At 41.9% G+C, this 72,089-nt stretch overlaps 2 protein-coding genes across 2 annotated transcripts; one reads left to right on the plus strand and one right to left on the minus strand.

The window, feature by feature from the left end:
- Positions 1-19,903: 19,903 nt before the first annotated feature.
- COMTD1 (catechol-O-methyltransferase domain containing 1) lies at positions 19,904-26,741 on the plus strand. Its single transcript, XM_059821331.1, has 7 exons — positions 19,904-20,019; positions 21,383-21,516; positions 22,613-22,718; positions 23,556-23,674; positions 23,939-23,993; positions 25,451-25,584; positions 26,355-26,741. The coding sequence occupies exons 1-7, from the start codon at positions 19,938-19,940 to the stop codon at positions 26,505-26,507; spliced, it is 783 nt and encodes a 260-aa protein (XP_059677314.1). The 5' UTR covers positions 19,904-19,937; the 3' UTR covers positions 26,508-26,741.
- Positions 26,742-41,195: 14,454 nt separating this feature from the next.
- On the minus strand, positions 41,196-58,262 carry VDAC2 (voltage dependent anion channel 2). Its single transcript, XM_059820919.1, has 9 exons — positions 58,166-58,262; positions 49,836-49,907; positions 48,737-48,786; positions 46,240-46,392; positions 46,099-46,151; positions 45,416-45,643; positions 44,047-44,197; positions 43,079-43,136; positions 41,196-42,271 (listed from the first exon to the last, which is right to left on the minus strand). Exons 1-9 carry the CDS (start codon positions 58,260-58,262, stop codon positions 42,180-42,182), a joined length of 954 nt encoding a protein of 317 aa, XP_059676902.1. The 3' UTR covers positions 41,196-42,179.
- Between the last annotated feature and the right edge of the window lie 13,827 nt (positions 58,263-72,089).

The following is a 72,089-nucleotide window of genomic DNA, read 5'->3' on the forward strand; positions in this document are numbered from 1 at the left end:
CTTAACTTCCACGTGCTAGGTTAGCTGGGTTTCTTTCTCTTCAGTTTTCTATTCAACTCTCTTTCATGGATCAGACAACTCTATACTGTATTTGCAGTCAAAGACCTCAGGGAATCAAGTCAAGAGCAGCAACCTTCAATAAAGACGAGTTTCTCCATTAAAGCAGGATCCACTCAATCACTCTTTGAACCAAGGTGCTGCAGCTTCAATGAGAACAGCTCCAGTGCAGGTCATTCCCAAGACTCTAGGCAATGGATACCTGGCACACCAGGACACAAAATCTTGATTAAATGACACATTGGGAGATTGCCTCTATATTCGGTCACAGCAGATACAGATAAAGCAGCCTGCTCTTATGCCCCTCTCTTTTGGTGTTTTGATGCTTTTTCAAGCTATTTTTGGAAGCCTCTTTTCACAGTGGTCTGTATGTACAAGGCTTCTTCCCCCTTTACTGTGGCAGTGCAACACAATTGTATTTCCCCTTTTAAACCATTTTATCTAAGGAGGTCTCTTGGAAATGAACACTGGCATGGAGAAGAGAAGGAATGTAATAGCAAGTCCTCAAGCTCTTAAAGCAATGTATTTTTCCCCTGGTTCTAAATGATTTTATTACATCTCAGATTTTCATCACATTACCTCAAATGGCAGGAACTGGCCCACCACTCTCTTTCATAGCATTGCCATTACTGCAAAGCAGCATCTCTTTTAATGGTGCCAGGGTTAGTAGCTCCAGACAGAAAAAAGGGATTATTGTAGGGTGCCCATTTACCCACTGCTACCTCATTTCATCAGCCATTTATCAACACATTCTTCATTTGGAGAAATAAAATCAATAGTAGGTGGAGCTCTTTCAGTGCATTTAACTTCCCTGGCTTGATACAGGTGGTAACACAGCTGAGATCAAACATTTTCATCTTTCCTCCAGAGCCAGCTTGGCTGCAGACTAGCTGCTTCTCAATTAGAGACTGCAATATTTCTGGCAAGGGTTAAGCATGCTTTCTACAGCTGGGATTTGCCTGGCTGTTGCTTTCTTACTTAAAGAACATTCACTTTCTTCTTACTAGCTCATTCACCTTTTACCCAAGGTCCATAAGAGAAAGGCCTAGCTCAAGTTATGTATGAGTGAGACACAAATCTATGGAAAGCTTTAAGCAGGTAAGGAGATCAAGATATTAGAACACTGATGCTGTCTTACAGTTTATAAACCCTGTCACACACTGCAATAAACATTTCTCTGTTAGTTTCCTACAAAAGAAGGGTTATAACTGCATTGTGAACAAAGCCCGAGGAAACTTTAGAAGATCTCCCGGTTTGTTGCCAAGTCATTTCTGCTCCCTGAACATCTTTACTCCAAGTTGGGACAACAACAGTTGCCCAATGACAACTGCCTGGCACAGAAAATTTTACCAAGTTTAATTTCTTGGGATATACATGAGGACAACAGAAAAGGAGTACCATCATTCTAGTGCTTCACAGGGAGAAAGAGGTACTGTCATAGCTTGTTCCACTTTCAGAAATCTTTACCTACCCCTCTCGGGGTTTTATGTTTAATATGTAAGGTAAATACAAATTAGCTATCCTATCTCTAGAAGGATTAGAGATCCTGGAATCAAAATGTTAGTAATGACTCATGGTCACACGGCACCAAAAATGAGATCTCTGTTATGGCTGGCAAGACTCACCAAGAATGGCTGAAACAGAATCAAAACCTGAAGAGAAGTCACACCAGCACAAAATGTTTCTTTTCGACAGGACCGAGAATTTTAGAACGTAAACCAAGGAACAAGGAAGCACAACTAGATGTTCCTACCATTGCCATAAATTCCCCACGATAGCTTTAACGACACTTATTACTTTGTGATTTTAATATCGTAGTAGAATACTTCAGATCTTTACCTGTCTCCACACCTGGTGCCTCTCTACATCCCCTGCAGGGTTCACAGGATGACAGTATACCACTCTTAGTTCATCTAAACTTCTATACATTTCAGTCAAAGTGTTATTATTTGCTTCAGTTGGTCAGTCTGCAGTTTTTCAGTGCTTCACAAGTAATCATTCAAAATAACTAGGATGCCTGGCTTTCAAGTTTAAAGCCAAATGACTTGTAGTCTCACTCCTCATACAAAGGTCAGTAACATTTGGTTGACAGATAACATACTGATTTACATATACTTATATATGTGTTTAAAACACTTTGTACTGGAGACTTTTTTCCCCCATATTCAGACTAACTTCTCATCCAGTAATGTACACGTTGTGTTTTGCACTTTACGAATTTCTAGTACGCATGTAACTCGATAAATCAGCACTTATAAATCACCCACAGCCTCTGTGTTGCATCCATCTTCCCACTCCCTGCCCTGAAATGCTTTGTCAGAAAAGGCTTGAGCTATTTGTTCTGCAGGTGCATGGAGATCAATATTAAACACATGGTAGTTTAGTCTGCAGTGACTAATACTAGCTTTGCTTCACCAGTCATTCAGAGAGTGCAGTTACCTAGGTGAGATTTCCAAAGCACTCAGCACTGACCAAAGTCTGCAGAATAACTCTTGTTGAAACCCAGCATACAGGTCCTCCCTTAAGCACTGATTATACTGGCTATGGCCCACAACGTTCCTTAAAGTTTAGTATGTAGGACCACACTAAAAAAGATGGCAGATTGTTCAGAACAAGCTGTTGGGTTATGGCTAACAGTGCTTTCACCTGCTGAAACCCACAAACCTTGGCTATCCCTGGCACATCCTGCCACACCAATACTATGTAAAAATGTGTCTGTCAGCTTCATCTCTAATCTTTCCCACAGGAAAAAATGGGTACCCAGGACTCTCACTTCACTACCCTTCACTGATATTCAATGCAAAGTGGAGTCAAATATTTCTACATATTTTAGGCTGCACCTTGCCTGAGACTCAAGGAAGTACAATCATGGAACTGTATAAAAGAAAGGAAAACCACACACCACAGACCAGGCAGAAGCAGCCACAACTTCACATAAGCTGTTTCTGTCTCCAAAAGCAATCCTGATGTTAATTGCATCAACATTTCCTCTTACCAAAGAGCCAGGAAATGGCTTTGCTGCTGAAGTATCACGTGATTTTAGGCAAGGTATCGTCATAAGTTGATGAAAAGCAAAGAGCTGGAATGTGATGGAAAAAACGGATAATTAGTCATCTTGGAAGGGATGCCAATAAACACCACCAAGGAGGCAACAGTGTTTCAACCACAGGTTTCACAGCTTAGTATATAGTCCCAGAGTAGATACGGGAGGACAGCAAACTGATGCAGGGGTCCTAACACAATCAGAGACCATAACTGACGATTCAGATCAAGGAAGCTGACAGCACACACAAAAAAAAGGAACTGACAAAACCAGTGTCATTGTACGTTACCTGCCCAGCCTGGCTGCGTGGGCAGGCAATAAAAATAATTCACACAGCAAAGTTAGCTGTCAAGGGTGACGGTATGCCTATCAACGACGGTCATGACATACCACAGACAAACAAAGCCCTTCACAGCTTTGAACTGACAGACGAACCAAGCACAAGAATTATTTCCTTCACCACTGGAACGCAGCCTCCTCGGGAGCAAAGCACTGAAGCGGTTTAATAGCAAAAATTTAACTGTGTGCTGCAGCTAGTCTAAAGGAAACTGCAAAGATAGGTGAACTTAAGGAAACAGTCTATAGCTGGAAAATAGCCAGGTACTGGAGATAACCTCAGCTGCACACAGTGATGAGAAGTAATATCATTTGTTAATGGCCACATGTGACTGAAGTCCTTGCCTTAGAAACTCACCGTAAGCCACAGCACAGTGCCGAGACACCTAGAACCCCACCAGTTAAAAAAGACGCAGAAGAACAAGTCACATACTAAATCATCACCCCACCTCCTGCGGCACCCAAGGTTTCTGCATCCAAGTGCTCACCCAAGCATCCTCAAGATCTCATTGGTCACAATCTGAGTGTGGCTTTCAGAAGGGAGTTACAGGGAGGCTCCAGACTGCCATGACAGGAGACAAGACTTTTATATGCAGTCGCTAGGTGCTGTGACTACTCTGTCAGACTAGATCCTCACTCTGTACCAAGGGCACCTTTTTGCATTCCCCACCAATGAAATATGCGAGCTATTACCTTTGCATACTGCCTTCATGTTCCAGCTGCTTTAGGAACAAGACAATAGTCCACAGAGAATGCCTCTCTGCTCTTTCCTCTTGTTCTTTTGCATACCCTTGAGCTGCACCGCTCTCAGCCAAATGCGAAAGAAACCAGGCTTTCATCCTCCACGGCAGAACTCTACCCTACAGGGAAACACATCAAAACTGCCAGTCTCACAAGCACACGACGATTTACTGAGAAATCACACTGTCCTCTCACTCACCCACCCCTCAATAGATGAGCAACTTCACCACATGAGTGTCAGCCTTCAGAACGAAATGCAAAAGCCTGCAGCCAAAGCAACAGCTGCCACAGCTGATTTAGCCATTGGTAAAAAAAGAAAGTGAGGGAAAGAAGAGAAGACTGAAACTCTGTAGTCTCTGCTGTTATTTGTATTACAGAAGGCCTTGATCAGCACTGTTACAGATACAGTACCTATATACACTAGCAGTCTAGTTCAGGATAAAGTCCCAATACAGGAGTCAGGCAGGAGAATTACCGATTCTGTTTCTACAAACCCATTCAGTGACCACTTGACATGACTAAGGTCACAAAAGGAAAAATCGGGGTTCATATCTCCTCTTCTCTGACACTGATCAGCCCCAGACCAGGGAATAAAGGGCTATTTGAGTGCAAGAGCTAAAGCAGCCCAAAAGGAACCTTTAAGAAGGAAATCCAGTGGACAAGCCTTGAAACTGCAGTTGTCAAAACGGTAATTCAAACTTTCAAGGTAATGCTCCTAAGCTGCTCCCAGGCCCTGAACTGGCTCCATTATCTGTACAGAATGGTGCAGTGTAGGTGAAAACACAAACACCGGACCCACAGCACACATCCAGACCAGGCAATCCAGCAGCTCTTGTCCCTCTTGTGAACTTCACTTCTCCTAAGCCTTCAGCAGAAAGCTCTACACAAGATCTCAAGCCCCAAGTTGTAGTGTTTTTTTGGTGGGTGTTTTTTTGTTAGTTTGTTTTCCTCCTGATGGAGCTTAATTTCCGCTCATGGATGATCCAAGGTGGAGACAAAGGAAGCACTGAGGGGAGCTATAAGCCTTTCGGCTACTCCATTAGCACTAGCTATGTGCTCTTATATCCCAAGTTGCTGCCGAAGCCACGTGACTTCACAGCCCTCTCCGCTTTGAAGGATGCGTTTGCCCTGCCCTCCAAGCATATCTGTGTTTGTACTACCACGGTAACTAATGGCTCCAACCAGATGAGGACTCCATCTTACCAAATGCAGCACACATGCATAATAAGAAACAGCTCCTGGCCCCAAAAGTGGTCCTAATTTAAAACAAGGTGCAATGAGGGCAATGAACCAAATACAGAGGACAAGGTAAGAGGATAGAAAAGCCATTACATGAACAGGTGTTTTCATTGACTGTCTCCACTCCCCTCCTGTTTTTCACAGAGCTTAGCTGCCTACAACCAACACACCATAAAGACTGAAACCACAAATTGGGGTTTGAGGCTTTTTTTGGTCCAGAAGAGGGCAGAAATGTAGCATAAAGCTATCCTAATCCAGGGAAATTCAGCTGTTCCAATGCACTTTCAAGCAAGCAATTACAACTGATAGGGTCATTTCTCTAGAGGAGTGTTAGGGGAGGCAGGGATTTAAATGCTGCTCTGAATTTTACAACAGGTGAAGGTACTTATCTACCCTGACCTGGCCCTGCTTTTTATGACTGACTTATTCCATTCTCAGATGCCTAAAAAGGACAAGAGAGAAGAAGAGAAAGTGCAGGAGTATCCCTCTTCTTACCCCTACCTGCAGCAAAGACAATGTTTAATTTATAGCATGCCCACTACACACACCCCTCCGCAGCTTGTATCACTCAGACTCCATACCAGAAGGGCATGACATTTCCTCCAGATTGCAGTATGCCCATTCATTTTCAGATACCAGTGCTGCTGCTTAGGATGACTACTACTGCACACCAGGAAATTACAGAAAAAAAAACCACACCACCCATGTGCCAAGAGAAAAGGAGACACACATGCCAAGCTCTTTTCCGAGAAGATTATGCTAGAAAACTGGGCAGTGAGCTGAAAGGATAACTTCAGATGAATAGACTCATATGCAGCCCATGTACTTAACCTGTATGCCAACAAGCAATATAGTACAGTTCATCCCATCTGATTGTAGAAGGGTGGGAGTTGGAAGCTTTGCACTGCCAAAACGCCAGCCACTAGCCAAAAGGTACATTTGGTTGCTTGTCAGTGCAGCAGATGTGAAATGGGCATCCTTTCCCTTCTCTGACCTCCTCAAGGACAGCAAAAGCAGCTCCAGAGAAGGAAATGAGAGGCCAGCAAAAGTAACTGATTTTCTCAAAGTTCCACTTTTTGGCCCTATTCCCACATCATGTTTTTCCACCAGAAATTTGTCAAGAATATATAATCCCCTTAATATTTATCTCTTGCATAGGAAAATCCAGGGAGCTGAGCACATTCAGATTAAATAATAAAAAGAGAGACAGTTATCAATAGCAGCAAAGAGGGTTTGTACTGACAGGATTAAGAGCAAACGAGAACACTGAACACATAGGACTGAGACACCACAGAACCCCGAGCCCATATGAAATCTCTCAGATTCCTCTTACAAATACTCACTGCACCTTGAAGCACTAAAACATGTAATGGGGTATCCCAAACCTGGAGGCACATTCTTTAAATTCAATGGTCTTTTAATTACTGGGGAGGGAACTTGCTCCACCTGGCCATGCATTATGGAGGAAAAGTACTGTGACCATAACTACTGAAGGAGATGGCAGGAAGGAAGAAGCTGGAGAGAAATAGGGTGCAAACAGGCAACAGAGAAATCTGTATGTAACAATTCTATCCTTAAATGAGATTCCTCTTAATAAAAATACAACAAAAGCATGATCTTGCTGCTTAACACAACAGTAAAATATCTGCCCAATCCTACTATTCTATAAAACAGTAAAAAGAGGGAGTTAGTTGCAAGAGCTATTAGATTCCATGCAAAACAGAAGCAGTAGAGATGTGAGCAGATGTACAGAGGAGAGGCTTCACAGAGTTACCACCCTGAAAGAGGAAAGGACACTTGCTTCTTGGTATGCTCACCACCTTCTAGAAACTCAATCAAAAACTGATGAGCCAAAGATATTCAGTTTGGGCCTTAACAAATTATAAAATTTTTTACACCTGCCTGCTAGAGAGTGCTCCTGTATTACATATCATTTTAAGCAAGTTGACTAGATAAGTCCACCAGTGATAAGATTTTAAAAAGTTACTTATTTAATCAGCCATTGTAATTTCAAATCAGAAACTGCATTTAAAGCCACTGGAACACCGCAGTTATTAAAAGTGGGATTTATTTATAGAACTGTTCTTAACTACATATTTACTTAATAAAATATGAAAATATTAAATTTTATGTGTTATTAATAAACTTATTATAACAGTTAACCCAAGCAGATTTCTAACTTCTAACACTAATCCATAGCCTTCTCAGAGGATACCTCTCCTTCCCCATTCACAGGAATTTACAGGGACCAGCCTCCTATTCTTAAAGTCAGGCTGTAAGAGGAATATTCAAAAAGGTTAACAGGAATGACCAATGTTTTAACCTGCTCTATCTAATCAGAATAATAAGAACTTTAACAACATGCTCAATTTAGACACAACTCCCTTTGTAAAAACAAAAAAGACAAACTCAGGACCAAGTTTTTATGTTATCCTGGTACATCCAGTTGACCAACACTGAATAGTACTGGCAGAGAACGGCAGAATTTTACCTTAGTAAGGCTGCAATACAGTAATAAAGATCAGATGGAAACATCTATATACATAGAACACACTTCCATCTACAAAAAACCACCAACACCTCCAGGCTGGAAATGCCAGGAGGCACTAGGAACCAGTTGTCTTAATGACTATATTGTTATTGTGTTCACTCATTTGCTTTCATATAAATATCTGAGAGACTTCCCAAGTATTCCTGAAGTGAATTAACAATAGTCTTAGTATGTTGCATTTCCCTTTCCAGCCTAGGGAAGATGCAAGGTGATAATGTGTCGCAGTTACACATGCACACACCCCCACACGTGCAAAGCAAGCAAGAGCTAAAAGATGAGGTTTTACACTGATAGCAGAGAAATGCACGTCTTTCTCCCGTAACAGCTGAAGATGCATAGCCTTCCATCTGTTCTGCCAGTAGTTCCTCTACCTGCTGTCTCTATACAGAAGTAGAACTCAAAAAACACCCCCAATTCCTGAAACTCAGTCTCTTAAAATGATACTTCAGTAATTAATGCCTACGCGTTCTCCAAGCTTCCAAAATTCACGAATGCTCCAGTCATTCACTCCATGCAGTATGAGACATTTACAACTCTGACACCTACATCTGACCTAGTAATACAGAGTCAGAGAGAAACAGGCATTTACAGAACACAATTCACTCATCTTTGGAGATTTTTGGACATCTACCTTGATATGATCTGTGCCCCCGAAATACCTGTTTCTCTCCACCGATCACAAATGAGAGTTGAATTTGAACCCCCTTAAACTCAGGTTTACAGAACACTTCTTCAGAGACAAATGGTAGTTGAAGCAAAGATACAAAATTAATAATTTCTTAGCTGGTACCAGAAGTACACTTGCAAATAACATTAAGAAGTCCCGCACTAATTTCTCAACTCAATTTACTTGTCACAGTTGCACAGACTTTGGGTTCAGCTCAGAGCCAAAGACAAATATATCCCTTTGCTGTCCTGCACACAGAAATTTTTTTGCATTTCCCATGAACAAGTCAAGTGTCCATTCCTCATTTTCAGGCCCTCCTCTGACTGAGTTTGACCTGAGGATCAAACACAGTTCACTGCTTCAGTATCTATTCTCATAGTGCAGGCTTGAAAAACCAATAGCCCTTTTTTCTTTGCCCTAGAGAGTATCTCATGAACAATTCATTTTTGGTCATTCTGAGTCACATCCAGGATTTTTTTCCCCACCACCACCCACTGTGTTACATTAGAATAGACAAAAAGGGAACCAAGCTCTATAGTCTAAATGGCTTTTGCAGTCTCAGAAGGAAGGGTGTGTTGCGAGATGAGGGAGGGACAAGTAACCGCTACAACCAACAGATCATACGCAGTCATAACCAACTAATGATGAAAGTTGACATTTTGCTTTTACAAACATCTAGGAGGAACTGAACAATGCTGATGCTGTGCACTGACTTAACAGACAGTTAAATTCCTTTATAATGGCAGAAAGTAGTAAGAGGAAGCAGGATTTTTTACCTCCATCTTCCTACCATTACCATTTGTATTGCTCAGGTTCTGATTTGCACTGGGGATACTTACAACACTTCACTCAGAGAAACTACTGTCCCTTAGAAAGGATTCTCAAAGAATAATTTTGCTACCTCATGGGTTCAAGGCTCTAAAAAAGTGTTACCCTCAGGAAAACAGAAGTGAAAGATGACTTGTTGTAGTACTACCAAACACTAGAAAGAAGCAGTTTTGTTTGAGTTTGATGTACTTTAGAGAACAAAACAGAACAATATATGGCATCATCCTGCAACACCAGCAAGCAGTAGTCTTTACCAGGGACTCAGGAACACCCGACACGTGCTTAGTTAAATGTCTTATGTGTATTAATGCCTAACAGAAGCTCTTGGCATCCTCTGAGTGGAGCCAAAGCTCCCACGGCTCCAGAGAATCCCCAGGTACTCCTGGATTCCCACACTTTATCAGACTCAGCAGGGTGATGAGAGCTGTCCTCCAATGCCTGCACACCTTATAGCCTTATAGCTTTCTCCTTCACCTCACATGCATGGCCTCAGACAAAAAGATAAACCTTCTTTCAAAGCATGTAGATTGCTTCTCTTTTTCTCCTACTTTACTTCATCTGTCCATTAAGAACAGACCAGTTGTCACCTTTATGCTTTAAGACAGGAATAGGTCAGATCCAACAGACTAGGGACAGGCTTTCAAGCATAGCTAATATTTGGGTCTGCAAGTTTATTTTCGCACTGGAAGACCTACTACCACTTGTAAGGATGTCCCAACAGAGAAACCCATGGAAAAGGTAAAGAATTGGGAAGGAGCGGTCAGCCTTACATTTCCTAGGATTATTATGGGACACACAAGACTCAGTCCATTATGCTGCTTGTCCTTTTTAAGTCCAAGCTGATTGCACAATAAACACCAAGTCCACATTTCATGCCTTATTTTAGGTATACAACAACTCTATGGGTGCATAAACATCGAGAAGCTAAACAGTCCATGAAAGACACTGCAGTTAGGCTGGAAGAGTTACTAAAACCCATTTGGTCAGAGAAACTGTCTCTGCCTTGGAACCAGACAAACAGCTTTGATTTTCCAAAAGGCATTTCATCAGGAAGGTGTATGGCACACAGTAATTACCTATGTTCCCAAAAGCAGGGAGACAGACGACCAGCTGCATACCTATCCTCCTCCTGGCCTAGCTCCCAAGCACTCTGGCATTTTCCACTGTTGCCTACATGAATTAGACAGAAGACAAAGGCAAACTGCATTAAGGTTTCTGCCAGTTGGGTAGCGCTTCGGGTTTTAAGGACCACAGCCTAGGATTCAGTTACAACAGTTACTGTTTACAACATGCTACAAATACCCTGTTAAGAAACATAAAGGCTCTCTAACTGCAGAGCTACTCTGTACTGTGAAATATGTCAGCAGGGCTTTGCCAGGGTACAGAGATGTTAAGTATTCTGCATGTCCTTGAAATCCAAATGTTCGTGCCACAAAGTCTGACTAGCCTCTCACACACACTCCCTGGATAAGAAATTGAAGGTGACTAGATTAATTTCTACCTTTCTGTATTTTTTTTTTATTTCAAATCAAAATAGTGTGTTCACTGTTCTGCATCATTACCTTCTGTCCTTATAACACAGGATATGTGAAAATCCAGAGGCAAATAAGGGCAACTTCTCTTCAGTGATATGATGGGACCAAAACTTCAATTTACCTTCTCCAAGTTACCTGTTACCTCTGAAGCCTCATTCAGAAAAATACTTGCCTCTTTCTGAGGGAAGAACGGTTACAATAACAAGCAGCTGCTGACTCAATTGCCCATTACAGCTGCTCCCATTTTCACAAGGGACTATACTATGTCAAGTATTCCTTTGCCTAGCAGAGTCTTTACTGACATCATGCAAGTACAGTGTAATTTATTTCAGATAAAGGAGATCAAGAGTAAAGCTCCCAGGAAAGAGCACAGCATGATTGTGTTTCCCCTCTGTGGCAAAACGCAGCAACTTCAAGAACAAAATGGCACCAGAAACCATCTTAAAAAACACAAAGGTATATGGGGGGAAGAAGAGGAAAAAAAGAAAAAAAAGACTAAAAGATTAGCAGTTCTACAGCTGTACTTGTTACCCAAACAGATACAAAGAATAAGGGACTACCTGCAAAAGAAGTGCAACAGGGAATGTAAGGTGCAAAGGACTACAGGGAACATGAAGTGCAAAGGAAAAACTGTGAAGTAAATTTCTCCCCGACATTTGTTCAAAGAGCATGGCAAATTCAGAAACGGATTCCATCGCAATTGTGCAATGTAACCCGAAAGAGCCAACTGTTGTCCAGGGATATTTATGATGCTTTATACAGGGAGGCTATTATCCCTTGGAATGGACTACAGAAGAATCATTTTGCTACTTCACAGGTCCAAGGCTCTAAAAATCTGTGCTACGTTTAGGAGAGTAAAAGTGAAGTATGCAGAAGTGATCAAAGGAGAACAGGCTGGTTTTATAGCCTGCAGGGGAAACAACTGATCATATATTCTTCCTATGACAAACAACTGAGAAAGTAATTGAGAGCCTAGCAGAAACCAATGTTGTTACCTCAGCATTATTGATTTTAGGCAGACATCTTAATCTAACACATGACAAAACTTTGGTCATTGCAGTAAGATATAGCTTTCAAGGAAAAATGATATTTGTAAAGGTAGTTTATGGTTCAGTTAGAGATTCTTATGAAGTCAAGCCCAGGCTATAAAGGAATGGAAAGAAAGGGACTTCTTAAAAACAAAATGGATAGAAAGTTCGATTAAAAAGTGAAAATATGATTCAAGTATACTAAAGCAGAATGATCTTCTGATCTTCAAAATACTAAAAGGAAGCAGTAAAAACATAACCTTAAAATACTATATACTAAGAAAGCCTTATTCTTATCAAAGGGATGACTAGCACTGAGAAATTCACAGTTCACCTGTTAGGGGTTCTTTAAAAAAATTCTTACCAAATTCAACAGAAATTTTCCAACTGTTTATATCAAAAGGAGCTGAGGTTATTTAGAATATTTATATATATATAACAAAATTAAGCTAGAACAGGATAAGAAGATAAAAGTCTATATAGCCCTTTGTTAACATTCACACTCAAAGAAACACAACAGTAAAGAAAGAAAAACTATTAATACCAAAGAACAAAATAATATAAATTGTAACAATCTTCTTAAAAATATATGTAGAGAGAAAAAAAAGTGAGTTCAGTTCATGGCAATTACTGAGAGTACATCTTCAATTAAAAAAAAAAGTCTATTTAAAAAAATAGAGGGAGCATTACACACAATTAAAAAATTCTTTCCTACCTTCCCTCTGTTTCCTCCTACAAGCAATCTGCCCTTTGCAATATCAGGCACTGCTCTCTGCACCTCTCACTCTCCTCTGTTTCCTGGGGGTATCTGAGCCCCTCCCCCTTGTGCCTTTTCAGCCTGAAGAGGGTAATACACCACACGTGGAGTTTCAGGTGATGACACTAACTGGGCTCTCTCTCCAGCAGATGTATTTTACCTACTAAGTCCAGTACCGCCTTCTTCACATCTGCATCATATTAGCAAACCGCAGTTGACTAATATAGATAGTCCCTTCTCTGTTCTTCCCAACTGACAAACAGTCTACTAGGAATTCTTGATTTCAAGTCCCAAAGTGAATAGCCTGGCATGGTTTTCACATGCTTGTGACAAATTCTTACTTCTGAAATGACAATCTGACCTACAGCTCTCTAGGAACCAGATCTAGCGAGATGACCATCCATCGTTCTTTAATATGCTTGGGGCAGACTATCTAAGATCACCCCAATCCTGGACCTCTCCTGCTGTCACGCTGTTGCTTTTGTGCACTGCAAACTCCAGGATAAATGCCTTTAAGGGAAGGAAAAAAACACTGGGCTTCCAAAACTAGCCTTCATTTTTGGCGTCCGTTCACACAGCTGGTATGCCCCAACCCTGGAAGTGTTCAAGGCCAGGTTGGACAGGGCTTTGAGCAACCTGGTCTAGTGGAAGGTGCCCCTGCCCATGGCAGGGGGGTTGGAACTAGTTGATCTTTAAGGTCCCTTCCAACCCAAACCATTCTATGATTCATTCTATGAAACAAATCTAGTCTGCTGGCCTTTGACACACATTTCTTCAGATATCAAAAAAAAAGAGGCAAAAGATAATGGCATGGGAGATCCTGGTTAATGAGGTGTCACAGCTATGGTTGATTTGTTCACCAGTTCTTTCATTTTGTTATATGTATCAGAGTGATAAGGAGCAAAATTTCTCACATTTTGTTTATGCACTACACAGTTTAAGGCTGAAATGGAGCAGCATCTTGAGACTTACAGCAGGTTTTATAAGTAAAATAGAACGCTCCATTCAAGTTGTGCCTATTTCCATCACATGGGCACCATTTGCAGGAGCAAATTAATACCAAGCTTTATTCCTCAGTAGCAAGCACCCATCACACCAGTCTCCACACAGTTGTTCCAAGTGTGAGGCTGGGCCACGACCTGGAAGAAGATCATTCAGAACAGTCTGTCACCTTTTTTGAGAACTTCAACGTGCCTCTGAACCACATCCTTCAATGACAAACTCTCTTTGTTAGGAGAACTGCTTCTATCATTGGATCTGTCAAGCTGAGCCGCTGAACGAGCTATTTTACTGTGTCTCCCCAGTCAAGTTCAATTTGAGTTTTACAGTCCTTGATACTTGTGGGATATTTTCATAGAAGCCATTAACTTACTTTGCACTGGGAATTATGCTGCTTGGCAGGGGCTATCTCTCCTCACGATACCTGCATGTCCAAAGTTGAACCTAGTCTTGTAATGAGGTGGCAAAAAGTAGTCATATATATTCAAAATGTTGGCCTGTAAGCCAGTAAGGCCTGAAAATATTTACCAATATGTCAAAATGCTTCTAGCTGAAAACCATTTCTAAACCATTCGCTGTTTGCAAGTTTAACGGCTTAAGGCTTATGGGCTCATGAATCACCAGCTTTCTTAGCAGCAGCATTTGAAATGTTGATACCTTAGCCTTGAAATAGATGTGAAGGTACCACAGCCTTTACAAGCTGTTATCGAAAGACATACTTTAAAAGCTCTCACAGAAGACTGAATGCGATAGAAGTAGCTGAGCAGGATGAAAGTAACCGAACCAACTTAGTTAAAGTCATTGTTCATGTCTGTGTTCCACTTTAGTGATTACCCTCCAGTTGGACAATGAATCATATTAAAGAAAGCTTTGATACTTACAGTTTGTCTGATAAAAAATCCAGATGACTTTAGAAGCAATGATGAGTATTTGGGAAACTATTAGTCTTATTTCAAATTACTGAATTCAACTATCAGAAGAAAATTTTGGAGAGCAATTCCATTTATCACAGATAAAAAAGAAGATTGTACCATTCTTACAATCCCAAGATTTTCAGTTGAGAAGATGTATGAACATTCATGGCAAAAAAATTGCTACAACAGATACATGTGGAATGAGTATCTCTAAGGTCAAGGAGGTTATGCCAGTAAATGGCAAACACTGCATTACAGAACTATAAAATGAAATGTTAAGTGTGCACTATACTAGAGAGATAACAGGGATGGAACAGACAAATACAATAGCAAAACCAACTGGAAGTAAAAAGAAATCTCAATTGTGAATAAAAAAATAGTAATTCCATATACAGTCCTCAAAAATACTCCACCATCAATGGATTTATCTAGATCTTGCAAGGGGATATGCACTGTGGAGTGTAAAATTATAAAATGAATACATGTTCTGTATAGACAGACAGATGAATGAACACATAATATGGTAAATAAATTCTGTTTGTTTTAACAAAGAGATCATCAAAATCCATTTAAATAAATAAATAAATAAATAAATAAATACAATAGAATGCTTATGGGTTTGTTTATCTGTGAATAGCTTAAAAGGTATGGGAATTCATGTTCTTCCTGTTTTTTCTGAGTAACCGGCCCCATCTATACATACATTCATCCACCATGTCGATGCGGACAACTTGAAGATCTGCCTCTTCACTTCTATCTCCTTGCAGCCAGATTAAAATCCCAATCTGTTTCAAACACCTCCCTGAGGATGGCTATGATTAGGTCAGCCTCAGCTCTCCAACCTTCCTCCTCCATCAATATAGATAAAAATGACCATTTTGCCTATCACTCAACTCCTAACTCTTCATTTTCAACTGTCATGTCTCTCCAGGCCCTCACATTCAACCATACAAAAACAATCAGAAAGATTTTGACGTATTTCCAAGTTTATTTCTGTATGTTCATCTTCACAACTAAAAACTTCTGTCCAAGCTCTCATCACCTGGATTACTGCAACTTCTTTCCCCAGCTCTAATCTCATTCAAATCCCATTCATCCAGAATGCCATCTCAGTCAGCATTTTCAGCAATTAGTCTGACCACGTGAATGCATGAATACATTCTTCTTTGGTTCCTCTTTGTATTTGGGCTTTCACACATTTTGCCTCTTATCTGAGGTAAACTTCTAAATAGCTCCAAACCTCATTTTCCTTCCTCCTGAATTCTCCTGAAAACTTATCTGCTCTGATTTATCCTGAGAAACTTGACAATTAGGGTACTGCTAAGCACACCGATCAATACAATCCAACTCCTTCTTACACTTCCTGCCCATGACCATCTTTTTACATTCATATTGTAAACTTTTGTGGGCAAAGACCCCTGTCTCCTCTTTTTTCAGCTGTACCTAAGCTCCAACACATGCCTACTTTACTCGCTGAACTAAATAGAGGTAGTATTTACACTTGCTTCTCAACATTTTATGCAAATGTTGCCATGTTTTAGAGGACCGTGTGACTGCTATCCTCACTGTAAACAAAGGAGAACAATGTGTAGGTAACCAAGATTTGAAGTAAGCACCATTTAAATTATGCTTGAAGCCGCACCAGCAACATTCCAGCCTGAGTGAAGCAGACACAACATGCAGCTCCACTGAATTCTTTCCAATGTTATAGGCCAGTATAGCTTCAACAAATGTATAGGGGTTACTTCCAGTGACTTGCGCTGTTCAACCATGCCTATATACACTTCCTTCAGGCTGTCTGTGGTGTACAATGATTTTCCACCACAGAGTGAATATGATTTTCAAAAGAGTCGTTTATACCCACCTTGGTCTAGTAAAACCATTCTAGCTGCCACTAGGGTTTAGTACGCATGTTGCAAATATGACTAGTAAAACCACATCAGCAGCAACTATGGTTTAGTGCATATGTTGCAGGTAGACTTTCAATTGGATGACAGTGGCTGAGCCACCCACAGATTTTACTTCTTTATAGTGCAGCAGCAAGACAACCAAAGTGGTTACATATTGCTCTTTACCACCACCTTGGAGCAGACCACAGAACACCACCAACGTCCTGGAAGGCACAGCTTGCCAGAATACATGGCTGCGCTCAGGTAGCTGACACATTTAAGAGTGAAGAGGGGAAGAAAAACAAAAACAACAAAGAAAAAAATTTAAGGTATGAGGACAGTGGAAGGGAACAGCTTATTAAACTCACGGCAAGTCATTTAGCATTTTACACTGGTGCCTCAGTAACTAGGCACTACTGGTCTATCTAAAATTAGCTGCAAATGAAAGGCGGAAACCCAGAAGTGAGATGATGGCCTTATCAGTAGGCTCATTTCTATAATAAGTCTACACAGCTAGGTGACACCAAGGTGGATGGTGTGCAACATTCCCACATACAAAAACACTCCCAGAAAGAAGGTTTCAGTAGAAGAACAGACTATTGCAGGTATCAATTACCCAGTGACTGTGAAGTCATGGATAGATTATCAATATGAATAAAGTGAGGATTTGCACTCCCTGAGGTCAACCACTGACTAGCCAGTCTGAATCCTGTCTGTCCTATTCCTTATGTTTCACAAAAGCCGTTGTGTTTTGGCTCCAGTCTGAAGATGCTGCCAAAACCCTCCTACCCTTTCAGGAATGCAGTTCCAGGGAGAAGGCACTCTGAGGCACAGCAAATATGCCTACTGACTACAACACTGGGAACAATCCTGATCTCCTGTGAAATCTGTGCAACTTGATTGACCTTACAGATATAGGGAGCAGTGGAGTTTGTATCCAAGCCCACTTCACACACAGTTTTTATCTCTAGGTAGCCTTCACCTTACTCAGCACACATAGTAGGCAGAAATCTACCAAAGTGTTTAAATGCTCAAGTAACCACAGCACACTGCAAGCATACGTCTAATTAATCTGATTAATCAAAGTTTCCTGTTCAGTAATATATCACAGAGCTATGTAAAATGAAAACTGCAATGGCTCAAGGGAAAGCAGCTGTCTCCTTTCTACTTAATTGGAAGACTTTAACGCTTTTGCCTCTCTAAGAAAGTGTTTTATCTTGACTTAGATATCTGTAAACCAACTTCCTTATCTAAAGGAAACAATACACTGTCCAATACACCGATATAGTAAAACACCTTCTGACACTGCCACCACAGGTAAGTTATTACTGCATAAGAACTTTGGACAAAAAAAAAAAAGTTTCAGACACATGTTTTAGCAACTCTGTTCACCAATTCTGTTGGCGATTTCAGAAACTTGAACTTTCCAGAGAGCTTCAAGTGAGGCAGCTCGTCTAGTTGACAGTCGAGAGGCCAACACACCATTGGAAGCTTACAAATTTGGAGTGTTTCATGAAAAAGACGGCGTATCCCACAGTTACTCTCTCTCCTGCTGCAGTTGTAGAGAATAATCACTAGATGGAGCTGCACAGTCACAAATCTGATTTATGGCCGCTAGAAGAGTTTGTTGTCTCCTACAGTTCTGTTTGGCCAAAACCTGACACATTTCAGCGCTTCCTGCTAACTCATCTTCTGAAAAATGGGATGAAATGCTTTCATTTACAAAAGCAAAATGTACACAGAGAAAGTGATGAGATACTGAATGGAAAAAAAAAAAGAAACCAACACTCACAGCTTTCAAAATCAAATAAATTTTAAAAGTTAACTGAAAGATATTTTATCTGCCAAGACAGATCAGATGTCTTGCTTTGTTCTGCAAGTCAGAAAGCACAGCAGACTTCTTAGTGCTTGACATGATTAGCTGCTGCAAAAGAAATACAAGAACTCTGAGCTCTTGAGCCTCTGTAAATAAAGTCTAGCGCACGCTAAAAATGCAGTGATAGGCAAACCCATTTCCCATAAATGCCCTGGTGATATACTTAATCCTGCACTTAAGATGTACTTACAAAAGAATCTTTTTCTGCTAACTGCATTGACACTCTACAGTTTTGCTAGCACAGGAACATAGTTGAAAAGTTATCATCCTAACCTACCGGCACACAATTCATCTGGCTTTCTAGAGATTAACTGTGTGCCAAAAGGGAAGTTTTACGTGCTTTCATCCTACGTCTGTTGAGGCCAAGTTACAACCCACTCTATGCCTGCATATTCCTGGTCTGTGTGCAACGTTGCTAATTTCATCTCCTGTAGAGTGACAAAATGATAGATCTTCACATCTTGCTTGGGTTTTGCAAACTCCAGATATTGCCAACACTTCATAAAATAAAAAACAAATCCCTAGCCCACCTCCAAAAGGCACTGCAGGGTCCTTTCAGCACCTATCTATGTAATGAAACAAAAGCAGAGAAAAGGTTTTTTTAGACTGATTTCTAAGAAAAGAAAATGGCACAGTCACTATTGGTTTATGTATCAATTCCCTCAGCGACAGATCAGGCCAGGGAGCAGATCCCTAAAAAACCAGCCTATCAAAAAGTGGCAGGGCACTGCTGCACCTCACCTGGAAGGTGCTGCAGAAGGGGGCTGAAACTGCAGCAGGGGAAACCAGGCCCCATTCCCCCTCTCATGGAGGATCTTACTTGATCCTTTTCACCTGGAAACTTGCAGTTCTTTTGGGTACGGGACTGAAGTCCCACAATCTCATGTGCTTTTCGATAAGGAACCTGCTCGCACCTCAGCTGCAAAAACCACCATGCTAGGGAAGGAGAGAGAGCGTTTCCAGGGCTAATGGAAGGCGCAAGCCTCTCATGAGGACATTTCTCTTAAGAGCTCCACCATCGGGGCCCATTACCAGTTCACACAACATCTGGGTGTGTTTTAAAGGGAAAACTGCAGTGAAGGCATACCAGAACCAGCCTCCGAGGAGGTGGCAGCACAAACCCCAGGTGCTGCTTTTGTCACTTTACAGGAAGATGCGCATTTCCCGTGGGATGCCCGTCCTCCCGCCAGCTCAGCCCAGCATCGGACACCTCGGGGCGCGGGTGGTGTAAAAGCCACCGAAATAAACCAAAGCGCCGGCTCCAGGAGGACACGCCGGGGGGGCAGCGGCGGACACCCGCGCACCGCACCGCACCGCACCGCTGGGTGGAGGAGGAGGAGGAGAAGGAGGAGGAGACGGAGGCGGTGGCAGCAGCCGCCCAGGGCCGCCCCGGGCCGCCCCGCCCCGCCGTCCCGCCCCGCGTGTGACCGGCCCGGGCCGCGCGGCTCGCACCCTCCGCGCCGCTGCCGGCCCCGAAATGCCCTTTTTCAGCGTGCCCAAAGAAGTGGCCGTCGGGACGGTGATGCTGGGGGTCGCCTTTGCCACAGGGATGCTTGCAGGTAGGCGGCGCCTCCCGCGCACGCACACGGAGGGGGTGAGGGCTGCGCCCTCCCCTTGTTCCCAGCGGGGCCGGGACGGGGACTGCGGCGCCCGGGCAGGTCCCCCGCGGGCGGGCGGGAGCCCGCGGATGCGGGCGAGGCCCAGCGGCCGTCGGGGGAGCATCGCCCTCGGCGCTGGGCTGCCCTGCGGGCCGGGATTTCGCTGAGCCGCGGCGGTAAACACGCTGATGCTATTACAGCCCAAGCCGCTGCCTGTAATCCAGCTACTGCAGCGTGAGGCCGGGGAGCCGGCGGGGTCGGGGCCAAGGTCCCAGCAAAGGCGAGGGCATGCTCCCCGCCCGGCCCCTGCCTGCATTTATTTGGGCAGCCAGAAAACGCCGCGGTGGTGTCCCGGTCACAGCTTTCTCTTCTGGTAACGGTTTCGCTTCCATTCCCCGGGCTCAGAGGAAGTTCGAGCCCACGGTCAGGCTGGGGAAGGAGGCTGGTGTTGGGTTTGTAACGCAGCCGCGCTTACTTACTTACCCTTTGAGTTCAGGCAAGTTGCTGAAATAATCTACACCTTGGTGTGATCATCTGTAAAATAGAGCCATTAACAGAAAATAAAATAAAAACCTCGAAATGAAAGTGTTGTTTAATAGCAAACAACGACCAGGAGATGTGGAACTGAAATTTTTTTTATTATTTCTTTAAAATATTTGCCCCATTTGGTAAAAGAAGCATTGGGCATCATAGCTGAGATCAGTTCTGTATTTAAGTAGACAGTCACTAGTCCTTAAACGTCAGCTTTCAGCACCTACTTTTTTTGCACACGGGCTTGACACTAAACAAGCCCTTGAGCAATGCCAGATTTCCCCGGGCTATAGGGCAGCACGCCGTCATTAGGAGAGCACAGGGCTTGAGAAGATGCATCAGCTGAGGGCCCTAAAGACCAGCAGCCTCTATCCATCTGCAAAACAAGGTCCCCAGACTGAGAAAATAGTGTGCCTCATTCATGCCTCTTTCCTTACACTTGCCCTTTTGAGTTTTGATGTGGTTACTTGTCCTGTAAGAATATGACAGCTTGTAACCTTCACAGTGGCCACTGAACAACACAATACCCAAGTCTTTCCCTTTCAGCCTTTGCAGACTTGGGCTGGACATCTTAGAGATTAAAAAAAGGGAAGGAAAAAAAAATATAGATATAGTCCACTGAGCTGTTCAGCTATGTTGCATTTTCCTTTTTCAATGGATTTTTCAGAGCAAAGAACTCTTTAACCTTTAGTAATACTTAAGTGCTTGCTTTATTTAAGCACATAATAACTGAAAAAGATAAAAGTTCTTATTATTCCTGATTTTTTTTTTTTTTTTTTTTTTTTTTTTGTAGGTAAAAGGTACCCTTCTTTAGTTTTTGGGACACCCAAATCATCCAAGAGTATTATTGGGAAAAGCAGTCCTCTCTGGCAATACATACTGGATCACTCTTTGCGGGAACATCCAATGCTGAAGAAGCTGCGACTGGTCAGTGTTTTATCCCCCAGCGCAGGTTTTCTGTTCAGTGCCGTTACTGTTCTACTAGGACCTTTTGGTATTGCCCACACCTTGTCCTGACCTGCTGACTCTTTGTGATATTCCTTCCTCCATCTTATTCGCATACACACTAGAATTTGTTTTGACTTGGTAATACCCAGGCTTTTCAATGTTCAGGGCTATCTTAAATGAGTATTTAATAGTATTGGCATATGTTTTAGATATGTCTTTTTATCCATGGCTCCCAAGCCCATGTGTTTGGGCTGCACTTGATTTTGACTTGAACAGATGACTTCTGTTCATTTTAGTTGGCATATAAGGAAACCGTAGCTCAGGGAGGTGATGTCTTCCAGCAGGCCTCAGAACAGACCTTCTGATTCAGGATTGAGTCATTTCAAATGAGACAAACTACTCCTCTATGAAAGCCATTAAATGTTAAGTACTGGAGCTGCTTGGCTGGAATGAGCCATAGAGGAAGAAAGGAAATGAGAGGACAATCCTTTCCCTTCGACCACCGCAGCACAGCCCTGCTTCTCCTGCTGCCCCCTCCTCCTCAGTGCCCGGGGCCCTCCCACCCCAGCACGGGCACAGCTCCTCCAGCTCTGCTCTGTGTAGCCAGAACCACGTGGTCTGACCTTTGGCAACAGACTTTAACCTAGCAGTTCATAAAACCATCCTACATGTCTTGGAGGAGTAAGGGCATAAGCACAAAAGTTATAATTTTAAAAAAAAAAGTGCATCTGTTTATGTAAATACACAGAAATAAAGAACTTTCACAGTCAAAGTTCCTCTATGGTTCTTCATCAGTTAAAACTATTGCTGAGTTTGCCGCAGCTGTGGTAACTTTGGGGCATATTACTACTTTGAATGATTAGGCACTGCTTATGACACACACCCTGCCCTCCTTAGTTACTGTTAAATTCAAACCCATTTCTGGCTCACAGATGGAGCACCAAGCCATCTAAAGTGAGAAAGGTAGGAGTATCTGTTTTTCCTGGAGTTTTTCTGGGCTTTTTCCCTAGGATACTGTTTTGGAAGCTTTGGATTTTGTTTGTTGTGATGTGGGGTTTTTTTCCTCACTTTCTAGCTCACTGCTGATCATCCCTGGAGTAAAATGATGGTGTCCTGTGACCAGGCTCAGCTTATGGCAAATTTGGTCAAACTCATTAAAGCCAAGAAAGTTCTTGAAATAGGTAAGAGTGTCACTTTGTCCTCTCTGTAGTAGAATAAAGCTCCTGGCTGTGCTTCTCCAAATACAGCCATGTTTACATGAGATAAGATATCTAAACATAGAAAAGCACTGCATACCTGTCTCGGCAAACAGGTGGGCAAACTACAGTGTGAAAAGCAGTGTCTAATTTGCACTTACTTGCCACTTTGTCTATCTATGCATTCAGTAATTCTGGCATCAGCATGGATGTCTCATCAACTCTGAAGCAATCTGAAAAAATAAGATCAACAGATCACTTGGGTCTCCAGCTGTTGCAGGACAAGGTGTATTCTTTCTTTCCTGTATCAGTTTCTTGCCAGAAGGAAATGTTTTGCTGCACAGGCCCTGCATCCAATCCACTTTCCTTGATGGACCTTGATGTTAGCAAGATGTCCCAAAGCCAGACTGATGCTGAGCAGTCAGGTGTGGCTTCCCACCATCTTCATTCTTGGCCTGGCTGTTATGATGCCCCGGTATTTTGCTGCTGGTCCAGTCCCTTTGGCTGAGGATTTAGCTCCACTTTTGAATAAGGGTGTTCCTCAGAGATGCAGGACCAGACTCTGCCCTGTGCGTCCAGGAGACTTTTTGAAAAAGCCAACATTAAGCTTTGCTAAATGATTGATTTAGAAAAAAAAAATTCCTCCCAACCCACCATTACATTAAAATAGAGGGGAAAACTTTTTGTGTCCATTAACAAATTGCCATCCTTGACTCCTTCGGGGTTTTTATTCCTGAAAGGAGCCCTGTAGTTCGCTATTTAACTTTTTTTTTCCCCCCCCACAATATGGTAAGCGTTGATGACTCTTAAGTTTTTTTCTAGGTGTTTTCACAGGTTACAATACCTTGAACATGGCACTTGTCCTGCCAGATAATGGCAGAGTTATTGCCTGTGATATAAATGAGGACTATGTCAAAATTGGAAAGCCACTATGGAAGGAGGTAAGCAGCATCTCTTCTGTTAAGTATCTGAGACAGCTGCGTTTGCATGTCAAGGGATTTTGGTATCTTAGACTTGCATATTCACACACAAGCATTCATATCATTAAAGGAGACTGAGACAGTTTAATTTGGAAAGACAAATAAGTGCTGTCTAGAACCTAGAAATAGGAAAAAAATATGAACAGCAGTCACTCCCTGAGTGCAACCTACTAACAGGTTATTTCTTGACCACTTTCATCAACTCTTTGTTCTTTTTCATTCTAGGCAGGAGTAGAGCATAAAATTGACCTGCGGATTAAGCCCGCAATTCAAACACTTGGTAAGTAACGTAAAATATGTTTTTTTCCCCTTCCCTAGAATTAGAAGATGGATGTAACAGTGATGACATCTATGACCAAATATGCTTGTGGATGTGATCCCTTTGCTAACAGTGAGACAGCTTCTCTTATATTTAAAAAAAAAAAAAACAAACCACAAACCAGAAAACTTTACAACTTCAGAAGTTCACAGTTTTCCTACATGCTAGCAGAGAAGAAGAAAATGCTTGTCCTGTGTAGTGGGCTGTACTGGTCACTCACCTATCCTGTCCATTGCCTTGTTTAATCTATGAAGTACTATTGTCAGCTGCTTCTGGGAAAGCTGATTAAAACAGATTAATTAGACAAAGCCCAATTTCTCTTATCCATTGTCCATTCTAAGAAAGCATTTCTTTGTTATAGACAGGAAGACTTTTCTGAAAGGTCTGAGGTGCAGAAAAAATACGGAAGCCAATATAAAACTTAAGGTATAACAGTTGAATTGTGTCCAGAGGAGTTCAAATTTAGGACGTGCCAAAAGCACACAAGGCCATTAGAAAGGCAATGCAAGAAAAGAGAAGATGTGGGGCAGAGGGAATGTTAATAAATATTCTGAAAATACAAGAAATTTGCTAGGAATGGAGGAGGCGGAAGGTTTCTAGCAAAGGTGTTTGATGGATCCACAGATCCATCCATAACCTTGTATTACTTCCAAATTCATCCAATCCTTTCTAAAGAGACAAATATTAGCAGTCTGCTAGGACGCACTGTACCTGAAGTCTGATGGACAGTTTTGTCTAGGCAATGCTTCAGACATAAAGATCCTCTGTTGGCAAGAGGGTAAGGGCAGGTGAGAGGGGTGGCTGAGAACCTTAGGAAGGCAGCAGTCAGCGCCTCCGCAACTGGCGCTTTGGAGTTCTCAGTCAAGAAGTCCATTTAGGAGAACTTAAAACTGAATTCTACTTGCCTTGGCCCAGAGAGGAACTACTTACAGCAATCTTTTGCTGTGATAAAAGTCTCTGACAGGGTTTGTTCATGACCTGTATCATGGCATTTGATCATCAACAAGGTATTAGCATTCAGGACTTGTTCATAAATGTGAGAAAAATCCTAATCCACTTAAGAAAACACTTCTCCTCAGTCAGCTCAAAAAATAGCTGAAGGTATGGAGTATGTCCAGATTCAAACTGCTTGACTTGTTTTTACGGCACCTTTCAGCAGTCCAAGCTGTATCCTGCAGGTGTAGAACTACTCCATGAACTTCCAAGTAGGCAGAACCAGTAACTGAGTGTTTTATGGCATATATCACGTCTAGATCGGTTTCTGTTGGATAAGCTTTTCTAGTAATTAGCTGTAGAGGAATAGGCTGCCTGGTCAAGGCACCAAAAACATTATTTAATGAGAACTTTGACACAAATGAACAACTTCCTCCTACACAGTGTTAACCAGGGTGTAATGACTCACTTTGTTGCTCATCTAGATGAACTGTTGGCCAGTGGAGAAGCGGAAACCTTTGACTTTGCTTTCATTGATGCGGATAAAGAAAGCTGCAACGAGTACTATGAAAAATGTTTGCGCCTCATAAAGAAAGGGGGAATAATAGCTATTGATAATGTAAGTATTGCAGTTGTAGTGGTAGTAGCACAGGGAGTTACTGCTTTTGCCTCTGGGAAAGGAAAAACAAAAGTCACAGTGGGATTCTAGTAATGTGATTTCTGACCTGCAACTTGGTTGCCAATTGCAACATGCTTGTTCCATGTTATACAAAGGAGGCTTTTAAAATTCAACAGAAATTCCTAAAGTAAGCTATATGGAACACTAATAAAAGCAAGGAATAAAAACCTATAGAAGTAAGAAGTAATGTGTTAAGTTTATGTTAGTACATAAACAGCCTGTGATAATAGAAACTAATCAATTTTTTTGTAGTTCATTACAGAGAATGCTCTGTGTTATTCTGATTTGTCTTGTAGTGCATTTTCTACTATGTACAGTACTTAAGCAAGATCAAAGGTAGCACTTGTAATCAGTAACTACTAATAAGTTATCGATTAATAAATTTTACTAGAAACTAAGAACAACGTTAAACTTCAGGCACCTTCAGGCTTATGGTGGCAGCTGAACAGGGGCTTTTAAAAATACCTATGTTTAATCACATTTTTTTTTATTTTGGCTTCTAAGTTGCAGTAGAAGTACCATTAGCCAATTCTGTGGACTCCCAATCCCACTTACTGATGAGAGCTCCATGTCAGAGACCACTAGAAATCTGAAACACAATAAATAATACCAATTTCTAGAAAATATGTAGGACCTTTTCCAAAGCTTCCTTTGTGGTCCAAGGAACATATTGGAACAAATGAGGTGCATGTCATTTCTTTTTTCAATAGGTCCTTTGGAGTGGAAGGGTGCTAAAACCAAGAAAGGATGACTTGGCAACCCAGAGCATCCACCACCTCAATGAGAAGCTTCTCAGAGATGCACGAGTCAATATCAGCATGCTCCCAATGGGGGATGGAGTCACATTAGCATTCAAGTTGTAACTGGAGGAAGCCCAGCAGATGGGATACAACAAGTAGCATCAAATCACCAGGAAAAATGCAGGTGGAGCAGAATCAAAAATGGTTATTTAACTTATATCTCCACAGGACAGCATAGGCTGGGAAAGTAGACTTTAGGAGCAGTAGGATCCTAAGGGCAGTTAAGTTGGGAAGAGAGACTTATTTTGAGATCTACTATAGTTTCTTATTTTAATTGTAATAAAACAAGTAAATTTACATGAAGTTGTCCTTGTAAGACAGTGGTTGAAAAAAATCTCCCTCTGTAGAAAAACTAAGTTCCAAATGAGTCAATAGAACAAAGTCATTTTCTGTCCTAAAAGAGGCTACTGAGTAGCAGAATAATCAGTCCTACCATCAAAAGGAAAAGACGTGGAGTTTACTAACGTTAAAAGCCATAATAGAAAAATGGTTTTTTAATGAAATGTACATGACATCAAGGAGATTGCTAGCTTTCTCAAACCAATTATATTGAAGGTCACTGGTAATCCTTGAAGAGTACTACATAAGAAGCCTCAAACATACACCATCTGGGGGGGGGGGAAGTTGTCTTTAAAAGCATGTCAAAGGACAAACAGGATTTCCAACACAGAGCACTCCCTAAAACCTTTGTGTGCAAGGACTGTACTGGGGGACAAAGATTTCAAGTCTCAAAATCGTTAGAACTGGCTACTCGGCTCATATTTTTGAAATTTCAACTGGGTGGCTTGGGTTCTGATAAGGGGCAGACGTTCAGGGCACAGGTCTTACCTGTCTCAGACACTTGTGGTAGTATACTGCAGTGGAAGAGTATTGAAGAAAGGAAGCGCTGCCTGATGGTTTCAGAGTGGGGCTATGAGTGAGGAGATCTCAATTCTATTTCTGTCACTTCCACTTAAAACCCTGATTCAGCAGAGCATGTCAGGACATGCTTAACTACTTTGCTGAATTGAGGACTGGCTGCTGTAAAGCAAAATCTGTGCCTAGGAGAAGGCTGGGACAAGGTGCACATGGCCCTTAAATGAGATTTTAAATAGGGTGTAAAGCTTGCCCAATTTCTTTTACTGGGTACAGTTTTACCCACAGAGCTTCAAACCTCCATGTGCCTCAATTTTCTTATCTGCATAAAAGAAATAACACCTTACCAAAGTCTTAATGACTATAATAGCTCTCAGATGGTAAAGGAATATACAAGATCCTTATGCGTTTGCATGCAAAGCTTCTGGCCATGTTCTACATTACCATTTTACTTTTTAAGTAGATAACAAAAAATTGTAAGGGTTACAAACACAAGATGGGACACTTCAACAGCTGGGGTATCCTCTCAAATATTCCTGCTTTCACAGGTTGTAGGCTGATAATCACAAGCAAGATACAAGCTGTTAAGAATACATACCCTGGCCTAAAAGTACCATGATGGCCTTTCCCAAACACGCAGAAGTCATTGGAAGATTGATCACAGACTCTGTAACTGTTTTGCTATTAATTTCCAAGTTCACAGAATCACAGAATCACTACGGTTGGAAAAGACCTGTAAGATCATCAAGTCCAACCTGAGAAAAAAAAAAAAAAAACCACACACACACCACACAACAACAACAAACCACAACACACCAAAAACCAACCCACCCAACACCACACAGCATCATGTCCATCAAGCTACATCCCACAATGCCACATCCACACACTTCTTGAATACCTCCAGGGAGGGTGACTCTACCACCTCCCCGGGCAGCCTATTCCAATGTTTCACTACTCTCTCAGTAAAGAACTTTTTCCTAATATCCAGCCTGAACCTCCCCTGGCGCAACTTGAGGCCATTTCCTCTAGTCCTGTCACTAGTCACTTGGGAGAAGAGACCAGCACCCACCTCTCTGCAACCCCCTTTCAGGTAGTTGTTGCGAGCAATAAGGTCTCCCCTCAGCCTCCTCTTCTCCAGGCTAAACAACCCCAGCTCCCTCAGCCGCCTCTCATAAGACTTGTGTTCCAGACCCCTCACCAGCTTCGTCGCCCTTCTCTGGACTAAATTGCAAGAATCCTCTCAGGAAAGCCAAGCCAAAAATGGGCAAGCACCATGAGTATTTTGGCAAGAAACTGTCAAATAACAGTTCAGCAACATTCAAAACCAGATACAAACAATCATAGTTCATGAATTCAAAAACTCTTTCTCCTTGAATGGTGGGAACGGGCAAAGTCCCCGTCACCTATGCTAAAGGAAGACCAATTGAGTGCCTGAGGCTGAAGCTGCATGCAGCGGGCTAGCATTTTGCCTCTGCTTTGGACTCTGCTCCATTTTAAATATGCAGAGCATAACGTGAGCATTTAATCAAACCTGTCTCCATCCTGATCACGTAATTACCATTAGAAAGAATAGCAATGTGTCCCTAAACTATAGATTGATGAGCCATCTGTAAGCTGAAACAAAGAGCAGAAGGAAGCTTAATTGAATCAAATATTTAGAATACATTACACTCTATCTTGTAGTTACTCAGAAGCTGGCCCTCTCTTCAGGCTTCTGTCCTGCACGTCTGGAATTCATCACCACTAGCTGCATTTAATCCTTCAACTTTAGTATAAAGTGACTGCTGATAATACATAATTATGGTCTAATGCAAGTGGTGAATCAGCTTTGAGGAATTTGTGGGGACAATGGGAATTTAGGCTTTCATTAGGCAAGAGTGGACCACACAGTAATGCAGCACAAGCCTTTGTCTCTCTCTAATGGCGAGATCACGTATGGGAGCTTATGGGTCTGTTCACTGCTCCCAGGTAACACACCTGCCTGAGCTACTGCTCATACTGTAGAGGCTCAGGATTTTCCACCCCTAAAGAGGAGCTGACCTGGGGGCACAGCTGTTGCCCAAACCCTACCACCCAGCTGTTTGCGCAACGCTGGCATCTCTTCTAGTTGCAAGTGTTGACCGCACAGAGAGGCCAACACAGGTGACAAACGTACAGTTGGGACTTGCTCAGAAGCAAATGGGGATGAAGGATAGTGCATTAATAAAAAGAAAAAAAGAAAACTCCCCCTAATGCAATAACTCCCAGAAGCCACCATGAGAATGAAAGCATATAGTCTTAGCTGCTGGTCAGGTATCTCAGTCCTGGCTCCGAAGATACCACATTCAAAACAGTGTGGTGTGATATTTGGATAGGTGACAGAGAAAGGAACAGAATATTGTTTCAGAGCAGACTTTGCATCCCTGTTAGGTAGTTAAATGAGCAGATGACACTCTCTCAGCAGTGCTGCCATGCTCCCCTTTTTTACTGGCCCTCTCCCATACACCCGGAGGAAAGATAGCAAGAGCTTGGAGTTATCTACAGCATGGAAAACACTCAGGACTCAGACTGGGTGCTCAGAAATCTAGAAAGAGGGCTGTGTCCAAAAAGAAACAACTCACTGTCCAAGGGTAGACACAGGAGTTCCTGAATGCTTAAGGCTCACTTCCGCATTTTCAACACTGCAGCTTTTGATCCCGCTGGGGCATGCGGGGGACAAAGCAGGAAACATCATCAGTCTCTCACATTGCTGCAGGCCTAAAGGAAAACTGGGCTGCTGGGTGTAGTGTAACTTAGAGGCATTTGTTTGAACCTCTGGCACTGCCGTCCCTCCTCCTTTTAACAAACTCATGAAGTGTTTTTAATCTGTTTTAATTTAGCCACGTGACACATGGACAGCGCTTTCTGTGAATTGCTGCTCCTGCAGGACAATTAGCAAGCTTTTTGTGAGAAAGCCCTTAGGATACAGGGAAAGGAACATGAATCTAAACCTCATCCAAATCCTCTCCTTTGAAGCATGATCAGCTCCCTACATTCCCCAGAAACCTTGCAGCTTAGACCTGAGGCACACACTGTATCTCAGGCACTGCACTCTTGATATTTGGGTGGCAACAGCAGCAAGTGCCATAACTTGCAGCTGGCTCCCTTTTGACGATGTAGTAGGACAGTTAGCTGCATCCCTGCTTGTGTTCTCTTTATCACTTGAAGAAATCCATCCTAAATGGCCACAACAGGGGTAAACAAGCTAAGAGGTCAGCGCTGTTTTGAGAGACTGTTCTCCCTACTAGTTGAGATGAGTCCAGCTGGGTTTTATCTAACCTATCTACTGAAACTGCACAGGCCTCCTCCATCCCTGGCACTACCCTTGCACTACCATGAGGAACATGACCGTGCTGAGCAGCTCCATCCGTTCTTCCAAACAATGGGCATGCCAACACATTCGGATAACCTATGAGCTCTCCGTGCACAAGAGATCTGGACCCATCTCTGTGTGTTTTGCAGCATGTTTGATTTTACTGCTCATTTCATTTTCACGGGAGCGGCAGCACTGTCACATGCCTCCCAGAATGAAAATGTGCAAAGCCATAAATAAAACAAGAAGGGTCTTTTGGGGAGGGATTTCTGATGAGATCCCAAACATGAAATACTGCACAGAGAATGACAAAGCCGATTCTTCCCTCTTTGCACACCTAAGAGCTGCAAATGAGCATTTCCTGCCACAGTGAGCATTGAAGTTTCTTCAGAGAATCTTAAAGGTAGTAATTTTTTTCTTTTTCCTCATCCATGAGGTGCTCTGCTCTCAGGTCTGCCCAGCCCTGCCCCAGGGCAGTGGTGTTTCACTGCTGCTGCATGTTGTGCCTGGTGATTTGCGCTGGGAATGAAAGGCTCTGCGCGGGTATAAAGCATTACCTCTGCATAATTCTAATCACACACAAATTGGTCTCATGCATTTGCAGCTACTCATGGTTTCTAAGTCACCTGCTTTATAATAATAATTTTAAAAGCAAGGTTTTGAAAAAGGAAATGAACAAACATAAAACCTGTAAAAGAGCGAAATTAATGTGGAATTTCAGACAAGTTATTTATCTTCCTTTTTGGCTCAGTGCAATACTGTAGGGATAAGCACATAACTAGCTGCTTTAATATTTATTCCTATTATAGGAAAAGTAAACATTGCTGATAAGTCACTGCTTTCCAGGATTAGATTTCATATTTTAGAGACTGCTTTAAATTAATGCAGAAGCAAACATTATCTTTTCTTCTTATTCATATATTTCCCTAATGAGTTCGAAGCAAATTGTGCCTACTTATATTTTATGATTTTAAATAATTAAAACATTTTATGGAGGCAACTAAAATTCTCCCCAGAGTTAGCAGAAAGATTATTGATTGAACAGATCTCAAGCTACAAGGAAAAAATTATTATTTAGTTTAAAGGCTCATAATTTTTCTCCTATTCACCTACTGAAAAACCAAGAGACTGTGCATTTTTACAGCAACCTTTTGAGTTATGCTGGGGTAAGGACTTTTTGACATTGTGAAATTAGATTTGCAGAAGATAGATAGAGAGTGTTATTGCTGCTGTCACAAGTAAATACAATGCCTAACTACTGCATACACACACGACAACACAATGGTCATTACCCAGGATAAAGACTGGCTGTACATACACAACACCAAGAATTTGAATCAAATCCACAAATGCAAAACATCAACAGAAGTCGTCCACTCTCAGGGGAGGACTGGTTCACAGGACACCCAGGCTCTACCGGTCATGTTGCATGGCATCGCCACGAGTCCATAGGGTTACAGCCCAGATGTTACTGCCCTGTAACACAACCCCCAGCAACGGCAAGGGGGTTTCTACCAGCATGAGAACAAAAACAAACCAACCAACCAAATCACAACAACAAAAAAGAAACAAAAACAAAAGAAACAAATGCAATTTAAAACAGATGCAAAGAAACCTGTAGAAGAGAAATGGATGCTTGCAAATCTAAATGGAAATAAAAAAATAGTAACAGCTGGAGGTAAAATTTAGGCTTATTTGTAAAGAACCTCATGTTTGTCCATGATGTCACTTGTATCTTCTAATGTTGCTTCCTAACAAAACACATGTTAGAAGTTTATATTTAAAGGTAAGCAAAACATGTAGCTCCTTGGCCTAGCTTAAAAAAAAAAAGGAGAAATTACAGAACTTAGGCAAATATATAAAAATACAAAATGCTGACTTTAAGCATTATTGTTTACCCTGCAGGTCCTACCCTTTTCCTTATAACTGCTAAACTCACACAGGCTGTGGCTCACAACACTTAATGCTTATTTAATTTCTCCATTAGGCACGTGTGTTTTGTATTTGCCTCCTACCAGTCAACATTGCTGATGTCTGCTACAGGTCAAAACCTGGAAGGCAGGAGCAGCAGTAACAGCGGCAACCAGCAGAAGTAGGAAGTTTCATCAGATGGCGACAGACACCTTTGAATCCAGGAAGGGACAGGGATGGGGCAGTGAGACCTCCACACTGCTCTGTGTGGAGGGACCCACGTTTGCCTCCACCTCTGGCGAGGTCCAGCTCCACAGACAGAGGTGAGAAAGGGTCCCTCAGGTGCCTTCACCCACAGCTTTCACCCAGCTACCGATGTCTCCTCAGCCTCCCGGGCACACCAGCAGGGTATTGGTGTGCCATTTCTGCGGTGTCACCTTCAACATCCTCTAGCCATCTATATGTCAGCTGCTAAAAAACGCTCTCCCAAGACACTTAATCTGTCTTTTCAATGTAAAGTAATTAGTGGGGTCCTTCCAAAGCAGAAAGCCACAGTTAATTATGCAACTACTGTGCCGTCATACCATAATATCAAAGAGATTAATACAACCTGAAAGAAATTGCAGGGCCCTCCTTGGTTTCCTTTGCATGGCAGAGCTAGATTATATTCCAGTGAGCCTCAAAGACATCCCCAGTGCAGAGGAGCATTAATTCACTGTCAAAGTGCAATTACAAAATGATACTCACGAGGTCAAACTCCTGACAAAATGATTCCTGTACAAAAAGCTGCAGTTTCTCCACAGATGTGTAAAGCCAGCTTCCCATAGCTGTTGTGGATTTTAGGCATGGTCATTTCCTAGGAACTATTCCAACCAACAGGCAGCAGTCCCTCTCCTCAGGTTAGGAGAACCATCAAGATGGAGCCAGTAAGGTGTCCTGCTGAGGGCCTGGGCCACAGTACCAAACCTGAGCTCCCTTGGCCCCCAAAGACTGCTGTGTGGGATCAGACCTATCCTCATAATCCGAGACTGATCCAAGTTATCACTGAAGACTAACTTGAAAGAGACAAAAGCACAGACACATTTAATCAACACCCAGAGATTTGGGGCCCCAAAATTCCTTCTGGTGTTACAGAAAGGGTCCCAGGTGCCACCAAGCCCGTCACTATCCCCTCTGTCATGCAACTTCGGTTACTTTGATCGGTCTTAACAAGCTTTCCTTTCTTGATTTTCAACATAGTCACTCACATACCAGATATTGAGTGACGGCCTTTAGCTCAGGCTTAACTTCAAGTGTATATTTAAACTTCCAGACATGGACTGTGGTAAACTCTTAATGAAAACTTCAGACTTGCAGCTAGGGTCTGCCTGTTGACCTTAGGAACCATGTATGGTCACCTCCGCAAACTGCGTTAAAGGCACATACATGATTAAGGCTGCAGAACTAAGCACTCAGAAGGTTACAAAAGACTAATTAAATTTGCACAAGCAATCTTAATTTTGACCATCCCTATTACATACAGGCATTATAATAGAGATTTTAATTTTATGATCAAGCATTTCTGCATTCTCCCTCTTATGTGGTCCTTTCTGTCCTTATTAGGTCTCATTTTACTTCTTTTGCCTTCAGGCTAATAAACTGAGAACCTATAAACAGGAAAATAGCTGGTTTTAGGCAGCCTGTGCCAGTACAGGATTCCTAGGTCTCAGAAGGGCCAAGCAGCCTTGTGCTGTGGTCACGTTTCTCCAGCAGAAGTAGAAGAAATCAGGGAATCACCAGCATAAGTTATAACTGCCTTTTCTGTGTTTAATTATGTTTTCTTTTGGCTTTGTGTTTATCTTACTTCATCTCCACGAAAGAAAATTGGACTGTAACAGCTACAGCAACACCAAATCATTTCAGCTAACTCAGTGTACTTTTCCTCCAAAGGATCAAAGGCTATCAAGTAGAAGGGAAGAAACACAGAAGAGAGGTAAGAACAGGTTTTCCTATGCAACAGGAAAGTTATCTCTGTGAAAGGAAAGTATTAAAATTAAAGCCTTTCTTTTCCTGGAATATTTACATTTTGAATGCTTCTCCACTTCTCTTCCTTGCTGCTAACCAGGCTGAGGTCTTTGTGCTTGAAACCCTGCCCCTCAGGTACCCATTTGCTGCTGTGCAGGCAGCTCAGCTCACACAGCCAAGGCAGGCCCGTACCCATTTGCAACGAATGCCAACACAGCCACACTCTGCAGCGCGGCCAGCGTGCAGTAGCCACGTGTGCCCCAGTCCCGCCAAACTAAGCACATGTCTTACAGTGACACACCATATTTTTAATTCAAGAAATCCTGGACAGAAATATGAGAGCAATCTCATTTCAGGAAGAAGAAACTGGATTAGCTTAACACAAAAGCTTTGCAAGGCAGTGGGCTCATGCTTCCTGCAGAGCACTGCTATCTGTTCTCGGCAGTAAGTGATGTTTTGCCAAACACAGAGGGAACCAAGAGTAACCACCTAACTCTCTGTCATTCCTCTTAGGATGGGGGTGTGCTGTGAGTTAGGAGTATCTGTGCCTCTGGGAGAGGCTACTGCGAATGACTGCGGTGGGCCTGTGTGGTACACCTCTCTGCTACAGCTTCCCACAAAAGAAAAAGAAATGGTAGAAGATGGGACTTCGAGCCAGACTGTTTAGACAGCCCACGAGAGGGAGAAATTTTGAAGCAGAAGGTGGGTTAGTTGGGTTGTGCTGGCTTGGCAGGGAGACCTACCAAGACTCCAACACTTATGCGTGCTCACAAACTTGCCTTATGACAGGTATGATAAAGTTAAACCAGGTGAGCTTCAGGCTATATGAGTGGGCTGTAAACAATTTCAATGGCATGCTGATGTACCCTAAATGCAGAGAGGACCTTTGCTACAAAGCATTAGGTCTCACCTGAAAGCCTACCAGTCTTGCACCAGGACTGAACACTCTACCAGATTTTCCAAGGAACTTGAAAAAAAGTAAACCAAAAATAAAGTATTTCCTCAAACACAGTGGACGGAGATCAGTCTTCTGTTAACAGAGGCTGCAATACAAGCCTACATCCATGCTAAATTACCGAATCCTGAAGAGGTATTTGTGAATTGCAGTTTACTTAAAAACATTTCATACAACGTTGATTCCTGACACACCGGAGACACCCATTCACACTCACCTGGTGCCACCTCTGCCAGCGAAGACTCCGCAGCTGACAGTGGGGAGGGCCACCACCTCCACTTGCCACATCCATGGGGATGTCCGTCAGAGCTGGTCCCATTCAGCCCAACTGATGAACCTTCCAGGTGCAGCAGCCTGCATCCAAACACTACTACAGCGAATGCCACTACACCCTCCTCCGCTACGGGCAGGCTTTTGTCCAGGCTAAAGGACACACATCAAGCACAACCAAGAAAAGGCAGAAACACTCCTTGCCCTGATCTCCAAAGCACATGCTGCCAGTTAAAGAAGTGAAAATGGTACTCAGCAAAGTAGCAAGGAAAAAATTCACTGTAAGTGTAAATTTGGCCTAGGCCCAGGCCCAGCCCTCTGCACCAGGGCAGCTGGCAGCGCTCCCACTCCTCCCGCCCCCCAGCAGCTGAGGGTCTCAACATACCTGGCAAAGAGGTGTTTGCATGCTTTGCCAGGGCAGGGGAACGAGGCCCCAGAGACCAACACGGGTGCCCAAAGAGGGGAGCAGGGCAAGGTGAGGCACCCTCCAGGAGCAGGCGGTGGGGAGTCTAGGGTAGCAGTGCTGGCCACGCGATTCACCACCTAGCACCGTGGACACACTAGTCTTCTGGGTTTTTTCCCAAGAAAAAGACATTTTGTACACTCATGAACAAAATATCCCAGACAAAAGTTGTCTCCCCTCCCCACCCTCAACTGAAATATCCCGCACAAGAGCTTTTTAACAGCCCCTCTGTGTGGAGGGGTTGGTGGTACAGCTGGTCCTCGCAGCAGCACTGACCACCCTGTGACCGCTCCTGGCGGGAGGCCGCTGCCCCACGGCACCAGGAGCTCAAGCAACCGAAAGGGTACGCGTGCTTCACCACAGCGTCCCCACGGGACAGGCCCTGAGCAGACTGCCTGGGCTCTCTTCCCTGTCCCCATGCTCCAATTGCTTGATTGGGACTTAAATTAATTGCAAAGATGGGGGAAGAGTTCGTGAGCTACCTACTTTGTGGCAGTGCAAGGTCCCTGGGCTGTGGCCGTATGCCCACGCTGCTGGCATGCCACCTGGCCACCACAGGGCTGGTCCAGCCCCGCCACGGTGCTGGGTGCCACCAGATGTGGGAAGATCATGAGCCAGGCAACATTTTGAACGCTTCCCCTTTGCCTTCTGTTTTTTGGCAGCTGGTTTGCCCTGTCCTCCTGTCAGCAAGCACTTCCCAAAGCTGAGGGTGGCCACAACACCTCTCTGGAAATCAAGAGATCTTGAGCCATTTGGAAGTTTCTAGAAAAGTATTTTCAAGTCAGGAGCAGAACAGCAGTCAGGGAGATAACCTGCTTCGTTAACTGATTTTGTTAATTTTGCACCCAGGAACAAGCTGCCAGCAGTCCAATGTAGAGAACAGGACCAACTGCTCCTTCAGAAGTCAACGTGCACTGTCCGGGTCTCTCGGACACGGGGCTGGAGGACATCCAAGTGCCAAGCGTACACAGGGGGTTTCCCCCTCTAATTCTGTATCTTCAGCTCAGCATCAGGCTTAGGCTTACTGCAGTTATTTTCCCGCTGATTTCTCCCAGTCGGTGAGCTAAGGCAAGGTACCTGAGGAACACCCAAGGAAGCCGCTCTTCCAGAGGTCATCCCGCGGGGTTCCCCAGAGAGGGCTCAGAGGACACCGGCGGCCACCAGATGGCGACGTTGGTCCGTGGCCGGCCGGGCGGGAGCGGCCCCAGAGCCCCGGTCGGGCCTGTCTGCGGGGACGAGCACACCCCTTCTGGCTCCTACCGTGGCAATTACCGGCTTGGGTCACTACGAATGGTAAACTACAATAATGCTTTTCCAGCAGCTGCAAGGGCAAGTGTCTCAGTCACATCTATGCAGAAGAGAATACCCCTCCCCACACCCCTTACCCAGACAACAGCCAAGCCCTAAACGCAGCATAGCAAAACTTCTGATTTCTTAAATGAAGAAGTTATGTGTGCCTAATAAAGATTCAGTTAAGGTGTGTTTTTAATACCACCACCATGGATCAATAAAATACTCAAGGTCAATGCTCATTGACGCTGAGCACCTGCAACTGACTCGCACTAGCACACCCAAACCGACCTCCGTGAAGCACACCAAGTAAGGTGAGTGTGATTTTTATAACATCCATTTAATATTTTAATGCTCACAGGAGCACACACAAAGTAAACAAAAAAGGTACTGAGTTGCTAACAACGCAAAATCATTGAAGAGAGTCATTACTTCAGCATTAGGATCTTCCCCCATGGATCCAGGACAAAGAACATCCCATGAAAACACCCACAAATCCTTGAAAGATTTCTGATGTGTGCGCTACTGTCGACCAGCGGTGATTGTACTGCAAGTATTGCTGTGGTGTTGGTTTCAGCAGAAAATTCTCATTTAAAAAACACATGCTGTAGTAAAGGTCAAATGTTTGGAGCTGAAACAGTCTGACTGCTTGCCATCTTTATCGGTCTATCACCGCTTTTCCCAACACCAGTAGATAAATATGAGTGTAGATACAAACCAAATCTCAGTGTGTAACACCCCACATTTCGCCTAATAGCATTTTTATAAGTTTTAATTGCATATTACTTTTCAGAAATTGCTGTGCAAAAAGAAGTTTGCCTCTTTCTACATGAGCATCAGTATCAAACGCGGCAGCTAAAGTAGAAGCTGCTGTACATTAGGCTCACAAAAATTAATTCAGTTGTTTATTGCTTTCTATTTGACCCAGCAGCACGTGGAAAGACAGACACAAAAGGAAACTGAAAGGCAGGCCCAGGAACAATCATGAGAAGGGAAACATCACCAAAATACAATGAATGCACACTACAATAACTGATGATATAATTTGTGGTTTTATTCCTATTTCTGATCAGGAACAGAAATATTCCACTGCAAAGGGAAACTGACAAACACAATAAAACTGCTTGCAACAAACGTAGCCCTTTCATGCCACATAACAACCCAACCAGCTTTTTTCTTTGGGTTTTCCTTTCTGCCAGTTCACAGGAAGCATTTGTATCTGCCATTAAGACACTGCTGCCACAGGTGCGACCCAGTATTTGTCATCATTAGTGGCTTACCTTGCATAGAATTGCTTGTGTCTTTGCTGACTGGTATGATAAGGAAACAAGGACCTTTGACATAAGCAGAGCTCAATCATCCGTGTGTGGGCTGTCTTCCGTTTGCTCAGTTCTACTTGCTATGGAAGTGCAATCACCGTACATTTAAATGCATCTTTGTGCCTGGTAGACAGACTATTGCAGTAATAAGCCAAACACCAGAACAGGACATTAGTGGGCAGTAAGCACACTATTGCTAGCTGTCTTTATCCCAGCAATAACCAAGGGAAAGGTAAAAACCTGTGCCCCAGTGCTTGGGGTTGAAAGGTTTCCATGCTCATTCCAAAATAGTTCCAAACAAATTTCCTGGTTTTGAATGACTGCAGTGCCCAAAAGGCAGGTTTAAGAATACACCACACCAAGCTGAACCACGTGGAGAGTGCAAGGTTAATTGAAACAACCTGGAGAATTTCTACAGCACAGCAAGAACATAAACATTCAAGTCACTCCAACAGTAACTTGCAAAATCCAGGGTGTCCTAATCTCATGTGAAAGGATTTTTATTTATGAAAGTGCGATTAAGTCTCCTTACAATATGCACATAGACAACCCCTAGTCTAGCCGTATGAGGCAGGAATGCAATGCTACAGTTCACACGAAGATGCATAACCATGCTCAGGTCACTGGTTATCTCAAGTGTTTTTATTTTATTCAGAATGACACCTGAGGAAAGGCTGGCTAGCACTGAAAGTTATCATTACGGCTTTTCACATGTTCTAGCAAAATGGAGCTATTTACACTACTGACAACTCCTTACCACAGAACTCCAATTACACCACCAGCTTCTGTAACACACTTGAAAAGAAAGTTTGAAAGCCATTTTGATAAGCCTCACTTGAGAGATGTCAAGAGATTGAGCATGAAAAGGAATTTCAGTGTCTAAGTAGTGATTTATGACAGAAAATTTTAGGAAAACTCACATTTTCACAGTTGTCTTAACTACTGCACAGCCCTTTCATTTCTCCAGTTGCCTATCAGCATTATAACAAATGAAACTACTCAAGGTTTAAAGGCTGAGGACTAGCAAAGTGATGCACAGGAAAACAGAGTAAAATGAGTAGGTTCAAGCTTTCCATTACCAATTTGTACGAAGAGTTGAAGAGAAACTCCGCAACATCTGCTTTTATTTCACTTGCCCATTTCGTGACCTCAGGAAAAACAGTTAGAAGTGAGCAGATAGCGAAGAAGAGGGACAGAGCAGTTGTTTCTAAAAAAAACGCGCACACCACCAAAACAAAACACCACCACCAGAAAAAAAAAGTGTCAGACCACTAACAGCCCTATCAAAAGCTTCCAAAAACTGAGAAACATCAGTGTTGCAGCCATGCTGGCTTAAGGATGCAAACAAGGCATCATTCATAAGCAAAAGACAGAGTCCTTTATTTGTCCAGGTGCTACAGCTGGACAGTGCATACAGGCACACAGCTTCCCCCCCCTCCCCCCCCAAAGAAGCCTGGACACACTTTGTGAGGCACCAAAGACAGTTACACTAAGAAGAGAACCCGTACTAAAATTTGAACATCTGGCCGCACGGTCTCTAGCTTTAAGTGGTCTAGCACATAAAACCACTTCAAACTAAAAGTACAGTTTACAAACATTAACATACAATAAGAGAGCAACAAATTGCACCTTATATGCTGCTTTCATCACCAAGTGGTGGAAGTGCTCCTCAGAAAAGGGCATTTAGTGACAACAGTAGTAAAGGCACTCCAAAGCACAAATGCTGCCAAACCTTCTCTTTGTCATGTACAAAACCCAGTAAAATACACTAGCAAGCCTGCTCACAAGCCTGAGCTGGAAGCTTAAGCTCTGCTCTATCTTCTGCAAAGAAGGTGGTTCAGCTATTCAACAGCTAAATCCTAAACACAGGCAGTTTACAACAGAGTACTTAACTCGAGAATTTTGAGTATGAGGGCAACAATGCAGGATGGAACAAGATCTCAAGCAAATCACTAGGACTTTTATGGGGGTTAAGTCTAATTCAGCATGAACCAAACACAGCTTACAAACCAGAGATAGTATCAAGATACCCTTTTCAGCTATGAGACTGTAAGAAGTAGGCTCCAGGCACTCCTCTGAACTCAATAAATCCCCATTCTTAAATTAAAGCACTGTAACTGCATGTGTTTAATATATTCCACACTAAAACCATTCACAGCTAGTTATGTTTGACCTTAAAGGGGTGTTACGTTCACAGACCAAATATCCCTCATACATCTATTCTCTCTTAATTCTACCCTGGAAAAACATGAGTTTTTCCATTATTATGCATGTTTCTGGACTTAAAACGGGTATCTGCCAAGATTTATTAGTCAAAGGGAAAGCAAAATCGGATGCATCTTCCTCTGTCTCCATTTAAAATTAAGCCTTTATTTCAGTCATTTTAAGCAGAAACCTCTCACAGCAGTTGGGATAAGCAGGCTGTCATACCATTACACTGTTACATTCAGTTGCAGAGATACATCTCACTTCATACAAATATAAGCAAAAGGTGTGTTTGTGGTGAGGTTTTTCACCCCTTGGGCAAAAGCATCAAGGAACAGTTCTTAAATGTCTCAGTGGGCCAAGTACATCGTTCTGCACTCTTTGCATAAGGAAGCCAACTGGTAATGCAGTAAATCTTGCCCATGGAACACAGGGGGAATTAAACCGTTGTGTCATGACAAATCTTACCTGACAGAAAAGCACATTCAACTTGCTTGAGGAATCCAACTGTTCAGTGAAAACCATCTATATTCAGTGTTGTCATAGGTGGGGTGGGGGTCCTTAATTGCACAAAGTTATAGAGCACTACTTCTTGGATTATTGAAAGTCAAAAGTTAAAACTTAACTGAGCACTACCCTCATATCTTAACTCTTAAAATATCTGAGGCACAAGTATGTGTGTGTACTTGTTTTATTCATAATTTTTCTTGGGATACCAAATGTATTTCTACTTCAGGTGATTTAACAAAATTGTTGACCTCATTTCAAAACATCCACTGATCCATTTTTCATTCAATGGCAATATCGAATGTTAAAAGGAACATAAAAACAAACATGCACACAATTGTACAGTTTTCATAAATGTCTATTTCATTATTTGTGGGTAGCGCATTAAACAGTTAAATACATTTAAATAATGTTTAAGTGACTGCACTAATGCAGAATTTTAACTAGATGGGTAACCAATTTAACTAGAAACCAGCTAACAAGTAACTGTCTAAATACTTCAAATACAGCTCTTGTTCTAGGTCATCCTTCTTGGGAAAAAAAGCCTGCTGGTCACATTGGAAATACATTTTAAGGCCAAATTCTTCTGATACCCCTTCTCTGCAGCAGTTTCTTCGTTTTTTTAAGCCTCCAATTCCAGGCCAAGACCAAGTTTATGGCCACCAGCATTGATGCTCTTTCCATCTATCAGGGCAGACAGTGTAAGTTTCACACCTGTAAGATTTTTAAACAGCATGTTTACAACATACATTCAGAGCAGCTTTCATGCAACTCAACTTCAGTCATTACAAGTCTCAGTTGTAGCTCTTTTTCTATTTCATTACTTTCCTCTAAAGATTTCTACAGAAGAACCCATTTACCCATGAAATCTATTGAAACCTAGATGCTTTTTGTAAATACCATATTATAAAGTGGATACACAAAGTCTCTAATTGGTAAGTACACAATAGCTCTCCTTTTCTAGATTAAGGTGTGCAAAGGAGGCAGAAAATTATGCATAGGAAGACAGACACTTGTAACAAGGAAGGGATGGAATGAAACTACGATTTTCATTGGTTTTCAAATAAGGAACTAACCAATGGTAATACAGCATTAACAGGTGTTTTCATATTCAAGCAGAACAAGTTACATTCTAGAGGTTTTCTTACTAAATATGAAGAGTAGGAAGGGTGTTCTTTTGACAATTAATCATTATTTCAAGACCTGTTATCATTCAATATGGTATGACTGGAGAAAGCAATGCTAAAAAAGACTGCTTTGCACAGCCTAAAGGTAAGCTATCAAACACAATACAGTCCACTCCTAAACAAATCAATGAGGAATATGATGCAAAAATACCATTGGATACAATGGAATTTGTATTGTTTAGATAAAGGTTTGACGCACAACATAAGCTACTGTAAAACATCTACTTTGCCTTCAAGACAAAGTTGTTCTGAATATAAATGCATAGATATCAAAGATTTTCTTTGTGATGCATAAAAGATATGTATCTGATGTAATTCATGTGATAACCCTTACCTGGCCTCAGGGTCTGGGTGTAACCCACTCCAACTAGACTAGAATTGTTCACTTTTGCCTGAAAAAAAAAACACCAAGACAAAAGCAACTGAAATATTGTAACTGATCAGTTCCTTGTTACCATTCAGAAGTTACAGTAACTATGGCAACACTGCCATTATCAACTTAACCAAATTTTACTTTTTCTTTCAATATCTCTGGGCTTACTGGATTCTCTTCCCAGCTATGCCCTTGCCCTGAAACTTGCAGCTAAAGTAGTAACATACTTAAGAGCATACAATGTAAAGGCAGGGAGAACTGTTACTGGAACATAGTTTGGCAGGTGAACTTCCCCACTCCCCTCTTTTCAGAAGGCCATAGCAATTTAGCACCAGTCTCACAAAACACTTCAGAAGAATCCTCCATGTTCATATCATTACAAAAGAATTAGTATCCTGCAGGTCCAATCAGTCAAGCAGCAAACATTTCGTAATACCATCATAAACAATATGTGTAAATGTGTTATCTCACTTTGCATCACTTCCTCTACAGGATGATTCCAACAAGCCAGGTTCAATTCTAACTTTATAACATACAGAAAACTTCTCTTCATATTGCCTTTTTAGCCAGTATCACCAGAGTTCTTACCATGATAAGATGACAGAGCTCCCCAAAAACAGGTTTTAAAAGAAATTCTGCAAACTTACAGAACGAGACATGAAGGGTTTGTGTTTTTTTTTTTTTAATAAATACATTAAGTCCTCTAGAGTAGCAAAACATTTGACAGTCAGATTCTAAAACAGACTTTGCTGTATGCAACATTACAGAATTTAAATACCGCTGGTTTAATTATAACTGCCTGGATTGTAAGAGTAATTCCTACCAGACTTCCTGACCTATTACCTTCTTTTGTACCAATAACACACAGATTCGCAGAAACTGAAATACACTGTGCTTAGCATAACCCTTTTGGTTAGAGCCATACTTACAGAGATAGAAGCAGTGGAATCCAACTTGTATTTAGCCGCAATGCCAAAGCGAGTGCTGTTGCTACCTGCTGTCCAAGCCAGGTTTACAGCAGTTTCAAGATTGTCACTCACTTTCTGGTAAATTGACCCACCAAATTCTGAACCATCATTGCTGCACAAATTAAGAAAAAAGTTACTCTCCTATATTTACACAATCCCAACATTTTTTAACTACTTCAAATTTTTATTCAAATAAGAATTCCAGAAGTCTGAGTTGTTTCACATTTTTTGACAGGAAAAGGGGAGATGAACAAAGGCTTCGGGCAAAACTAAACTGCAATAATTCATGGGAAAAAAAATGAAAAAAGGTATTTCAGAGTGCTACAGCTAATTCTCACACTAATGTCAAACTAAGTACTTGAATGTAATTCCAGATTGCATCCTTAAAAAACTAACAGATAAATGTTAATAGTTAGGAAACAGGCACTCTGAATTCTATGATTACTGAATACATATGATATTCCTAAAAAATTAGATGACCTTTTTAAAAATCTGTCACAATGTTTGACATTAGTAAATTGAAATGGCATTCTTACAGCTCAGACTATAAAGTGTTTTGTAGCTTCCTCCCATGCACCTCAACTTCCATAAACCCGGACAGACACAATCCCCATCCTCCCCCTCCAAAAGGCCTAACTTCTACTCAAAAATCAAGTTACTTCCTAACTAAACACACTATAACAATGCCAATTTTTGTTAACTTAGATTGAAAACACCGTGTTCTTCAGAGCGAGCTGATCAAAACCTGCTGAAGAACACTTAACATCTAAAGGCAGGAAGTCTGAAGAAAATTCATAAACAAGATGTCTTACACTTGTTTAGTTACACTTTAAGTGTTTCACGCACTCTTCATCCTGGACAGGCAACAAGATGAACCTACTCAAAAAGTCCAAAAGCAAAGCTCTAATCTTGCTCCAGAAACTACTACTGGCCTACTTAAACAGTGCAACGCTAATTACTATCTCTAACAAATCTTCTGCCCTTAAATTATAGTCAGATACAATTCAATACAATGGGAAAGGTGGAAAAAGCATTATGATCAGCTCTGCGTAACTGAACTACTGCACTTCCAATTTGGATGTACTTCAGTATTTGGTAAGCTGTAGTATATATTATGCTGTAAGTGCTAACAAGCCACAGGTATTTACTGTTTTGAAAAGAGAGATACGAAGTAACATTTATCATTTATTTAGAGTTTCCTAGTGAAAAATGCACTTCACTTAATGGCCTTGCAAGCACCTCTTGGTATTTCAAGCATTTATATTCTGACTAGAAGGAAAGGTAGAGAAAGCCTGCTTCTGTCTATCTGGACACCATGTTCAGTACTTACACATTAGTGTGCAGTTGGAAGTCTCCAGTCTTGTAACCCACAGAGAAGTTATTTCTTGTCAATTTTGATTTGGCACTATCAAAAGTCATCTGATAACCAGCAAGCCAGCCTTCATAACCAAAGACAGCTGAACCATGGATTGCAGGTCCAGCAAAATCAAAGTCAACATCACAACCTAGGTTTAGGCATTCACGTTTATAAGCTGACTTAATTTTACCACTTTTCTTTCTGAAACAGAGAAACAGTTATCTTAAGACAAGTCTTGATCTTCCTCAACGAACTGCCGAATTCGAGCCATATGACTCTACACAACGTTTCTAAATGCCATGCACATGCATCCTCTAGACTGGGCCAAAGCACAGCTAGCCCATCAAGAAAGCACAGGGCTACTGCAAACAGGCATTTTGTGATGAATGTAGAGGCACTGTCATGCCTCCTGCTATCTTCCAAGTATTTCTATCGCAGAAAATAAGCAAAGCGGGCTGTTGTGAAATGGCCAATACTAACCCCATAGAATCAGATGAGATGCTAAAGAGCCAAAGCCTTTAGCATTGGGATTTGCCAATTTGGATCAATAGCAAACCATACAAACATCTCTGTCAATACAACAGACCAGATGAACATTTACTGACCATGGGTGTTGTTACTGCCCTAAACAACGTAAAAAGATTAACAATTCTTACCCTGTATTTGGTGAGAAAGTTGTATCAAATGTCAACTTCAAGCCTTTGGCAATCTAATTGAACGGGGAGAAGATAAGATAAAGCTATAAATTCAGTTCTGCTAGTTAGGTAAAAGCAATAAATACTCTCCTAATCTATTACCTGATCTTCAATTGCAATTTCTGTTCCCAGAGTGTTATCTGTGTTCCATTTTTCTGTGAAAGTCAGCCCATACTCAGCCCACTTGTATTTGGTCTCCAAGCTCCCATTCACTTTTCCAGTGTCTGTGTTCGATGAACCAGATGTTGTGAATTCCTAAAAAGGACAGCATCCATGTTAAACAGAAGATACATGTGATCCTGAAAGCATTACACAGTGCCAAAAGAGAAAATACTTTTCTTCAGCAAACACTAAGGCCTTGTTGTTCTATGCAACAAGTTTAACAAACATTGGACAACTTGCGGGGGGAGAAGGGGGAACGACACAGACAAGAACTAGATGATTCATGCCCACATGGAGGCCTCCCCCCACTCCCCATCTCAACTGCAGTGTTTCTGCCACTATTACAAAATGTACAGGTTTGCAACATAACTCAGAAGCAAGACAGTAGTTACTGTAAGTTTTCTCCTTAAAAGCAGAAACAAGTTCTTGAAATGTAAGGTTAAGTCTGATACTCCTAATGAGCAAATTAAAAATCAAACCAGAGGCAAGAACACTATAAGGCACATCATGCAACTCCAGTAAAATTATTTAAGGATCACATATGTATTTTCATTATTCCAGTCAACCACCTCCAAAGATAAATAATGTACTACTGTAAAATGTCATAGAATGTCACCATTTTTCAGATTGGGGGTGGGGTGGGTGGTGGTTTGGTTTTTTTTCTTTGTTTTGGTTTTTTTTGTTGCTTTTTAAGAGAGTTCTCAGTCTAACCAATGCACCAGCCTTTCACACAAGCCATAGGCACACGTTTTTACTCACATTATAAAATTCCTATTCCCCTGACACTTTGGTTTAATGGAATAAACACAGGAATAACATTCATGCTTGAATTGTGAGCTAAGGCAACAGTCTGATTTAATGCTTCTAGTAGAGTTTTACTTGGAATTTTTGAAAGCATTTAGAAGTTAGCAATATCACTCCTATCTCCTTACTAAACTAAGTAGTTCCTGATGTCTCTCACTATTTGGATTCTCACGAAGAACGGAATGAATAGTTTCTGTGTACCACTGTTCAGAAACTAAAAGGCAATACACCTAGTAGAAGTGGAAGTCTGGTTTGCAAATATATGTCAAGGAGCTCCTTCCACTGAAATATTATTGTCACTATGGTTTAAAAAGCTTATCATTTCAACTTTTTAAAACATATAGATAAAAATTTTGATCTCTTACTTCCTCCATGCAAAGTATTATTTTCAAATCGACTCCTCACACTCACCTCCCCAAGAAGGAAACATGGATTTAAGATTACAAGTCCTTAAGCACCCATATTCTCACACTCCAAGGCCTACTGCACATCACAAGCATGCATGAGACTGTTCTTTAATGGTGGCTGGTCAATTTCAACCACAGCCAAGACATTTACTTGTATTATGTTAGTGAACCACTAAACCATCCACACAGCTGCATAATTCTAGTAAGGTCTGTTTCTTTGCAAATGACAGGGACTACACAACTTCAAGTCCAAATACATTCAGCTTTAACGTCTTGCTTTGTGCTACCCCTACGACTGCACAGGGTACATGTGACTGCAGCCATTTGTGGTAATAGCTTCAGGAGCAGCAAATTATTACATTATCTCTTATCTCTGCTTTAAAACATCTGCAGTACATATATGCCAGCACTTTCTCCTCCTGGGAAGGACAGCTTATAACTGGTAAGAGATTCACATGAAGGCTTGGATTTTTCAGAGAGTTTTACCAGTATTACTGGCAGTCCTCGAAAGAAGTGAGCTAAAATAAGAACAACTACATCTATAACAGGGCTCTTGCAAACTGTGTTGCGATACAGACTTCTAGAAAAAACACAGCATATAACGCATGCACCTTATTTCTAACAGCCAGTTACACTGTTAAAGCTTCCAGTTATGGGGAAGGGTGGGGCAGGTGGGGATCTACCTTTGTATCTTGCAAAGTCTGCTCTAGAAATAGATAAAAGTTACAAGAGGCACTGCTTGCATGATCAAGACATCTTGCATGGAACATTATTGCAACACTTTAGTACCTTTAAAGAGGAGCCAAAGACTCAACATGCTAATTCACTGCCAACTACTTCACACAAGCATCAAGATGCCAGAAATCTCCACCAAATACAGACAGTATCATAAGGTACTTTAGAAATAAATTCTGTGTACTACGATTCATGTATTAAAATACTTCAAAAAAAATGCATCAGCTATTTGTTCACCTTCAGATATAAGACAAGGGACAACCAATAAACCTTATTATTTTACTAAGATTACTAAACAGTGCAATACCTCTGTTACATTCAGAATAAAGTCAGATCTTTAGGGGCTTCTGAAATTATTTTATACCAAAAGTTTATCATACATATAACCTATAAACTACTTAACAGCACTTGGAAGGTGTCCTTTCTAATTAAATATCAGAACATATCCTGAAAAAAATATAATGAATAAAAAAAAAGGTACTTAAACTCACCACTCCGCTTGCAGATTTTGTTTTCACATCCAGTTTCACCAAGCCAAAACCTTAGCAAACAGAAGTCAAAGTTACACCAGTAGGCTTTAACTAAGACCATGCACATTTTTCAAGATGCTGGTTTTCCAAGCAGTCTTAGAAGTGCACCACACATATACATATATAAAAACAACCATAGACTGACTACAGTAACACTCAAACTTTAGATGCCACAGCGGGTAGAAGAGGCCACTCTAGAACAAGCCAGGAGTTCTGTTCTATCATCACTACACAGAAAGTGGGGAGTAGTCTCTCAGTTGTACACTGTACATTTAACTACCAAATGGGGACTACCAAGAGTAAATTCAGTGACAGACAAAAAGCATTCTTTTCTGTTCCTGGGATGGCATCAGCTTTATAGTCAATACCATTGGAACAACTATCCCAATGCATAAAATTCGTCTCTCAGCACCAAAAAGAAATATCTCAAAGTAAAAAACTGTGAAAGTGAAGTCACTGGGAAATGCACATCCACTGGAACAGTAATATAAGTAGGTTTTATAGTAATGCCAATTCACGTTGTTACCCTTAGAGCTGAGCGACAGTCTTGGTGAAAAAGCCCCCACATGCATTCCCAAAGACCAGAAAGAAACAGCACTATAATGAAGCAGAAATTAATTATGCAACTGCCTGGTATTAAAGCATTTTAAAATGTTGAAGGATTCTTTATCCCGATAGATATTCCCCTTCTATTCCAAAAATGGCTATAATGTTACAGTGGTATATATCCCTTTCTATATCAACAGATGTTGTGGTACAGGCAGATTGGTAAACAAAGTGTACTCCTAAGTTAAATTACACTTGACACTTACATTCCTGCATACTTGTACACCCTTGATGTTTATGTGGCTAAAGCAGTAAGATTTAACAGACTTCACATCAAAACAGCCCACAAAATCCTCCAATGATCTGATAGTTGGCAGTAATGATATAAAAATAACACACATCCCCCCTCCCCAGAAACCCAGGCATTTGAGCACTCAATTTTACATACAGGTTTAAAAAGGCAATTCATTGCTGCACCACAAACACCAGGTTTTATAAAAGATACCATTCTTACCATATCCTTTATTGAAGATATCTCTGGCAGATTTGCCAAGGTCTACATATGATGGAGGAATCGCCATTGGAGCTGAAAGGTAATAGGCTAATTAATAGTGAACATTTTACCATTGCGCGCACACCAAAAATGCTACCACAACTCTTTAAAGATACTCTTTAAGGCAGATACCTATATGAAGGCAGTTGACAGACAGATGGCTCAAACAATTACAGTATTCTGTGAAACACCTACAGATTTTCAGTGATGGTCACTGTGAAGACTGAACGTTTTCCTGGCTTAGGTAATCTGCTTGTAGATAAGAGGCATTACAAGCCCACACAGTTCTTAATTTTTCAAGTAGATTTCTCCATACATCTTTAATTACCAGAAATCAACTAATAGGTCACATTTCCAGAGTTGGCAGTTACCAACAAAAACCAGGAAACTGGAAATTTGAAAAACTATAATGCAGACAGTTATTTCCTGAAGTTCCACAAAGTCAAATTTGACAGATGCTTATGAAAATTACCGGAAAGGACCTAGAAAGTTTTATTTTCAAAATGTAAAAAGAGTGCATATCTGGTTTACAACATCATTTGCCCCATATTTTAAATGGAAGACATACAATTTAAAAAGCAATGTCTAATGCCATTAACTAGCAATCAATCTGATAAAATTTCTTCTTCCTTATAACATATAAGAGTTCAAGTTTGGGGGGTTGTCTTGTTAGTTTAAAACAAACAAGTGGTAGGGATTCTGGGTCAGTGAGAAAGGGACTTTTAAAGAGAGCTTTTCTCAGACAGGGAGCCTCTGGCAATCTCACTATTAAAGAACCTGTCATTCAAGACTAGCTATGACCCAGCCTCCCTGGCCCAATGGATAGATACCAGCCTAAGGTCTCACACAGGCCTGTATGGTTCTCCTCCCTGTGAAGATACACTCTACCTGTACCTTCCTTCGGTGACTGTTTTCCCATGATTTCAATAGCAAAAGGCCACTGTTACAAAGGCACTGTGTTTTAAAATACAGAAGACAGAGTATATTTCAAAGAGTTAATAACTCCCCCCATGCTGTGGAAGGGGGCGGGGGGGGGGGGGGGCGGGGAGAAGAACAATGAAACTAACTACATAAGCATCATAAAAAGGCTAAACACAAGCAAACAAAGATCTTCTCTTATCTTTTCAAACTGATTGGTCACATTTGTTTTGCAGAGAAAGTCAGATTAACATAATTGACTGTTTACCTTGTTCTTGTGTTGGGTGGGGTTTTTTGTTGGGTTTTTTTTTTGCTTAATTAAATGAAAAATATCTTCAGAACCCAAAAAATAACAAGGGCAGTACTCTCACATTAACTTTCAACTGAAAGCAAAATAGGTTACTTTAATTTTTACAGAACTTTTAACCAGTATTCAAATTTTCAACACCTGGCTGTAGAATTGCTTATCTTCTGCAGATTTTGGCAAAATCGTAAGTGTATTCAATAATACAGGATCATAGCAACCTTTTTTTTTTTAATCTCTAAAAAGTTTCTTTCCATCTTTTCATGGTCTTATCTACATAAAGGGAAAACTTACGTGGAACACCTGATTCAGAAATATTTCCTTTAGGGCACCATTCCAATAAACAGACTGTTGTTTCACAATAGTATCCACATTAAAAAAAAAAACCCACACCCTAATTACACCTGCCATATACAGCCTAATTGCATGAACTGCTGCTATTTAAAAAAAAACAAAAAACGTATTTTAGCAAGCAATAGTAAGGCACAAGACTGTTTCTTATCTTTCTACAATTTCTAGTGCAGTTTTCCAGAGTACCTTACTCCACCTCCCTAAGCCATAAGAGGGTGACTTCAACCTCCTCTGAGCAAAAACATTTACATTCACAATTTAACAAAAAAAAAAATTTAAAAAAACTTCTTTAGTATGGAGTTATAAACTCTACAACCAAGTCACAATAGCAAGACATCCATCACTTTCTCAAGAACATAAAACAAGTCCATTTTTCCATAGAGTTAAAGTAAACTGTGTCTTAAAAAAAAAAAAGACATGAAAACTACTTGAAGCATTTGAAGCTTAAGAAGGCTCAGCCCACGTTCAAGTCCATAATAAATAAGTCTCAAGAAAAAATTCTGTAGGAGAACAGATACTAATCCCAGTGACAAGACATTAAATGGTTCCTATTATTTATTCAATAAAAAGAAGCAGGTGGTAGACCAAATTATGAGAAAGTGTGCGAACACTGCTCTTTCCCCTCTAAATTTTTGCTGTACAGCAACTGTACAATTCATAAGCAGTTTAAAATAATTTAGAGAAGGTTTAGCTATGTATTTTTCCTTTAATGAATAGATCTCACTTCTAACTAGCATCTTCAGAAGAATAGTTATTTCTAGGTTTGAGGTTTTATACTAGCCTTTAGCACAGATGTGCTTTTACAGTGTAAATAAATGAGTTTTGCGCTTTTGTTTTCAATGTTTCCAACCTGACTAGACAACCATTACAGACAAGAAATTTATGCTAAGCAGTAATGTCCTGACAAGTTAACAAACGTATCTGTGTCTAAATTCAAAGGATTACTACAGTAAAAAGGATGTTGCCGGTTATCTGGCCTAGTTAAGCACCTTCCCCATTGCAAGAAAACCAACCAGTATTTATCAGACACTCCAGCCTACAGATGCAAGTTTTGTGATAAAAAGTTAAAACAGACAACAACTGTCACACTGCTGTTGTAATCCTACACTAACAGGGATGGAAGAGGACAAAAGGGGAAACCAAGAGGTAATTTTGGGTATACTAAATACCTGATAAGCCAGTGCCATCATCAGAATGCTCTTTAAATGAAAACAGGGCAAAAAAAAAAAAATCATTCTTGTGTCCTCCAATGTTGGCAAATTAACTAGGTTTGCAAATTCTTATAATCAAAAGTGATTTTCTTTAACACTATTTTGAAGTGTCTTTCATTTAGAAACTATTAATCAGAAGTGACTGAAGTATAAGTACCATTTAACAACAAGAGGTTTGTTGTGAAAGCAACTATCAGCTAATCTTACTCCTCATTTCAAAAACACAGAATCTACTTGAATCAAGTGGGAGCTCCACCCTAACCTCTGTTTCATGCCACCCTAAAAAAGAAAGTTTAATTAATCTATTACTCAAAAGCCACAAACATGCTTTCTTCTTCTGTAAAAAGAAAAAAAAATCATCCCAAGAACAGAAAAAGTGTATTAATGTTATCAGAATGATTACATCAGAGTTTTCTTTCGAGGTAATATTTCAAAACTCTCTCACACCCTACAATTAAAGGAATACCAAGGACTTCTATAAAAACTTCTAACAATTTTAATATCTCAGGACATTGAAGATCAGGCTAGAAGCTGGATCAAGCTATAATAAAAAAACTTAAGTACTCGTACAATTTATAAAAAATGGCAATAACTACACTGAAATTGTATTCCGGTTCTGTTATGAACATCAACAGAGAAATTGGTATTATTCAAAAAATACTTTGTTAAAATACACTGGACACACCACTGACCTTTAGACTTACACTGCTTCTAAGGCTTAAAAAAAAACAAACAAACCCCAAAACACCAAACCACCTCATTACCCGTGCTTCAACTCTCTCCCTACTTACATGCTAGTCTAGTAGCCATAGCTAGACCAATTTAGAGACTCTACAGAGGAGGGAAGGAAAATTAAACATCTGAAAGTGAACTACGTGCTCAGAAATCGAAAGCAGAGGTAAAGCAGACCATCCCAGAAGAGAAGGACACCGCGAGGGAAAAGGGGGATGCGAAAAGCCAGGCCGGGACACGTGGGGAGGCGGCACACCCTTCCAGGGAAGGGCCCGGGCGGCGGCGCCCAGCGCCAGGTCCTTCCGCCGCGCCCAGGCCCGCCGCTCCCGCCAGGCCCACCGCCAGGGCGAGCGGCGCCCGCTGCCGCGGCAAGGTGAACTCCTCCACGCGGCCATCTTGGGCATCCCGGCCTGACCCCCTCCCGCGCGCCCGCCGCGCCACCCCTTATGTAACCACGGGCCGGCCCGGCCCCGCAGGCCGAGAAGGACGCGGCGCCTGCGGAGGCCACGGGGCGAGGCGGAGGAGGGCGACCCGTGCGGAGAAACCCTCCCTCCCTCCCTCCCTCCCCACCCCCACCGCCCCGCCGTTAGCCTGGGCGCTGGGGAAGGCGCCCCCGGCCCCACCGACCCCGAGCGGCCCCCAGCCCCGCTCGCCATCCCTCCGCCCGCTCGCACACGGGCGAGCCCCGCCCGCCTCCCCGGCTCGCGCGGGGCCGGTCGCGGCCCGGGCCGGCACCTGACTAGCGCGGGAGGGCGGCGGGGCCGGGCAGAGCGGGGCCGGGGGTGCGGGCGGGTCTCGCCGTGAGGAGGCCGCGCTGCTGCAGCCGCTGGCACTGGAGGGCGAAGTGAAGGAGACACCGATCCGCCCGCCCGCCGCCGCCACGCAGGACCCCAACGAGTCGGGGCCGCCCCGCCCGCCGCCTCCCCCGGCCGCCGCACCGCGCTGTCGCCCCCTTGCCCCCCCCGGCCACCGCACGGCGCCGCCGCCCGGGGCCCAGAGCCGGGGGGCGGCGGGAGACGCCGCGCCCCCGAGCGAGGAGCCGGGGGAGGGGAACATCGCGGCCCGACAGGCGCTCGGAGGGGCAGCCCCGACAGCGGAGAGGGGTCCTGCGGGCGGGCGGGGCCTACAGTGGCGGGCGGGGCCGCCCGGCGGCGGAGGGCGGTGGCGAGCGCGCCAGGCGCCCGCGGGGCGGGAGGGCAAAGCCTCCTGTGGCGCAGCGGGCGGGGCGGCCGCGCGGGCTGCGGCGGTGCTCGGTTGCCGTTCTTGAGGGGAGCGGAGCTGGGGAGTGACACAAAGGGCCAGGGGAGCCCAGCGCCGCCCGGGGGGACGGCGAGGCAGAGGGCGCCGCAGGTACCGGCTCCTCAGCAGGCCTGTGGCGGCCACACCCCAGGAGCATTTCTCCGTAGGAGAGTTTAAGTAATTCTTCTCCACAGGGGGATGGGAGGCTGAAGTGCCTACAGGAGGATCTGCGCCCAGGGCCACTGCCCTTCCCGAGAAACTACTCGTCTTCCTTTTAGGGCCCACCTGCCTCCAGTCTTGGCACACGATCTTGTGAAGTCCTTCGCCTAGGAACAGCCATGGGCGCCAGCTCTGCAGCCGGCCAAAGTGGTGCCGGTGGGGTTTGCCCAGAGAGCACTTGTTGGAGGCAGCCCTTGCTCCTCACAGCGCCCGAGACCCCTTCGCCACGATGGCCAGCCCTTGCAGAGCACGGGAGTGATGACACACTGCCCAACAGCCCTCCGCTGGGATGCTCGCCTTCGCTTTCCCACTTCGCACAGCTCTTTGAAACTCTGAACATGTCACACCTAACATGCTCTCCTGTTGCTACTCCAAAACCCAGAGACACAACACCCAGTAGCACGGCTGTCCCATAGCTGATCTGACAGCTTGTACTCCATCTAAACAAGGTTTGCTATCTCTTTCAGACAAGGGCCACAGTCTCTCCAATTGCCTAAGCTCCATTTTTACCTTCCAGTCACCTCCCGCCAGAAGACCCCCACACCATAGGACAGCATATCTCAGGTCAAGCGAAGCAATAACCCTCAGAAAGCTTTATTAGATAGCGCTGTCCTGATCATAAATAAGACCTCTTGGAGAAAACAGTCAAATGACTGTTCTGCAGCAGCCATTGCTCAACGCTGCAGCAGGAATCACTGAATCACCAATGCAGACCATTGCTAGGCCAAGGAACTGCAGGGTAGGCATTTTTGAAATTCATAGTTTTCCCCTGCTTACTTGGATTATGACATGATCAAAATTCCTCAAGAAAGTAAAAATAATTTACAAATACAAATTATATTTGCATAGTATGAAAAATATATATTGTCATTCAACACTACTAATTTACCAGAACACATGGTACAACAGTAGTTTTCCAGGCTACTAGAAACAGAGCAGATTAGCAGCAAGGCTCAACATAATGCCAGTCAGCACCTGGTAGTTATATCAAAAGATAAGCAACTGATTTTTTTTTTTTTTTTTTTTAATCTAAGTCCAATACTTTCACATCAGAAGACCTAACAGGTTAGTATGTTTCATTTTGTTGTTTTTGAATAAGACAGCTTGGCATTCCACAGAGGGGTATGTGTTGATGAATCAAGAAGGAAAACCACATGCCGAGAGAATAAATAGCAATAAGAAAAGAAAATTAGTGTATCTTTTTGTGCACAGGAACATACATTAGGAATAAATAGAGATCTGATTAAGTAAAAATAGATTGTGGCATAAGTTGTTCATTATTTAAAGATGTGCATTTATTATTCATACCCATAGTATAAATCCATTCTGAATAAGATTTCAGTTACTTACACGAGACATCAGCATTTTGCCTTTTTTTTTTTTCCCCAAGATTAATATTTTAGTCATGGTTCAGCTTTATTTTTAGCAAACCAGGAAAGTAATTACTGCCCCACCCTGAGCAAAAAAAAAAAAAAGGCAATGAATCACTTGCTTTGTGAAACAAAGCAGAGACATAACCTGAGACTGACAACAGCACACAAACTCCTCTGCATTAACGTTCCAGGCTTCTGTAGCGACAGCCTCTGCCTGCCAGTGTTTTTTACTCTCACTCTCCCGATTCCTCACTACTTGTACAGCCATGCCTTATTTGTCATAGCGTATCTACTAAAGCTCAGAGCAGCATTCCTTCAGGCCTGCAATGGCAAGGCATCTAAATTATTCTGGACCTTTCTTCTTAGCATTCTCCTCATACCGTTCAGTGCACACACCTCCTGTGCAGGTGCGCTCACTGTAAATGGGCTGGTTTCCCATTGAAACTAAGCAGCTCTCGGGTTTTGTGCCACTTGCAGTGTAACTGTTACCACTTTGTATGAATACAGCCATGCTTACGCATAACTGACATCACAGAGTCAAGTTTTACTAGTGCCACTTGGAAAAAGAACCCCACACATCACTACATTAGTTTACTACAAGAACATGCCATTTGAACAGAAACTCTGCTTATCTCTCCATATGTTATAATCACAATTACTTAAGTAATGTATGTGACCAACAAAAAGAGTGAAAGCAGCTACAGTGCATATCGGTGTCCAAACAGCTTAGATAAGTTCACTTCTAACACAAGCCTGAAGTCATTGCTGGCTCTCCCCTCCAGATACAGATCTTCAAGTTGAAGATTCGGTGGAGAAGAAACCTTAGCAAAAGTCTAGCAATGAGCTACTAAGTAAATTAGGACTCCTCATTCTGAAACAAGTTGACCTAAGGGATATAGCAAAGATTATGCAAGTATAACCAGCAGGGAAAGGGTGGAAAATAGTGGAAGCTAGCAGGAAACAAGTTCAGAACAAGCAAAGCAAAAGGTTTTTTCCACCAAAGGAAAAAAATACTGATGCCGTTCAGCAGAATTACCTGCCATAAGAAGCTAAATGTTTATATGGGCTCCAGGGGAAACCAGACAGGTTTGTGGAAGAGAAATCCAGTGAGGATTACTAGTTATTAATCCATTCAACCATTACATATGGCTGTATGGCCTCTTTGGAGTCAGAAAATCCCTGAGCTGCAAATGGAGGTATCATTTAAGCTTACTCTGTTCTTACACTCCTTTTATCAGGCATGTGTTGCTTAAATCATTGCTTAATTCATCGTCTCAGAGGCAGGAATATTAGGCTAGCTACACCTTTTGTTCAATACCATACAACTGTCCTTATGCAAACCAGACATCTGGAAAGCCTTAAGAGGGCAACCAGAAGAGGCCCATACTGCCAAGAGCCTTTAGACTGGCAGATTTAATGCCTTTTAATTTTTTTTCCTCCAAGAAGTTTTAAGTAGCCTTCTTTCAGTTTAGCTTAAACAATTAGGAGGAAGTTTAACTTAAACCAGTGTCCAAGATACACTTAAAACAACAGGTCCGTATAGAAGCCAACACATTTGAATCCTCTGATACATGTACATATGCAGATAATTCCTTAGCTCAGAGAAACACCAACAAATATTAGCCTGCAATTTTAGAGCTGAGAAGGCAAACAAAAAGCAAATTTGAGAAAGCCATCAAGGGAACCAACTTGTTTGCAGGGCCTGCTAAGGCTAATAGAGACACAGATCACCTTGCAGCTATATAGCTAATGAAAGCTGATTGCCCACAGCTCTACAGCCAAAGCAAACTAAAAATCCAATCCTTGTTGTTATGGCCTGTGGAGACACTGCACACTCTTCTAGTACACGTTCAATGCTAAAGCACACTATTCCCAAATAAACAGTAAGAGGGATGTGGAAAAGGTTCTCTTAAAGAGCAAGGAGAAACGGAAATGAAAACCAACCCACGCAGAAGAGCCTGCACTTATTCCTTCTTCTGGATTTATCTTTGGTTGATTGTAAATTCTTTTCCTTCCTTTTTCTTTCTGTTGCAGTTTCCATTGCCTCAGGATTTTTTTTTTAACCTCTGTAGCTCAAGGAATAATCAACTTTTCAACAAAGCTAACTACTACCTGATAGATTTAGAAACCCTCAGGTTTCCCAACACTCTGAAATAAGTAAATTAATAGGCTTCATTCTTTGGAGGAGATACCTCCTGGAAAGGGAGGGGCAATCAAGTAATCAAATGCTGATTTGTAAGCAAAACACAACCATTCATGTAAAACTCACTGAGAAACTCAGAGAGATATGCCCAGTGTTCCTGAATCACTTAGGTGGAGCAACAGGTTTGAGGGAGTGGTGCAACAGTTCTCACCTGAAGAAAATATGAGAACGATGACTCCTTTCTGCTGTATTGTTGACATTTCTGCTCATGGTGCAGCCTGTAGCACCATGTGTCAGATAGATGCATGGCACTTAGTTTTAGAGGTTACAAGTTTTTCATAAGAAGTTGAATGAGGATTACATGCCTCAGAAAACTCAGTGCATTTTACACCAAAGAAATTGGATCGCAGAGCATCAGGCCTCCAAGACTTTACTCACCTAGCTGAAAACAATTTGGTTGCCTCCATGAAACTGATTGCTTCTCTTGTTGTAAAGCTTGACCTGGTGAGGGACAGAGGTGCACAGGATGCTGAACAATGTTTTTATGGCCACGTCTCTCACTGAAGCCACTCCAGGGTTAAGCCTAAATTCTGTAAGTAACACCATGAAGGTGGGGGGGAACAAAGAAAAGCTAAGCCATGGAGGAAGAGGAACACCGGAGGGCTGTGCTCAAGCCATTGCAAGTTATGTACTCTGTTCAGAAGTGCTAACAGGGGGCTTGGGGAGGGGGCATGGACAAGTTTGTCCCCAAGCAAATCCTTCCCTGAGGAAAAAAGTGCATCCCTGGTATCACATCCTTTTACATTATTTATAGGGTGTCATTATGCTCAGAGTATTCTGAGGATGGTCTTTACTGTAAACTGCTCTAGATGTGTAGCTCCAGACCTGAAAGCATCTCTACAGTAACAGCACATGTTGTTGGCCATTTGATTTTTGAGGGACTAAGTTTTCTTCTTCAACAAATAAACAATGTAAAAATCTTAATAATATTTGCTGTCATTCCAGCCTGCACTTCAATCAATTTCTCCCTGAAGGGAAGTCTTTCTTAAGGTCACCTCTCTTTCTAGGGTGCCTGTTTGTAGCAGGCTTTACAAACATAGCAAGTGATGGGAGGCCATTTGAGATGGTCAAGCTGCAGAGGTTTCAGGCTGCTGTAACCTGAGCTCCTGCCCCAAATGGCCTCGGACTTCGAGGAAGCTGCAGCCGGGGACAGGCTGGCTGAGCTCTGACATGGGTGCGTGCCTTGGCTGCCAGAGGCCGACCCTCTGGGTGGGTAAGGCAGGTTGACTCCGGGTAGGGCCCCGCTGTGGGACACGGGTCTTTAAACAAGTGGAAAACAGCAGAATTTTGGAAGCAGACGTGTTAGGGGTAGGTCGGTGGTGCTGAGCGACAGGACGAGGCTGAGCGGGTCAGCAGGGCCCCGCACTGTGCTGCGGCAGTTGCCTTTTGGTTCTGGGTGCACCGTTAGCTGCAGTGGGTGGATGCGATGCCCGCGACCCTTGAGCGAGCTTGGGACCAGCCATTGCCCGCCCTTAAGGAGTGTGGAGTGCCTTCAGTTTTATCCTATAGGCACACAGGAATAAAGTGGCTGCTGTACACATCTGCCCTGTTCTTCACTCCCAGCAGTCAAGATGCTTCGCCAAACAATTAATTCCCTGGCTGCTGCCTTTCAGGAGCACAGGCAGTGGAGGGCAGGCTTTCCCAGCTGGCTGAGCACGGCCAGGTCGGGTTGTAGGAGGGAAACTGAGCTATAGATGCTGAGCTAGAGCCCAGAGTTTCACAAAAGTGTGTGTGGGGGGGGGGTGTTTGTGCCACTGGTTGTAAAAGCAAACTGACATCCTGTATTGCACCAAGTGCTTGTCAGTAGCTTCTGCACCACACGGCAGCACATCCCATAGGGAAACAGGCAACGTTGACCTAAAACCAATTGATCCGTGAACAGCTAGAGTTTCACCGGAGCAATCTGACACAGCTGGTTATCTGGGAGGAGAGGCTTATCTTGATAGGAAAACCTGTTATAAAACCTATAAGAAGTGATTTATCTACAGATCCACTTTGACAGCTCTCATGCTAACAAATACAAAAGTAGTGAATGAATTACCTTTTCCACTTCTGTGATTTCCTTGGAAAACTGTGTAGACCACACCCTCATGTGGCACGGACATCTGCGAAGTGAGCAACCTTTGCCAACATACGTGAATTCTCCAGTCCTTCAAGGGTTTGCATTTTCATCTGAATATAAGGTATTATAACACAAAAAAAAAGACCTGCAGGGTAATCTACTCTCTCTCTATGGCAGATTTTTCCTCTTTCACAGAAATTTGACTATGTATATGTACGATCATGTCCTAGTTAGTTGCCAGGTGATCAGTGCAGGTCTCAGTGCAGCAGAGCTGATGATAGTGATTCTTATAATTAGGTTTGCCTAACAACCCCCAGTAAAATGTTATATTTTAGTAATACATTATTTCATTGACTCCTTTTTATTTACTCAGAGTGGAGGTTCTAGTTCAGAAATTTGTGTCAGCCTGAATGTTTTTTCAAAAGTTTTGATTAAAATGTTCCATGCTTTATAAGGGAAAAATGCTGTTTACCCAATTGAAATAGTTCTTATAATGGTTTAATTGAGAAGGCTCTGTGCTTTTCATGTTGAAACTGGTATTTCAGACATCACATGGAAGGACTGCCCTTTTGCTGTATGGTAAAACTCACCCATTCCATCTATAAACTTCAGAAAGATCTCCCATGGTACAATTTGGCAATTGATTTCTCCAAAGGGTGTATTGATGGAGCATGCTTAATCTCTGCACTTAATGTAATTGGTCTAAGCCATCTCCCAGGAGCAACTGTGCATGCTTCATCCCACAGCTGAAGAAGTGGGGTGAGATTTCTTATATGATTCTAACTCTGTATTGTAAACCTCACTGTGATTCTGAGCAGAATGGAAAGTCCCTACAGGTAACCATTCAGGAGCATAAGAACCTCGAATGCCTCCTATGTCGAGAAGCAAAGAACAGAAAAGGGTATAGAAACAAAAGGCAAGACAGACGGAAGCACGAGTAAGTACTAACAGAGGGGGATAATGAATTGTGACAGGAACAAGGGCAAAGGTGTCTATTGACAAGAATGAAGAAATCGGGGCTTTACTGCAGATTTACCTCCAGCAATTAATTTCACTTCTCTTTAAGACTCTTTGCCCTTCTGCAAAAAGGGAGTAATGATATGACCTCTTTTGTAAAGCCCAGCATAAAGTGAATGTTGAAAAAAATTGTCCTGCTTTCCAACCATTACATAACTACAAGTTTGGGTTTTTTTCAATGTCACATTGAAATACTTGCACACCCAGGTTTAAAAGTAACAGAGCATGTAATAGAAAGATGGGTAAGATATTGCTCTAAAGAGGCAATATTATTTGCATACAACCAAACCACTGGGAGAAATCATGGACTGTTCTAAATAAAACTAAACAACTTCTTAGCTGTCCCCTTTTCTTTCTGTTTGGAAGGAAGATGTGTCTAGGCATACATATTTCATACCCTGAGAACACATTCACCACATTCTTAGAATTCAGGCATTTAAAAAATTTCTCCTACACTATGGTTTGGAGAGACATTTGTCTGGCACTGCTGCATATTTCCCAGTGCTTATAACACAAACGCTGAGCAATTTCTAGAATAACGAAGTGTTAAGATAAATTTTAGGTCATCCAGGAGTTCAAGCATAACAGAGGATGGACATACAGACATGCTGCTTTATTAGAGCCAGAAAGAGCTCCATCTCTCTGAGCTGGGAGTAGGGAGCACTGGTGGTGTTCCTGGGGTGGTAAGCTAACACGGATAATCTGGACATTCATAAGCACGTGCCACATAAAGGCTGATCCTTGGATCTTGTCACTGTTCCTCCTCATTTTCACTGCAGATTCCACTATAGTAAAACAATAAATAAAACAAGGGTAACCTCTTAAAGGTTTTTACCAAAATAGAGGACCCCATCTTTTACACCTGATGATACTTTGGTTTAAATATGCACACGACTACTTTGGGTTAAATATTCACAAGCATAAAGTGAAAATTGACATTTACTCAGCATATGCTTCACGTAGGCTTTGCCCAAGCACCCAGAAAAAGCAATTTTATCATATAAATGGCTATGATCAAAGAGCATAAAGCTTAGCACATTCTAAGATTTAAAAAGGGCAAATTTTGCAAATTTGTATTTTCCTGGAGGAACAGGAAGAAATAATTTTTATATGGGTGTCTGTATATAAATACGTTTTCAAAACTAACCTAGACAGTATGCATCCACCTAGGAAAAATATCAAGAACTATTCTAATGACCACAGTGTTATTGTCTGTGTGGCCTAGAAGGCTAAATGGGCATTAACTTTGTTTCAAAATGTTATCTTGCATTAGCTAGATATATCACATGTGACATAAAACTAAGTATGAGCAATCATTGCTAAAAATGACTGGCTTTCGGATACATTGGATGCAGACTTGAAATGCCTGTGTTGGAGAAAATGGCCGGTATGTGTTTGCAGATGGGCTCACAGGTGCAAGTTGTGGAAAAATTCAATGTCACTCGCTTCATCAGTGTCAGTTACAACTGGACCCAAAGATAAATCTTTAGAACAAAGACCTGCAAGTAATGACCCACAAAATACATATTTCTTAAAAATAACATCACTGATGACTGACAATCAAACACACCTCTGTCACTTGATGGGTGTTCACAGCAGGACACAGGCCAACAGTTCAATTAACCCAGCAACAGATTAAGGAAGTCATAAACATTAAGAGGCTGGCTAGGACATATATAGAAAAATAGCACATGGGTCATTGATCATAAGGAGTGATCACAAGGAAAGAGTCCTTTCAGAGAGAGAAGTGAGCCTCTGCTCCATTTTTGTCATGTAGAGATAAGTTTTCTAGAAGGATTTTTTTCAGACCCAGAAGGAAAGTCTCCATTCTTCCATGTAACTCACATGATTCAAGCAGAAAATATAACCTTAAGAAATAGAATATTACATAGAACTACAATTCAGTATATTTTAATACACATTTAAACACCACATTTCCAACTGCATTTTGATTAAAACTGAGGTACACACCACATATTTTAAGTTTTTGCATGCAGTAAAAAAATTTGCCTTGAAACAATTTGAAATTTTTACTGAAATAACTTCCCCCATTCTAGAAAATTATTGGAACATATTTTAAACCATGTTGGTTTATACTGCTTGTCTACAAATGTATTATCAAGGTGAACATCAACAGCTTAGTAATGCTTCCTAAGTGACACTGAGGTTGGAGTATCACAGTCCTCCACTATGTCCAGGGTTCCTCTTGTGTGATGCCACACACTTTTCTCTGACAGGAACCATGAAATTGAGAAATGGAAATGTTTTTGATGCTTCAATTACTAGATATCTGACTCGGTGCATTTCAGAAGTTCACAAAACGAGAACCTTTCCTTTCTGTTGTGTGTTTGCACTAAATCTGGATTCTCATGTGTCTTTTGTTTTCAGTCCCATGTGCCAAACTGCCTTAAGTTACCCCACCCCAAGTATCCCTGTGGAGAGGATTAGAAAAAAAGTCTCTTATTTTACTTCACCACTTCCATTCTTCTTGAAGGCAGCCTTGGATATTCAACCAAACCAGAATAATTACAGTTCTGTCGGGCTTGAACTGTGGTGCCTTCTTTATCGGTACAGTCTTTCTCTATTTCTCCCTGGTAATAAGGATAAAATTTCAAGTTTTTTATGAATGAAATAGAAAGTTACTAATTCGAATAACCTAGGTATATGGCTACAAATGTAATATATTCGTTCCTTCAGAGACTAAAAAAAAAAAAAAGATTATGCTGTACCAAGGTTGCAAGTAATAGCTGTAATAGAGATTTAGCTATGCAGGAAGTCTCATGGTTGGTGTTTGCAATCCTGCATTTCCAGTATTATTAAATCAGTAGGTACCTAAAAGCCATCCTTCAATATGTTAAATTCATCCACTAAGATTAGATATTCATAAGAGAAGGCTGTAATGAGATCAGGAGGTAATCATATATACTATACACTACACTAAAAAAGAAGTTACAGAATGACAAAGATGGTAAGATGCTTGTACATGGAGATCTCTCTTCTGTTTGGCCACAGGAAATTGGTCCATCAAGCAGCAGCCTCAGCTTGATGACATCATCATCCAGGGTTATGGTATCACTGAAAATTCACCCAGCAGCAGTAAACTGAAACATCTACACTTTGGAAATGTGAACTCCATCCAACAAGAAGTTAATGTTTTTTTCAAACTCTTTTAAGCTAGAAAGGGCAGAATAATCAAACCCTGTGAAATCCAAGCTTTTTGATAGTATCTCAGGGTGGGAAAAAGCAGTAACAAAACACAAAACAAAAATCCTAAGATAAAGATGACTCTTGCATTAATACAACTGCAGTTTCAGGCTCTATACTGACCAACACAGTCCAGGATGACTGATTCAGTGATACAATGGACTTCTGAACTTTGTTCCATTATATGGCTGTTAACATTTGTTCAGTACTACAGCATAAGATTAACTGCACTATGTGCCAAATACGGCATGGGTCATGTTGTGTACAAGTTCACCCCATCGTGGGGCATCTCAGCTGAGCTGTGGTCCTTCTGTGAGGGATACATTCTGTCTCTAGGCTTTCATGTTTCCAGCACCATTTTCAATATACTCGACAGCTTTCTTCTGACACAGGCTGCGGGTAAAGTAGCGTGAAGTGATGCTGTAGATGCTTTCTGATGCATCTGCCTCCCTGCCTTTTCTCTGCAGTATACAATATGCCAAGCCATACACAGCGTTGCCTTCTCCGTGCTTCTACGACCGGCATTGCTGGCAGCTCTTAAGGTTTTTGTGAGCTGGCTAATGTAGACTGCCAGATGCGTGGGACCAAGAGCAATTGTGTACATGTTGGTTTTCTCTATTTCTTTTTTTGGTTTTTTTTGTAGTTTTGCTAAGCTGTTCATTGCAGGCACAAACAGGCAGTTTTACTAGCAGTGTGTTTATTTTCTTTGACTGCAGTTCTGATTTCTTACTGCTCAGAGAATTTATATATAGGAAACTATGATTTGAAGATACTTTAGCTGTTTTAAATAAGCTCTCTGAGAAGCCAGATGCAGTATAAGTTTGTCTGATTAAGCCCATTGCAATCTTTGGTATGCCTGGGACTACTACTGTACTTTCATTTTCCAGGGGGATGAATTTCAGATGTGCTTTGAAATCCTCTGAGCAGGATACAGATGTTCAAGTGACAAAAGCCAGTGCTTAGTAATGTTAATGCACAAGCATATTTTTTGTGGCAGGATCTTGGCACTCCAGCTGTTATTCCGATCTGTGAGCCGGCTGCTTGCCATTAGCCACTCCACGCAGAAGAAAAGGCCTTCCAAAAATCTTTCACCTTTGGCCTGTACTCAAGCAGCAAAAAGGATGTTGCAGCATATAAGGCTTGTGCCAGAAGGGATCTTCAGCCTAACAGAGAACATGATTCTGAGTTTTTTACCATTAGATTCCCCATCGGACCATCCTGGAAGACTCAGCAGTCCTGTCAGCCACACCACATCTTTGGTTTCTATATCTAAATAGGGTGTTAGTCCTCGGTTACCCTGCCTGTGTTTGTAGCTAGCTGACAAATTACTTTACGCCTAGCAGAGATCTGGCAAAACAGTATCTCGGGGATGATGATTAGAAGACAGATAATGCGGCACAAGCTTTTTAAGACTTCTGTGGTTGAGGGCAAAAAAGGAAGAAAAGGGATCAAGAAAATATGGATATGAATCCAGTCAACTTCAGCCCTTTCTTCCCTGCAGTTGGGAACATTAACGTACAGAAATCCTTAGATAAAACTAAATTCCTCTTAGTGATCTGAAAAGGAGAAAACTTTGAGAACACTACATTTCACTCAACATTAAATGTTTAAGAAAGCACACTTGATTAAGGAACCCAAACTACCTTTATTCTGCTTCTGATAAATGCCCTCAGAAACACCAATGAGTTTGTCAGTGCACTCTCATTAAGCTCCCTCTTTTCTTACCAAGGGAGGTAAGAAAGTCTCCTTCCTAAGCTAGCATCTTTCTTACCTGTCTCAGGATGAATTCTCACCGTTCTTCCAGTTAGATTGGAGTTTTGGATACCAGGGATCTGCATCCCAACCCCCTACTGCCCCAGGATCCAACTGGGTTTACATTCCCACATCTTACACATCTGGAGACTGGGGACAAATGCTCCCTCTTAAAAGCTGAAACAAATAATGATATTGAAAAAATATACATGCGTTTAGTCTTATGTGGGGGATTTCTTAAGATCATGTCAAAGAGCTGAGCTGGTTTCCTCAGGGTTCCTTAGTCTTTGTGTAACTCTAGGTATAAAGTCTTCCTGCATCTGATGTGGTAGCATTTATTAGCATTGGATTAGTTGTCATTGGACTTTGAACAGCCAGACGGGATGTGAATACGTACACCAGGTAGCCAAAGGTAAGCTCAGGCTACTGTCTTCACATGGATAATGTGCTCACCACACCAGGTGCTGGTAGGGAAGATCCTGCGACTTACTTTCATTCTTCAGTGATCTGGACTATTCTATCATTCCTTGCTAGTTCCCCCATGCCGTAGGAAAAGCGGAGGGGGCATTTGTGCATGTAAGTAGTATGTGGAAAATCAAGGGCAAATGAATAGCCATCAGATGATATAATCTACATTCTCACTGAAAAGCCAAAGTGAAAATGACACAAGTTGTGAACCATCCATCAACCACGTCAGCTAGCGCAGGTTGAATTTAACTCAGATGCATTTGGCGGCAGTAGAGATAATGCCTGAGTCGGAGCCTGACTATGGGTTTAGCTACTGGTGTAACTCTGTCTTGTGGGCAGCTATTCCTGGAATAAAATAAGTTACTTCTGGCATATGAACCCCAATCCACTCCCGGTCAGCATGCACAGCACAGCAGTGGAGCGGTGCTGCTGTAACCCGGTTACGCCATCACACCAGCCCGTCCCTGCTTTGACAATGAGTCTGAAGCAGCACTGGGACAGAGATGGCACCCGAGTGGTCTTTCGCATTGCCAGCTGGCCAGAAGCAGACACCAGCCTTCTGCTAAGGCTCCAGTTTGCAACTACTGCAACCAACAGCTTGGAGAAACAGCCTGATGCAGAGAAAACCAGAACAACTAAACAGAAGACCACCTTTGTGAAGGAGTCACTCCAGAACGGCCAGAGGCCTTCAGCGAGGCCTGCGTTCAGCAGGGCCCATTGCAAACCACTCTCCCTCTTCCTCTCCTCTCGCTTATTTAATGCAGCCTGCAGTAGAGCAAACGCTTTTCTAGGTATTTCCAGCCTCCTGACTGACAGCTTGCGATTGTCACATGAGGGGTTATTACACCCCTTGGCATTAGCCAGGGGGACTATATTTAGCAGGCAGGACAGAAACGGAGGTAGAGCTTTCGGCTCAGTGCGCCACAACCCTCTGTTACTCACAGATTCGGTCACTTTTCGGCACTCTCATTAAAGCATTTGGCTAGCAAACTCTGCTTTCCTCTTCAGAAACACCGGTATCCCCCGGTAATATACTGGAGTACTGTTTTATCCTGGGGTGGGGAGCAGGAGAGCACACCTTGCACAGAGTCATTCATCAGGGCAGCGTTAACTGAGGGGACATCCCCGAGAGTCAAGTTAGAATCTTGCAGGAGAAAGCAAAGCTTGCTAAGATACACTGAAAACTACCAAGAAGCAAAATAAGGGCTGCAAGAATCTAGGCCTAATTTGGGCATCAACTACAATTTAGTTTGGCCTGAGCCTGATCTGGTGCAAAATAACATTTGCAGTTCTACAGAAGCTGGAGCTAGTACTTTGTTTTTATTGCCTTCTCTCTCCATAACTTTGGTTCATGTTTCTAGGTCAAACTGCCACTTCGTGCAAACAATTCAAGCATGCTTCCGAAGGCCTCTTGGAGCACAGCGCTGCCACAACCCTGCTCCTCAGGCAGGACCTACTCTCCTCTGCTTTCCACCATAACGCAGAGCACAGCTTGTGCTTACCTTGGAGCACAGGAGGATGGGGAGAACATCACTCACCTCATTTCTGGCAGAAGCATACACAAAATAGTTTTTGTGATGTGTAACAGTTTTTCTGCGTGTGTAAACAATAGCCATATCAGGTTGTTGTCCTGTACATATTCAGTATTACAAGCCTCCTCCCAACATAAAAAAACCCAACCACCGAGGAATCTTCTAAAAAATGTCCCTAGGATACGGAAGTCTTAACTTCTTAGCTTTGCCAAAAAAACCCCACAAAACCCTAACATCATGCAATAATTTGAATCCAAAAACTTAAGTTCTGGAGGGGGCCTTTGTGTTAAGACTTGTAAAGAAGCTACAAAAGCCAGCAAAATTGTGGGCTACAGTTTTATCAGCCCCTTTCAGTGCTTCCAATCATACACCAGAGAGATTCCTTAGTGGACACAGTCACCGCTTGAGTATTTTTTGGTAATCTCCCCAAGCTTCATTCTCCACTTTCCTTCACAGTATTTGTGAAATTAATTGCTTTTCCCTACATTTAGTAAAGACCCTTCTCAGCACTACAGTAAGAATAGCAAACTTGTTGCCTGCTGCTGTCTCCTCTTCCTCTCTGTCCCTTTCTTTTTACGGCTGTTGCCTCCAAGTATAGTATTTGAGACTCCACCAGGGATCAAGAGACACAGATTTAGTTTTGAAGACTTCATCTAGCAGAGTGAGGGGAAAAAATTAATTACTTTTTAAATTTAATTTTGCTTCTTTGAAAATAAGCTTTCCCTATCTCCTCTCAAATTGCTCCTTTTTGCAGTGGTATGCTAAAGATTAGAGCTTGAAAAGATCCTTTTGAGAAACTAGTGACACTGTTAGAAAAAAAAACCTGTCACCAAATTGGCTGTCAATATTGTACACAAGTCAAATGACTACTATGAACAGTCCAGTGAGTACATATCCTAGTATCAAACTTCAGTACAGTTTTGATGGCAACAGCAATTATTTTAGTATTTGGCAGCTGAATTTGTCATGAATTAGTGCCAAAATAAAAAGCAAACCAGTCATAGGTAGCTGCAGACTTAAGACCGTAGCTGTACCCTTTAATTACTACCTCACCCAGAAGCGTTCTCCCTCCAGAAATAGTTTTAAGTTTATGCACTTACTTAGAATGGATTCACATAGTATGTGCCAACTATATTTTGTTAGCGTTACTGATGTCCATACTGGAGGAAGAGTTCATAACACCAATCTTATTCTCACACCTATGCTTCAAGAAATCAATTTCAGTTAGTCTAAAGGTAGTTGTGAAAATATGCTCAGTCTTTCTGAACTACTTTGACAGCTCTATGAAAGGCCAAGATTAACAATTTTGAGTGATGAACAGTAAATGAGACTGGCACCTGCACATATAATAGAAAAGAATAAACTACTTCCTTGCAGTCAACAAGTTCACTAAAGAGAGAGATAGGATACAGTGATATACTTAAGCAGTCTGCAGTTACTAAAGGTATTTTGCATGTCATTCAATAAATCAGGAGAGTAGTTTCTGTTTTGTACCAGATTTCCTTATGAGAGTTTTGAAAATAAATCTGAACAAAATGATCCGAGAAGGACAATCTGAGGTTGATTATCCCCAAATTCTACCCAAGAAGAGTGTAGGCTAGTGAGAGGTGTTTCACCTGCATTTTAACACCAAATTTAAGCCTATCTACATAGATCCTGGTTTATTTCTTCTGCTTACAGATAACACCAACTATTTCTCTTTCTAGCTCTGGTTGTAGGAGTAACACAGAGAAGGGAAAGTTATTGTGGAGGGGAAAGATTTTTTTATTCAAAGTTCACATCTCTAAGCTGTATTGTAACATATTCTGGGAAGCAGGCAGCTATTTTCCCTGGAAGTTTTCCCAATCTGTATTTACAACGCACAAAGCACATGCTTGTTTAAAGTTGCTTCGAACACAATCTACTGCTTTCCAGAATATTAGACCAAAGGCCATAGTAAGTACTCTAACAACTGGTACACTGAAGCTTATTGCTTTTGCTTCTTCTGCCTTATAATTTTTTTTTTTTTGAGACATGTATTGCCACACCCATTTTCCTTTTTGAATCTGGTCTTTAAAAACTGATTGAAAAGAAAAAAAAAAATCACACTCAGGAAGGGCTATATATTCAGGATTCTTTCTCTAAATTATCAGGTTGATCAACATTTTATAATTCAGAGGGAGGTAAATGAAAAACTTGTCAACAGTTCAGCATGTTAAATTTACCTGGCTCGCTCTAATGAGAGAATGTTTTACCTGGATTATGGTCAAAAATATATTTCAAAATTGCCATTTACAAGTATGAACTTACAACTCCAGGGCACGCAGCATACCTGGTATACTGTTCAAGTTTTTCCATAGGAATGAGTGCACATCCTTTCACATACCACATGACTGAAATCAGTGACTGGAAGTAATAACAGGCCTAACATACAAACCCATTAGGAGAGTATGTAAAAGTTTCAGTAGTTAACCTTACTCTTCCACAGTTTTCTGAGTTTTAATACTGACTGTTGATTTACTGTAACAGTATTCACCATCATACCTAGAGACATCAAAGTTACTTCAGCTGAACAAAGTCTTTGAACGCCCTCGTCATACTGAACAGAGATCTTACAAGACGGAATGCATTTTCTAACTTTTTAAAAACAAAAATATTTAAGCCATTTGCAAAAACAATTTACAACTGCCAAAAACATCAGGTACACCGATATATGCATTATGCAGCATGCATTTTCACACCAGGAAAACAGAGCTTTGGGGGAAAAAAAAAAACCAACCCTCTAAAACCTAGATTACTCAGGTATACTTCTATGGTAACAACACTAACAGAGATAACGAGTCATCATTTTACCTAAGAATTACACAAAACATTTGTCATCTTTCAAATATTTTATTTTAGTACTCTTAAATATGTTTTAATACAACAAAGATATAAAACAATATATTAATTCAATCTGAGTTTAGAATCAAAACAATATTTACTTATTTACAGTACTCACTTTAAACTTCACTGGCATACCTTCTAGCCATTAGGTAATACTATTTTCTCTGTCGGAACAAAATTGAAGTAACTGTTCAGTGTGAAAAGCCATGTTTCTACATCCTTATTATGTTAAGTACCATGTACAATGCAGTTTGTCATTTCTCACATTTGACAAATTTATCATATTTGACAAACTGAATTGAAAAAGCAAAACTAAGTTACAGTTAGTCTTTCTAACTACGCAGTCACTGGGCTAATAGCTCAGGTTATTGTGCTCCACATTTATCATCTTAATTTGTTACACACCTGTTACAAACTGGCTTTAAAAATGTGCATGTCAATGAATTATGTACATAATACTCACTGCAAATTTCTTAAGATACAAACAGTCAGTATGCAGGATACCACTATATGGTAAGTTCAGTGTTCACAATAATATAGTGTTATAGGGGTTGTGAGGGGTTTTTTGGTGTTTTTCTTCATATAATGAACAAGACATCAGTAGGTTCACTCCAAAGGACTTTTTTTTCCCCAGAAATACTGTTTCAATTAGAATAGTGACAACGTCAAAGATACATCAGAAATAGTAATCTGTATGAATCACCAGTGGTCTATCAATTAACCCTTGATTGATATAAAGTCTACATACACAAAACAATTCAGAGG

This window comes from Gavia stellata, chromosome 9 (genome assembly GCF_030936135.1).
Source record: "Gavia stellata isolate bGavSte3 chromosome 9, bGavSte3.hap2, whole genome shotgun sequence".
Lineage (NCBI taxonomy): Eukaryota > Metazoa > Chordata > Aves > Gaviiformes > Gaviidae > Gavia > Gavia stellata.

Bases quoted from the DNA above. Each gene is read 5' to 3' on its own strand.
- COMTD1 (XM_059821331.1), top strand. From the start codon at position 19,938: ATGCCCTTTTTCAGCGTGCCCAAAGAAGTGGCCGTCGGGACGGTGATG. The intron at 23,994-25,450 runs GTAAGTAACGTA...TTGCTCATCTAG, and splicing joins GCCCGCAATTCAAACACTTG to ATGAACTGTTGGCCAGTGGA. The intron at 25,585-26,354 runs GTAAGTATTGCA...TTTTTTCAATAG, and splicing joins GAATAATAGCTATTGATAAT to GTCCTTTGGAGTGGAAGGGT.
- VDAC2 (XM_059820919.1), bottom strand. From the start codon at position 58,262: ATGGAAACTGCAACAGAAAGAAAAAGGAAGGAAAAGAATTTACAATCA. The intron at 45,644-46,098 runs GTAAGAATTGTT...TCTCTGTTTCAG, and splicing joins ACTTTCTCACCAAATACAGG to AAAGAAAAGTGGTAAAATTA. The intron at 42,272-43,078 runs GTAAGGGTTATC...AAAATCTTACAG, and splicing joins CACCCAGACCCTGAGGCCAG to GTGTGAAACTTACACTGTCT.